The sequence below is a fragment of the Herpailurus yagouaroundi genome, unplaced genomic scaffold (assembly GCF_014898765.1).
Source record: "Herpailurus yagouaroundi ecotype Mexico unplaced genomic scaffold, PumYag 308, whole genome shotgun sequence".
NCBI classification, from domain to species: Eukaryota; Metazoa; Chordata; class Mammalia; order Carnivora; family Felidae; genus Herpailurus; species Herpailurus yagouaroundi.
Window position 1 is genome coordinate 665,832 of NW_024412525.1, and position 72,089 is coordinate 737,920.

The following is a 72,089-nucleotide window of genomic DNA, read 5'->3' on the forward strand; positions in this document are numbered from 1 at the left end:
CTCTCTCTCTCTCTTTCTCTGCTCCTCCCCTACTCTTGCACTCTCTCTCTCTCAAAAATAAATAAACTTTTTAAAAATCTTTTAAAAAAGGCATTTTAAAATCGGTGAAACTATAAAAAATTCATTGCCAGCAAAAAAAATGCATAATATAAATATTTAATAGAGAATTTATATCATATCCAAAATAAATAACTCCTGAGCAAATGGTCAAAGCACTCAAGCAGATGCTTATCAAGGACAAAATAAGACATAAAATAGCTACTGAGTACATAATAAGGTATATTATAGCATTAGTTATCAGGGAAATGTAAATTCAAATCAAAATGAGATACTTCACACCCACTAGAATAGCTAAATAGGTTTTAAGAAAACTGATAATACAAAATGCTGATGAGGATATGGAGTAACTCGATTTTTTATATATTGCTGGTGGGGATGCAATCACTTTGGAAAACTGTAGGAAAATTTCTTATAAGGTTAAACATGCACATGCCTTAGCAATTTCTTTCCTGGAGAAACAAAAACATATGTCCACAAGAAGATTTATACAAGAAGTATTATTCTTCAAAAATAAAAACTTCTACATGAGTGGACAACTGATACAAAGAATAGCATGGATAAATCTCAAAAACATTACATTGAAAGAAATAATGCAATCACAAAAGAGTACATACACATAATTTCATTTATGTGCAATTCAGGAACAGGCAAAATTAATCTAAGGGATGGAAACTGTAATAGTAGTTACCTCTCAGTAATGGAACTGAATGGAAAGTGGTACATGGGAACCCTTTCTGGGTGATGAAATCTGTATTTTGAAATGTATGCTACAACTGTCAAAACTAATCAACCTGTACCTTTAAGGTATGTCAATCTCTACTGATGGATGTAAAAATAAAGACTACTGTCTATAAGCACACTACTTATGCCCCTCAAGGTTTCTGCCATATGCAAATTATTATTATTATTATTCAAATACTCTTATTAATTCCATTGTAGTTGGTGAAGTAGAATCACAGGTGGCTAATCACTACATCATTTTGTTCATACTAGAACTTAACTTTCAGCAGGTAATCAATTGAAATCAATACTTTTAATGTACAATTATTATATTAATCTCAAGTTAATAATTTTTAGTTATTGGCTAAACCACAATCAGGGTGAGTTCCATCCGGAAATTGTTTCCGTCCAAAATCTGGCCCTCTCCTTCTCTAGCTTTGGTACTAAGTGGACCTGTAATAACTGTCTTCCACAGCCTCACAGTTGTGTCACAGATCCAGATCTAATCAAAGCACTTAGTTTCTGTGTCCACTGATCGCTCCAGCATGAGCAGGTGACTCAATCTAGGCCAACAGAGTTCTTTCCCAGGACTATTTTATTTAGAGTTAAATGAAAAGGGACTTTCTCTTTTTTGAGTATTTTCCTAGAAAAATGCAAATTGGGGACTATTAGCAGTCTACTTTTCCACTAGATAAGGAATGCTCATAGTGAGAAAGTGTAAAGTCAAGTAAAGACAAACATACAAAAGAGGAAGAGTTCTATTGTTTGCACTGAGGATCCAATTTTCTTCTGTAAGATTCCTATAAGGACCTAGTTAACTATAAGAAAAACCATCTTGGTTTCCTGAGCCAAAAAATTTCCTTTTTGTTAATGTTAGCTTGATGTTAAATTGATGTTAATGTTAAATTTCTGTTGCTTCCAATATAAAAAAAAAAATTGGACTACTATATCATACTATCACTGAGATAATGAAACAACACCAAAATAAAAAGCTTCTGCAAAGTAAAGGAAACAATCAACAAAACTGAAAGGCAACCTACAGAATGGGAAAAGATATTTGCAAATCACATCTCCGATAAAGGGTTAGTATCCAAAATATATGAAGAACTGATACAACTCAAGACCCAAAAAACAAATCCAATAAAAATGGGCAGAAGAGGGGTACCTGGGTGGCTCAGTCGGTTGAGCATCCAAGTCTTGATTTTGGCTCAGGTCATGACCCCAGGATTGTGGGATTGAGCCCCATATCAGTCTCTACACACAGTGTGGATTCTCTCAAAAAAAAAAGGGGGGGGGCAGAAGACATGAATAGACATTACTCCAAAGAAGACATACAGATGACCAACAGACACATGAAAAGATGCTCATCATCAGTTATCAGAGAAATGCAAATCAAAATTATGATGTGCTACCACCTCACACCTGTCAGAATAGCTAAAATTAACACAAGAAACACAAAAAACACAACTTGCATTGTTGGTTGGAATGCAACCTGGTGTAGCCATCTGGAAAACAGTATAAAGATTCCTCAAAAGTTAAAAATAGAACTACCCTATGATCCAGCAATCACACTATTGTGTATTTACCCCCAAAATACAAAAATACTAATTCAAAGGGATATATACACCCCAATGTTTATAGTAGCATTATATATATGTTAACTAACTGGAATTACAATAAAAACTTTTTTAAAAAAGAAAAAAGTGAAAATTAGTAACAATAATATTAAAATGGTATGTAAAATTCTTATATGATATATATAGATAGATAGATATGAAAAAAATCAAGAATACTTTGGTTAAGGCATTTTAAGTTTAATAACTATTTTTAAGAAATTTAGTATGACTACTCCTGGCACCTACTAATCTATTTATTTTGTTCTGTGCTTAGAAATAATGCATTTAACATTTAATTCTAAAGTATCAGTAGATATTAATATCAATTCCAATAATAAGTAATCTCCAGTGTTTTCCTTTATTAAAAAAAAATTATCCTTGGAAAATGGCAGTGATGGCATTTTTCAATATTTCCAAGTCATCTATCAAAATAAATATACTAACTAGACTGGGGGTGGTGGCACACAGGGCCCATATAATATGTGTGCATAAAAATGAAGAGGGAAACAATGGGGAATCTAAAAAATCTAAAAATAGGAGAACCCCCAAATATCCAAAGTATTCACTGGAAAGTATGATGGGACAATTTTGGAATAACAGCTAAAAATGGGAGGAATTTTGGGATGTGTACAGAAATGAAAGTAGTGTAGGCTCTACGATGTCTCAAAACTATCCAAATATCCCTTCCAAAACAAAGTCCCACACTAAGTAGAACTCATAGGAACAGAATATAAATTGAATAGTACATGAATAAAGGGGTGTATTGGTCAGCTAGGGCTGCCATGACAAAATACCAGAGTGGGTGGCTTAAAAACCAGAAATTATTTTCTGGAGGTTAGAAATCCAAGATCAAGGTGCTAGAAAATTTGGTTGCTAATGAGAGTTTTCCTTCTGGTTTGTAGACAACTTCCTTCTTCCTGTGTCTTCACATGGCCTTTTGTCTGTGCACACATAGAGAGAAAAATATTTCCCTGATGTGTCTCTCATGATTTAAGAATACCAGTCCTAGAGGAGTAGCATCACACTCTTATGGCCTCACTAATTATTACCTCCTGATAGCCCCTGTCTCCAAATGCAGTCATATTGGAGATTAGGGCTTCAAATATATGAATTGGCAAGATGGGGGCACAATTTAGTGCATAACAAGGGGTCAAAGGAAATAGAAGTTCTAGATAAAAACTGGAAAGAAGAACAAAGACAGGAAATCTCAAGAAGTCCATGATATATATTATTTAATACTTCACAAAAATAACAAAACACAGAACTTTAGAGTCACAAAGTTAAACTGCTGTCCTGACCTATTTTCTCCCTTTTAAAAGTTTAGAAAACAAAAATGTACAACAGAAATGATTGTGATTGAATCCCAAATAATGTCACTATAATAAAAAGGATAATAAGGAACAAGCTAATACCCTTACAAGAAGAGAAAAATGACAGAAAGTCAGGATCACAACATAGATAAAAAGTGTAACCTAATATTTCAAAATCAGGTTAAGGAAATTAAGAAAATAATATAAGATATAACATAAAAACAAATCAGAATTAAACATAAATAAGAGAAGACCTCTGGTTTCTGTTCTGACATGCAAAGATCTTAGAATTTATCAATCCTTCATAAAAATTTTAAAAATGTGGAACAAGCTGAAAATCAATGATTTGTCTTAGGTTCCTTAGAGAATTGAGATCATATCGCTGCCAACCCAAAATCCGAGGGAAAATGTGAATACAGAGAATCAAGACAAGATCAGCCTACCTAAAGCAAAGCTTTTGGAGACTGTAACTGGACAAGGAGGGAAGGAGGAACCAACCACAGACAAATTAATGAACAAACAAATGAAGAGGTTAATGTTTCCCAAAATTAATTACAGACACAAAACCACAAATTTAGGAAATTCAGAGAACACCAAGCAGGATAAGTACCAAAATATTTAAACCTAGCCTCACATTCAAACAGCAGAAATTCAATGATAAAAAATCTTGAAAGAAGCCAGGTAGAGGATGGGTTAAATAGGTGATGGATATTAAGGAGGGCATTTATTGTGATGAGCAATGGGTGTTGCATGTAAGTGATGAATCACTAAATTCTACACCTGGAATTAATGTTACAATGTATGTTGAACTAAATGGAATTTAAATAAAAACATGAAGGAAAAAAAGAGCCAGAGGATAAAATAACTTACCTGTTGTTATAGATGAATTGTGTCCCCCCAAAATTCATATGCAAAGTTCTAACACATAATGTGGCTGTATAAGGTCTTTAGGGAGGTAATTACAATTAAATGAGATCATAAGGGTGGGACCTAATTCAACATGACTGGTGCCCTTAGAAGAGAAAGAGAGACACCAGGGAAGTGGATGCAGAAAGGAAAAGCCTTCTGGTAACACAGAAAGAAAATGGCCATATGGAAGCCAAAGAGAGAGGCTTCAGGAGAAATCAAATCTTCCAACACCTTGATCTTAAACTTTTAGCTTCCAGAATTGTGAGAAAACAAATTTCTGTTATTAAAGCTCCCTACTCTGTGATATTTTGTTACAGCAGCCATAGTAGACTAATACACTTATACAGAAAAAGGGATACTAATTGCATCAGACTTCACATTAGAAACTGTGCAGCAAACTGGAGTTTTTAAAAAGTGAACTTAGATTATTTATAAATGTATATTACAAACTCTAGGGCAACACTAAATAAAATTAAAAGAAGTATAATTACAATGCTAAGGAAAGAAAGCAATGGAATTATATTAAATGTTCAAATAACAGAGAAGGCAGACAATGAGAGAAAGACAAAGGAAAAAAAAGGACAAAAATAATGAAACAAATCATCACATATATGGTAGATATCAATCCAACTATACCAATAAGAACTTTAAATGTAAATGGCCCAAATACACTAATTAAAAGACAGAGACTATCAGAGTGGATTTTAAAAAGTAGGTATTTTCTAAAAGAAATCCACTTTAAATATAAACCTAGGGATAGTTTAAATGTAAAGAGATGAATAAAGCTATACCATGCTAACACTAATCAAAAGAAAGCTGGATGTTAACTAACTTGGATTTAAATAAAATCTTGGGGGAAGAAAAGAAAGCTGGAATAGCTATATTAATTTCAGATAAAGCAGACTTCAGAAAAGGGAAAATTATTAAGGATAAAGAGAGGCATTACCAAATGTTAAAGGGGTCAATTCTCAAAGAGGTCATAACAATCCCAAATATACATATACCTAATAACAGAGCACCACATACATGAAACAAAAACTGATAAAACAGCACAGAGAAATGGACAAACTTACTAGTTATAGTTGGAGCCTTCAATAGCCTTCTTTCAATTTTGATAGGCCCAGTAAGCAGAAAACCATTGAGAACATAGTTGATCTTAACAACACCATCAATCAATTAGATCCAGCAACAATGGAATATATATTCTTCTCAAGGTCACATGAAACATTTTCCAAGATAGGCCACATTCTGGGCCATAAAACACACCTTAACAAAATAAAATGAATAGAAACAATGTAAAGTATGCTCTCAGACCTCAATGGAATCAAACTCGAAAACAATAACAGAAACATATTTGGAAAATCCAAAATATTTGGAGATTAAATAACACATTTCTAAATAAAACATGGGTGGAAAAAGTTTAAAATTTTTAAAAATATTTTCAGCTAAATAAAAATGAAAAGAAAACTTGCCTAAATTTGTGATATGCATTGAAATCAGTGCTTACAGAAAAATTAACAGCATTGAATGCGTATGTTACAAAAGAAGATAAATCTAAAATCAGTAATATAAACTTCCACCTTAGGAAACTAGAAAAAGAAAAGCAATATAAACCTAAGCAAGCAGAAAAGAAACAATATATATTTAAAGAAAAAATCAATGAAATTGAAAACAGGAAATCAATAGAAGAAATCAACTAAACCAAAAGTTGGTACTTTGAAAAGATAAATAAAATTTATAAACCTCTAGCCAGATTAAGAAGAGAGAATACATAAATTATAAAAATCAGAAGTGAAAGTGAGGATATCACTATTGATCCCAGGGACACTAAAAGAATACTGAAGGAATATTGTGTACAAGTCTGTGCCCACAAATTGAATAACTTAGGTGAAATGGACCTATCTTTGGGAGGCACAAGCTACTTAAACTTACAAAGGAGAGATAGATAATCTAAATATGCATATATCTATGAAATAAAGTAAATAAATAATTAATAACCTTCCAAAAAAAGAGTACCAGGCCCAGATGGTTTCACTGATGACTTCTACCAAACATTTAAGAAAGCAATGACATTGCAGTGCCTGAGTGCCTCAGTCAGTTGAGCGGCCAACTCTTCATTTCGGCTCAGGTCATGATTCCAGGGTCATGGGATTGAGCCCTGCATCAGGCTCTATGCTGCATGAAGCCTGCTTAAAATTCTCTCTCTCTCTCTCTCTCTCTCTCTCTCTCTCTCTCTCTCCACCCCCCCTCTGGCCCTCTCCCCCGTAGTGCTCTCTCTCTCTAAAGAGAAAGAAAGACAGAAAGAAAGACAGACAGAAAGAAAGAGAAAGAAAGAAAGAGAAAGAAAGAAAGAAAGAAAGAAAGAAAGAGGAGAGAGGGAAGGAGAGAGGAAGGAAGGAAGGAAGGAAGGAAGGAAGGAAGGAAGGAAGGACATCAATTCTCTATAATCTCTTCTGAAGAGGGAAATAGAGGGATTACTTCCTAACTTATTTTATGAGGCCACTATTACCAAAATACCTAAACCAGGTCAAGACATTATGAGAAAGAAAGACAAAAGGCCAATCTCTCATGATAGCTGTGAAAATCCTCAAAAAAATATCAACAAATTGAATCAAATGATGTATAAAAGGATTATACAGCATGACCAAGGGATACTTATTCCAGGTATGAAAAGCTGGGGTCATAAAAACTATACCAGTTAATGTAATCCATCACATCAATGGATAAAGAAGAAAACTCATAATCATATCAATAGATACCAAAAAAGAAAAGCATCTGACAAAACCTAATACCCACTACTGATAAAAACTTTCAGCTAAATGGAATAGAGGAGCACTTCCTCAACTTGACCAGGAATACCTGCAAATAACCCATAACAAGCATCATTCTGAATGGTGAGAAATCAGATGCTTCCCCACTAAGTTTGAGCACAAGACAAAAATGATCCCTGTCACAACTCTTTTTCAACATCATATGAGAAGTCCTAGCTAATGCAGTATAACATAAAGAAAATAAAAGATATACACATTGGAAAGGAAGACATAAAGCTGCCTTAGCTGTCTTTGCAGATGACATGATTGCCCTATGAAGAAAAACCCAAAGATAAAAAAAACAAAACAAAGCCTCTTGGAACTAATAAGCAATTATGTAAAAGTTGCAGGACTTATGATTAATATATGAAATTGAATTTCTTTCTTATATACCTGTAATAAACAATTGAAATTTGAAATTTAAATCACAATATTATTTAATTAGCATAAACATAATGAATACTTAGGTATGAACCTAATAATACATGTACAGATTTATGTGAAGAAAACTAAGACATTAATATATATCAAAGAAATTCTAAAAAAATGGACAAATATCCCATGTTCACTGGTAGAAAGGCTCAATTATCATTAGGATATCAATTCTTCCCAACTTGATCTATAGATCCTATGCAACACCAATCAAAAATCTCATTTTGTGGATATTGATAAACTGATTCTAAAGCTTATATGGAAAGGTAAAATTCCCAGAATGGCCAAAATAATGTTGACCAAAAAAAAAATTGGAGAACTAACTTCAAGACTTACTATAAAACTAAATTAATCAAAGCAACATAGTGTTTGCAAAAGAATAATGTATGATAACGTAATGTAAGAATATTCAGTGGAACAGAACAGAGTCCAGAAATACACACACAAATATACTCATAAAATACAGTCATATAAGCTGATCTTTTACAAATGAACAAAGACAACTCAATGGAGAAACTATAGTCTTTTTAACAAATGGTGCTGGAACAATGGGACATGTGCAAAAAATAAAATTGAGAAAGATACTATACCTTTCACAAAAATTAACTCAAAATTTTTCATAGACCTAAATGTAAAAGATAAGACTAAAACTTCTAGAAAGTAATACAGGAAAAAAATCTAGATGACCTTGGATTTGGCAATAAGTTTTTACATACATACTGAAAGCACTCTCCTTGAAAAAATTCTGATATTTTGTACTTTATTAAAATTAAAAACTTCTGCCCAACCTAAAGACACTCAAGTAAACAAAAAGACAAGCCACAAAATGGGTGAAAGTATTTGCAAAACATACACATGATAAAGTACTTACATCCAAAACAAAAACTCTTAAAATTCAATAATAAAAAAGCCATACAATCCAAATGAACAATAAGCAAAAGAACTAAACAAACACTTCACTAAAGAAGAGGTAGAGATGATAAACTGATACATAAGAAAAGATAGTCAACATCATATCCTATTAGAGAATTTCAAATTAAAACAATAAGGTACTAATACATGCCTTTTAGAATGGCTAAAATCCGAAAAACTGAAAAGGGGGGTGATGACGTGTAATATCAGGAACTTTCATCAATGCTGGTGCAAATGCACAATGGTACTACCACTTTGGAAGACTTGTTTGCAGTTTTTTTTTTAGAAAGCTAAATATGACTTTGTTGCCTAGCAATTATATTCCTAAGTATGTACCCAGTGGAGTTGAAATGTGTAAACACAAAAGCCTGCACCTAAATGTTTATAGCAGGTTTACTGATGCTTATCAAGAACCGAAGCCGCCAAGAGGTCCTTCAGTAACCGAATGGATATACAAACTGTGGTATATACATACAATGGAATATCACTCAATGATTTTTTAAAATGAGCTGTGAAGGCATAAGAACACATGGAGGAACTTTAAATGCATATTCTTATGTGAACAAAGTTATCTGAGAAGACTACATACTCTTCAATTCCAACTATGTGACATTCCGGTAAAAACAAAATTATAGAGAAAGTAAAAAGATGAATGGTGTTTCTAGAGACTTAGGGGAGGGGAAGAGGGATGAATAAGTGAAACACCAGTTCATAGGGGATTTTTACGACAGTGAGGCTACTTTGTAGGATATTATGATGAAGCATATATGATATTATGCATGTATTAAAACCCAAGAACAATATAGCACAAAGAATAAACCTTAATGTAAATGGTGGTCATTAACCATAATGTATCAATATTGGCTAATTAATTCAATAGATATACCACACTAATGCATGATGCTAATAAAAGGAGAAACTGTGTTGTGGGGTGGGGAGCATATCTATTCAATTTTTCTATTAATCTAAAACTGTTTAAAAAAACCTGTAAAACAAATAAACCTAGAAGGGAATTAAAAATAAAAGAAAAATGCATTTAAAAAATAAAGACTAAACCAAAAGAAACACAAGAGCAAATAAACCCAGTACATAGTAACTTCAGAGAAATAGAAGGTGAAAAGAAAAATAAAGAAAAGAGAAATAAAGAAAAAAAGTATAAAGGATTAGAGAGAAACTGATAAATTAGAAGCTGGTAAAGAAACTCCAGCATACATAACAGAGGTCCCTGGAAAAGTAAAGTAATGCAATGGAATAGAATCACACCAACAAAAACCTGTAATTCAAGAAAATGCTTCAAACAGAAGGATAAAGTTTGAAACTTCATATTGAAATGATCTACTGTGTTCCTGGGAAATTGGCCCAGAACAAACAATATCAAGAGTGCTAGGCAGAGTTATGACCACCCTACAAGATGGCTGCACCCTAATCTTCAGAACTCTGAATGCACTCCCTTGCATGACAGAGGGACTTTACATGTGTAGTTAATGTTAAGGGCCTTGAGATGAGATAATCCTGTGTCATCTGAGTGGGCCCAATCTAACCACATGAATCCTTAAAAGAGGAGAACATTTCCTGACTGAGGTCAGAGGGAGATGTGACTACTGAAGAACTATCAGAGGAAGATACAGTGATGCTGGCTTTAATTTTTTTTTTTCAACGTTTATTTATTTTTGCGACAGAGAGAGACAGAGCATGAACAGGGGAGGGGCAGAGAGAGAGGGAGACACAGAATCGGAAACAGGCTCCACGCTCTGAGCCATCAGCCCAGAGCCTGACACGGGGCTCGAACTCACGGACCGCGAGATCGTGACCTGGCTGAAGTCGGACGCTTAACCGACTGAGCCACCCAGGCGCCCCTGATGCTGGCTTTAGAGATGAAGGAAGGGCTCCACATGAGCCAACAAAGGACAAGGAAATGGATTCTCCCTCAGAGCTTCCAGAAAGAAATGCATCTTTGCTAATACTGTGATTTTAGCCTAGTGAGACCGACCCATTTTAAATATCTGACATAGAGACCTGTAAGAAGATAAATTTGTGTTTTTTAAGCCATTGGGTTAATACATTACCCATTGGGTTAATGTACCAAAAAATAATAAAATCAGTCAACCTTAAAAATAAAAATTCTAGGCAAGAAAGAAATTCAGACTGCAATTAGGCTTTTTAGTAGCAGTGCTATTGGATGCAGCAAAGACAGAAAATGATGGAGTAACTTTTTTAAGATATCCAAAGAAAAAAGTGAGACAGATTTTATATCCAGTTACCAATAAATTAACAACATGCAAGTTCACAGTGACTACCCTCAAACCTTTCCTAAGGAATCTTCTACAAAATGAGCTTCAGAGAACAAAGATGACCTGAGAGACATTGACATAAAAACTATTATGTCACTAAAACTGAGATTGATAGCATGGGAGAAAGAAAATATAAATGTAAAAATCTGAATTTAATAAGAAAATATCAACATAAGGCATGAAATATTTTATCTTTATTTTTTAAATGTTTATTTTTGAGAGAGAAAGAGAGAGAGAGAAAGCACAAGCAGGGAGGAGCAGAGAGAGAGGGAGACAGAATCCAAAGCAGGCTCCAGGCTCTGCCTCTCAGTGCCCAGCCCAATGCAGGGTCAAACTCACAAACCGTGAGATCATGACCTGAGCGAGCCAAAGCCAGATGCTTAACCGACTGAGCCACCCAGTTGCCCCAATATTCTATCTTTAAAAAGCAAGAACTTATAGGGGTGCCTGTGTGGCTCAGTTGGTTGGGCAACCAACTTCGGCTCAGGTCATGATCTCAGTTTGTTGAGTTCGAGCCCTGATTCAGGCTCTGTGGTCACAGCTCGGAGCCTGGAGTCTGCTTCAGATTCTATGTCTCCCTCTCTCTCTGCCCCTCTCCTGCTCATGCTCTGTGTCTCTCTGTCTCTCAATAATAGATAAATGTTAAAAAAATTAAAAAGCAAGAACTTATATCTAGTTTTGTCTACTGAAAGGAAATAGTGACTAACCTAGGTGCAATGTATGCAGCTGGTACATAAAACCCAAGCTGTGGTCTCTAAGTACTATTTCCTACTGAAAAAGAACCCAAGGATTCTTAGCAGAAGGGTTGTCCAGGTTTGGGGAAGGAAACATACAAGAAGGCTGAAATATCTTATAATACAAGATAGCCATGACTATCAAAAACTATTCAAATAGTTTGAAAGATCTCAGGAGTCAAATTGAAGAGGCTCCTGCTGGCCAAAATGATTTAATTTGAATATCATTGAAAATTATAGGTGCAATTGCTGAAATATATCAAACATATTTATTTACATGACTTTATTATAATACCAAAAAAAAAAAGACTTGATCATCATCAGAACATGGAAGAAATTGAACTCAATATTTTAGAAATGGGTGAAGAGAAATAATCAAACATTTATCCTGCTTTTCCAATACTACTGTACCATTGAGTTACCTAACAGCAGATCAGATGAAGTTTCACTTTATAATAGTATTCTAGCTAAGAAATGTAGAAGGAAGGACAGAAGTAGAATGTCACCATTTTCTCCCTTAATCAAGTATTCAATCCAAGCACTGAGCATCAGTGCCTGTTAACATCATAAAGGGAGAGAGAACCAGACATAATTTGCCTTGTGATGGAACACACCCCCACCTATGAAATTGCCTTGGGAAAAAAAACCTAACCAAATATGATCAAAACTCTAGATCCACTACCAATTTTCAGGATATTTAGAAGACAGAGCAACCTGTTCAAGTACAAAAAAAAACAGCCAGCTTTTCTTTAACAATGACAACAACAAAAGCAAGAAATAAAAGAAGTAGAGACAGAGAAAGAAACCAAAGATTAAAAGAAACAAAAAAAACCCATTGCCACATATTGCGCTTATTTGGATTTTGATTCAAACAAAATGTAAAATAAATTGACTTATTGAATTTATGAGACAATGGGAAGTTTGTATGTTTACTGGATATAGGATCATATTTTAAAATATTGTTCAATTTTCAGTTAGGGCATTGATATTTTCATTACATTAATAAGTAAATTCTTTTAGAGATACTGAAATACAAAGAGATGAAATTGGATGTTTGAAATTGGATTCAAAATTAAAATTTTTTTTTTACATTTATTTATTTTTTGATAGAGACAGAGCACAAGTGGTGGAGGGGCAGAAAGAGAGGGAGACACAGAATCCGAAGCAGGCTCCAGGCTCCGAGCTGTCAGCACAGAGCCCGATGCGGGGCTCCGACCCACAAACTGCGAGATCATGACCTGAGCCGAAGTCAGACCCTTAACCAACTGAACCACCCAGGCACCCCTGGATTCAAAATTTTATAGGCTGAAAGAAAGTAGATATATTATGGGCAACAGAATATAGTATAAGAGTTGGTAATTATTGAAGTTGTATAATAAGTTTAGAAATTTTATTATATTGTTCTATTCTCAAATATGTTTGACATTCTCAACAATAAAAAGTTTCTTTAAAAAATCAATATAATTTGACTTTTTCTAGCCTTGTGATGACTATTTTGTTTTTTCTCTTCAAGATTACTACACAACACTTATCATGATGAGCACTGAGCAATATATAGAATTACTGAATCACCAGAAACTGTTGTATACCTGAAACTGATATAATGCAGCATGGTAACTATACTGGAATTAAAATTAAAAACTTAATAAAAAGTTAAGAAATCTAAAAAGATTATTATATATGTTATGAGAACAGCATTATGAAGCACTTTAAGTAGTTTGGAATATAATGTATATGGAAGTGGAGACTTGAATACATGTAAAGCAGCTCAGTTCCCTCTTACATTTCCTTCACTCTTTCCAGATTGATTAGTTGTATGGACAAATAACATGGAAACAAAGGACTGAGGCAGGAACAGCTTAGCCTTGACTAAGTCAAAGGAAGAGTTGTCATAACCCAAGAGCCCGCCAGGCATTTCTCTTTTAAGACAGGTAAAGTCTTGAGTCTAAATTTGAAATATATGTGATTCACTTTCTTTTTACATTAAGTAAACCCAACTCTCACTTGGGCCAAGAGGGAAGCTACAGATAGACACTGCAATTATTATAGATTTGAAGTTTTTGGTAACGGAGTTCATTGCTCTGTTAATGGGACAACATCATTTGTTTTCTTCATGTTGAATTAAAAATGTACGATGCTTACTTTTCTAATTTTCACTCATATTATTTCCCAATAATTTTAAAAGACACTCGACACTTTCTGCTTATACTCTCCAGTCTCTGTGAATGATATTTATTATGTGACCTTTGTGAACAGAGAAATGTTAAAATTTATTAAAAGTTATATTCTATTATTCCCTAACTTGAATTTAAGAGCTTAATATGAAACTATTTGAATTTCTAATTTCTCCCCTCACAGTACAGCAGTAGCATACATCCAGCTGCAGGATAATATTGGCAAGCACAGCAATGAATTTTCATGAAAACCCCAAACACTGAATGCTTCATTTTTCTTTTTCATTCTTCTTTTTTTTTTCAAGAAATTCCCTATCGTATGAGATATGTAATGCCATTTGTGCCAGACTGCTTTGCATAATAATGGTCTCCTTCAGTTTTCCAGGCTTACACAGAAGAATCACTAAGGAAACTAGGCTGTAACACCAACAACAAAAAAGAAAATTGCCCATTTTTCACTGAAACTGCTCTTATTCTTCTCCTAATTTTTTTTAGCAATTTTATCTTTTTACATGTAAATACTTGTAAGAGTTCAGAAAAAGATATCCAGTTATTAACATTTCAGGTATAATTATTACTCTTCCTAATCTCCACCTTCTCCATGGAGCAGTTTTCTTTAGAAGAAGTATTATTACCTTCCTACTTGTGTGGGCCCTCAGACATCTTCAAATAAATGTCTGTAGGTGGGACTCTGATTATAAAGGCTGAGTGAAATTAATGTTATTAATGTACCAAGGTGTGAAGTATGAACTTCAACTGGATTTCCATAAAGAACTCTGTTGATTATGTGTTTTAAACTACAGAAGATCTGTCTAAAATGTCGCTATTGAGGCCTTTCACTAGCTCTTGTGCTAATCAGGGAGGAAAGCCTGAAGCTTTTCTATACTGTGGAGTCAGAGTGCTGACAAGCAGCTTATCAGTGCTAATGATAACTTCTGTGTTTCAGCAGCCAGGATCAGAAGATGCATTTCACATTTGAGCTCTTTTTTTTCCAAAATTGAATACTTGAGAAATCAGTAGAATGTTGCCAGGAGCCTGGCCTACAAGCTGCTGCCTTTGAGAATTTTTGCAAGCCTTTAAAAGAGTACCCAGAATATATTCTGTAACTCGTGAATTTCTTAGTCTATGGGAAAAGCAGAACTGTAAGGTATCCTCCTATGGACTGTTAGACATATCTAATATTCTAATCATTTTCTGCATGTCTGAAATCTCTTAAGACTTGTATTTTGAAATATTTCAAAAGATGCAACTGTCAGGATATTGATGTAAACTGTATTTGATAATGACAAGGGGGATTCTGAGTCAAAATTCTACGGGTTTCTCCTAATCCTCCAGCTTCTAAATCCTTGCCAAACTTAGAAATCTTGACTTGGTGAACTACCTTCAACCCACATCATTGGTCTCAAACATTCACTTATTAATTCATTCATCCATTTACTCATGGATCAGTCAATAAATATTTGCTGAGCACTTACTATGTACTCATAGAAAAGAGGATAAAATTATCCTGAAAGAACTCATGATCTATAGAGGATGCATAAAAACATGAGCTTTCATTGAGTACCTCTGGCGGCTAGGGAAGGAATAAAGAATGCTCCTTGGGCAGTGAGGCAGGCTTCATAGAGGAGGTAACAGTTATCCTAGGCCTTAAAGAATAAGGACTCTGTGAAAATGAGTATCGGTACATTTTATAATGTGTTCTTTATAGTACCAGTGGGACATCTTCCTTGCCCCGGGGGGGGGGGGGGGGGAGGGAATATCATGATTATAAGCTAATAACAATGCTTTGATCTTTGGTGTCAAGAAATCTATCTCCAGAAAGTCCCTGTTAAAATGTGAAGGAGGCTTGCTCATTAACTCTTTTATAGGATTTCTAATAACTCTGTTGTCACATCACATACTGATATGAGGTTCAAATGAAAAGATATTTGAGAAATCACATTCTTTGTAAATTGCAAAGTACAACACAAATGTTAGTTATTTGTGCTATTACTATTATCACAGTAATAACATTATTACTTTAATAAGGATTATTTTATCAATTTTCTGGACTCTGGCAATAGAACTTGCAGAAAACTGAAAAATATCAAATGTCTTTAAAATATTTTTATGTAATATCATGGTGGATACTTTCAAAAAAACTTATTAGGGGAAACTAACTTGGAGCTTTGTCGTGAAGAAAAATCCCTTTGTGCTACCAGACAGACAAAACAGCAAATAGGCTAGATTATCGGATCTAGTTTAGAAATTATGATGACTTCCAACTAGTTGTCACACTGTGGAATCCAGGGCTCCATCTCACACATCTACCTTAGCTGCAGCACCTTATTTCAGTAAAGCTGGCTTTATCCTTCATCTGCTTTCCCAGTCCACCTATGGATAATCCATGTCAGCTACCATGCAAAAAGTTACCTAGTGGATAGCCTAAACCCATAATCGGGTGCCAACAAATCAGAGACCCCACAAGGAATATATCAGAAGGAATATACTTGATATTTCAATTAGATGTATCAAAGAACTTAATCCTAAAAAAAAACTCCTCTGTATTACCTAGTCTTCTCTTATCATTTAGAACTGTTTTTATTTTTAATACATGTGGAAGAGGCACCACAAATTTTCAGTGTTTAAGGCTCACTAAAGGTCTTAATATGTCCCCACTTGGGATTTTAAAAATGTTTCATAGTTTTCCTGCAACTCTAAATGACTGAAAGGAGTGACAGCATGATTTTGTAAACTGAGGGAAAAACTGAACGTCACATTCTCTGAGCACCCCCTCTCCACAAACAGCCAATGAATGGTGCTTGGCAAATGGGAAAGGATATTCTTAAACCAGGTGATATTCTTGGGTGCAGACTGAAGGTAGCCAGCACTAGCAACAAGAATGACTGTTAATGGGGGCGCCTGGGTGGCGCAGTCGGTTAAGCGTCCGACTTCAGCCAGGTCACGATCTCGCGGTGCGTGAGTTCGAGCCCCCCGTCAGGCTCTGGGCTGATGGCTCAGAGCCTGGAGCCTGTTTCCGATTCTGTGTCTCCCTCTCTCTCTGCCCTTCCCCCGTTCATGCTCTGTCTCTCTCTGTCTCTCTCTGTCCCAAAAATAAATAAACGTTGAAAAAAAAATTAAAAAAAAAAAAAAAGAATGACTGTTAATGACTCCCAGTAAAATTCCCCACATCTAAAAGGGGCTAGCCTCAAGCCTTCCTGTTTCCTCCATGCTACACACAAGAATTAAAAGCTGTTCCCACAGTTTGATTTGAGGTATACCATAGGTACCCAGGGTGCATACAACTTCTCCTTAGTTATTTCCTCCTGGTCTGAACTAGTTCCCTATGAAGTCACATTAGACATGTGGTGCATTAGGCAACAAAGCCTCCCATCCATCGGAACATGTGTGACCACAGGTGAGGTGAGAGGTCTCCACTCAAGAAGCACATTCTCCATGAACATGTTTGCATGGATTAGTGCCCCAGAATGTGCTGAGTTTGTAAACCTCACTAAGGAATGACTGTGGTGTTTAACATTAATGTGGTGGTATAATCAAAAACACACTCCAGAAAATTAGAACAGGAAATTCAAAATAGTAAGTTTTTTTCCTTACATTTTTAGAACATTGTTCACTGCAACCTTTCTTAAAATTCCCCTTTCCTTTTACATCCCCTTCTTATGCTCCTAACCTTTGCCTGAAAAATTCTCCCACTGTCTTTCTATAAATTCCCCTTTCCCTCTACTTACCACCATGTGGAGTCCCCATTTGGTCCCCTCCTTAATTATAATATCATATCATAAAAGCCCAGGATGAAAGAATTGGCTTGGAAACAGCAGACTTTTCCTTAGTGTGTGCAGCAGAGGAAAGCCCTTAGTGGTAAAATCTAAACATTTGATTTTTTTAAAAAAAATTATTTTTCCCCAGCACAGTTGTCATTTGAGAAAGCTGAACATAAGGTCCTTAAGTAAATGAGATGAGACAGGCAAGTTTTATTTGGGTGTGGGTGATCCTGAGAATCTATAATACCATTCAGGAAAGGCACCCACAGAATAGTCACAATCATAAGAGCCACTGATTTGAAACCTTCTGTGTACTAGGGAGTTTCATGCGCTTTATTTTTCTTCAGAGTAATATGGTGGGATAGATTTAATTATCCCTGTCTTACAAATGAAGAAATAGAGAAAATTGAGGAAATAATATGCAGCTAATTATAACAGGTAGCATGAGAACCCAGTTCCTGGTTAGCTTTTAGGCCAAAATATTTCCCTTTAAGTCACATTATTTCCATGGTGAGAGGAGACAGCATTAGGGCTGTGGGAGCTCCTGGAATACGTAGAATTTTACCAAAGACGACATTCATCCACCTGCCCCTTGGCCCAGCCTCTCTACAGATTTGAAGGCTGTGTTCATACCAAGCACACTTTGACCTGCTCCTTGTAGGATGAGAGCTCTCCACTATCATTCCAGTCATAGGTGTCTGATTTCCACTGGGAGCTGCAAAGAGGAAATACCCATGGGGGGGGAGGAGGGAGGGGAAGAGGGCAGCCACTCAGCTTTGGGGTAGTTCATGCTAAGTGATAGAAAGTAATCTTTCTCTTCCTGCCTCCTCCCCTTCCCTGTGATTCAGATGGGAAGGTTCTCAGTGTTCTTAGGGGTGAAGGGGGTTAAATCTCCATAGGCCATTTTCAGAGCTTTAAAACAAAACAATAAAAAGGCTCTGTAAGCCCTAACACCTTTTATATATTTTGTTGTTAAAAGAAGAAAGAGAACAGTGTGCCCCTAGCAAGACAGTTATATACTTTCCATTTCAACTTCTTTCCATTCTAGCCCTGTTTTCTCTATATAGCCTGCTGGCAATATTCTTAATTAGGGGTCAATATTTCTTCCCTTTTAAAATAAGAAATAGTATAAAACCTCCCATGTTCCACTTTAATGGGAAGGACCCAGAAACACATTGGTTAAAGGCAGTTTGCATTCAGTTTCCACACTGAAGTGATCCTTATAAAACCCAGTTCACTGTATAATTAATGACCCTTTTCTCATGCTTTAGGGCATAAGCCGATCACCAGTCCTGGTCAGAGAAAACACTTCCCAGGTACAGGATTGCACAATTAAACATGTGGTGAGGAATTTGTGCTTTCCTTTGATTCTTTGGTCTTTGCCGTGGTCGGGGGGCAGGATACTGGGCAGGACAGGGAGGCAGTTGTGGTACAATGCCATATCATCTGTTTCCCCAAACATACTGGAAAACAAATTGAGACCACCTGAAACACTTATTCCACTGGTTCCTTTGGTGCCCCCATGTGGAGAGGGGGTGTCTGCATGCCAATAGTCTGGATGCAGCCAACTGAAGCAATTTTTAACACTAGGTGAAAATTTATCTTTCTGGAAAGACAAAAAAGACCCCCTCCCAACTCGATTTGCTTTCACTCAGATGTTGCTGACCAATCATTTTTTGTACACATTAACACTAGTGTTTTTCGTTTTAACCCAAGCAAAAGAAAATCGTGTGTTCTCTAAAACAGACAGAAAAAAACTGTAAGAACGGTACACATAATATAGGAATTTAAATAATTCAAATGGATATGGTTTGCTATAAGTTTGGCCAAAATTTATTTTCTAAAGCAGTACCATCTAACAGAGTTTTCTGTGATGATAAAATGTTCTATATCCTTGCTGTTCAAGGTGGGAGCCACTGAAATATGGCTAGTATGACTGAGGAGATGAAATTTTAATTAAATTTAAATTTATCTAGTCACATGTGGCTAGTGACTACCATATTTGACAGTGCAGTCTTAAAGTGTATGCTGTGACTATTTAGCATTTGATATAATGAGCATATTAAAATAATATTAGCAATTCAATGTGGTTTCTCTACCATTCATTGAAAATATTTTGTCTCACACATGGGGATAGCAAGCATAGAATATGTGCTTGATCTCCATCTATGGCCCTGCTTTAAGGTGATAAAAACAAGCCCCCAAAATGTTAAGAAACCTGCTACACTTACTCTTTCACTCATCCTCACTTCTGACTTGCCTCATTAAACTATGAAAGTAAGAGAGATCTGTCATAAGGAAACAGATGAACCTTGTCTCCAGTGAACATTTCTACTAGCCCCATTATCTTTTGAAAGACCAATGTAATGCAAGAGTTGAAAAGACATATAACCAAACAATTTCCAAGATAAAGTAATTATCTTTCATTATTTCTCTCACTTACTTTTCTTATCTTCATATTCCCTTTCCAAGCCTAATTTCTTCTTTCTGGCTTGATAATCATATTAGTTTTCTAGGGCTGCTATGACAAAATATCATAAACCAGGTGGCTTAAACAACAGAAATTTATTTTCTCACAGTTCTGGAGGCTGGAAGTCCAAGAAACCCTCTTGCACTATCAGTGGGAATGCAAAGTGGTACAGCCACTATGGAAAACAGCATGGAATTTCCTCAAAAAGCTAAAAATAAAACTACACTAAGATTCATAATCACACTACTGGGTAGTTACCTACAGAATGCAAAAGTACTAATTCAAAGGGATACATACAGCCCTATGTTTATAGCAGCACTATTTACAATAGCCAAATTATGGAAGTAGCCCAAGTGTCATCAATAGATGAATGGAGAAAGAAGAGGTGGTATATCTATATACAGTGGAATATTATTCAGCCATAAAAAAGAATGAAATCTTGCCATTTGCAATGACACGGATGGAGTTAGAGAGTTTTATGCTAAGTGAAATAAGTCAATCAGAGAAAGGCAAATACCATATGATTTCACTCATATGTGAAATTTAAGAAACAAAACAAATTAACAAAGTGAATGAAAAAAAGAGACAAGCCAGGGAATAGACTCTCAACTATAAAGAACAAACTGATAATTACCATAGGGGAGTTAGGTGGGGGGATGAGGGAAATAGGGGATGGGGATTAAAGAGTACACTTATCATGATATTAATAAAATAAAATAAAATAAAATAAAATAAAATAAAATAAAATAGTAAATAAGTGAAATAAAATAAGCAAAAAAATGAAAATGAAGGGGTTCTCAACTTTACCTAATGCCATATTTTAGCTGTTTACCGAATTAAGAATTTTTAGCTGTTTATCTAATTAAGAATAGATAATTCAGAAACACATTTTGCTATGTTACTAACTACAGCTCTTGGTTTTTCATAGCTTGCCATCTCATCAGAAATGAAATGCTAATTATCTAAAATCAAAGTCAGTCAAATGAATTTTTGCAGTTATTATAACTGAAAACTTGGTTTACACTATTCTTTCTAGAAATAGGCTTCTAAGGCAAAATGTACCAAAGCAAGGAAATGTAAAAAGAATTATCAAGTCAGAGATGAAAGCTCCTAAAAACAACTCTGAATAATTCACAATGAAAACTCAATTTTATTTATCAGACTATGTATCACCATAATTAATAAATCTGATTTATTTCTACAATTAATTAAAAATTAATTTGCTATAATTCTTTTGTCTTGATGTACATTGAAAAATGTTAAAATAAGAAGGGCACTTGGGATGAGGACTGGCTGTTATATATATATGCGATGAATCACTAAATGATGTAAATCATTATTACACTATATGTTAACTAACTTGGATTTAAATAAATTAAAAATATAATACTAATAAATAGAAGCAAATATGGTTTATGACTTCTCAAACCTTTTGATTTTATATTCTATCCATTAAAACTTTTACAGTAATGATACTTAGATGTAAGTACATTTATATAAGGTGCCAATCTTTTGCCACAAGTGTGCCAATCAATGTTCCAGTAACATTATCTCCATCCTAGAACATGCTAAGACATTCCTAATTCCAAATTCTTAGGACTGAACATTTTGAAATTTAAAGTATTCCTGATTGTAGAAAGGTAGAATAGTATATATACCACATATGATGTAAAACCTTCTCTCGGTTCTGATATAATACCTTATAATTAAATGAATTAATATTTTTACAATGAAAAATATGCATATTGATACTAAGTGGCATAACTAAATTTATTCAAATATATCTTAAAATGTTCAGTTTTTGGGAGCGCCTGGGTGGCTCAGTCAGTTAAGCATCCGACTTCAGCTCAGGTCATGATCTCACAGTTCATGAGTTCAAGCCCCACATCAGGCTCTGTGCTGACAGCTCAGAGCCTGGAGCCTGCTTCAGATTCTGTGTCTCCCTCTCTCTCTGCCCCCTGACCTGCTCACACTCTGTCTCTGTCTCTCAAAAAGTGAATAAACATTAAAAAAAATTTTTTAGTGTTCAGTTTATAACTAATAGGCAAACCACAGACTGTGGGAAAACAGTATTTGCAATACATGTATCGGACAGGAGGTACACATCCAAAATATATAAATAATTCTAAAAAAAAAAAAAAGAATATTAACAATCAACATTTTAAAAATCTTATTTAAAAAAGGGAAAAAATTGTAAATCCCTTAATAAAATGGGACATACAAAAGGCCAGTAAACTGTAAAAATGCTCAATACTTATCATCATAAAATATAAATTAAACCTGCAATGTTATACCATTTCATATCCACTAGAATGCTTCAAGTCCCAAACACCATGACCAACAATGCCAAATATTGGTGAGAATAAAAGCACCCAGTATCTTCATACTTTCATAGTGGGAATACAAAAGAGTAAAACTACTTTAGAAAGTATTTTGCATTTTCTTATCAAGTTAAATATCTAGCTCATGACCCAGAGATTCTATTCCTAGATATTTACCCAAGAAAAATAAAAATACATATCCACAAAAAAGATTTCTATGAGGATAGTCATATCAGCATTATTCATAAGCCAATAAGTAGAAGAAACCCAAATGTTCATCAACAGAAGGATATACAAAGTGTGTTATTTTAAATATAAGAGAATGAAACTCAGGAAAAAGAGAACATATTTCAAATAAAATAAGGATGAATCTCAAAAGTTTTTGAATGAAATAATTCAGGCAGAAAAGATAATATGCTATATGACTGTTTATGTGAAGCCCAAGAACAAGCAAAACTAATCTGTGCTGATAGAAAAATTAGAAATGTTTTCTGGGAGGATTATGGAGAAAATGGAGCAGGCTGCAAGAAGGAAACTTTGTGGGGCATGGAAATAGTTTATATCTTTTTTTTTTTGAAAGTGTGGGAAGTTGCACAGGTGTATACAGCTGTCAAAACTCATCTAACTGAACATTAGGATCTGTTATTTTATGTAAATTTGACATCTTTTTTTAAAACTGTTTTCAAAATTGTTCTAAGTTTGGAATTGCAGGTAAAGCACTGTGGATCTGTATTAAATGCTTATTTTCTAACAAATCTTACCACTGATGGAAGAAGTTAAGTACATTCTATGGTACAGAAAAACTCTGTTGCTAAGGACTGCTGACCTGCAGTTTCAATACTTAGTGATTGACTTTTCACAGATAAACCTTACACAGATTGGTTTGGTAAACCGATTAGGTTTACTTCAAAGATAGAAAATGTGGGTTTGCATTTAAATCCTCAACATACACCTCAACATAATACACCTATTATCTAATATTTAAATCTTAAAGAAAAGGCGTGGGGCCTTTCTAGCTACCTCACTCATCTGTACTCCAAAATGTTAATTTTCCAACGACAAGGAGAGTGAAACTAGAGATGAGACTTCACTTGTTTGTACTCATTATGGAGGGGTCTGCAGATGGAGCACCTGCTGTTCACTTAACTTCTGCAATCCTATTGGATTTCAATATGTCCAGTCACATGGCAGTGCTAGGCCTTGAACTTCCTTTTCAAATTATGTTCCATATTGTAGAATAAACACACAGCTCCAATGGGAAAACCCTTCCAATTGGCAGGCAGAGCATTTGCTACAATTAAGACTCTTTGGGGAAAGACCTGATAAAGATTTTCAAACCAGATTTTGCTGTCTTCATTTAAATGTTGGCTTTGAAGAAGGTGAAAAGCTATAATTATCTTTTATACAACCGTCAAAAGTCAAATGATTGTACCTGTATGCTTCTATTCTAAAGGAAAATCAAAATTAGAGTGATGTTGAATCTTTAAATTGTGCTATATGTTTCCATAAATTACAGTTCATTGAGAAGAATCTTTTTGTTTACTTTATGATATTCTTGCATTTATTTAGATTGTGGTCTACTGGGTGAATGGTAGAAAACAAATTTAATACATATATATGCTATTTATACATATAATGTTATAAATTATGTTGGTTATGCAAATCTTAAGACAATTCACTGTTTATTCCTGAAAGTAAAAGGCACTGTGGAAAGGAACCCACAGAAGTTGGGTGGCATGCCAGTGTGTATTCAAATGCAGTTATCTTTCCTAGCCATGGAACCAGAGATACTTTCCTGATACTACTTAAGTTCTAGTTTCCTCATCTATAAAGTGAGAATGATAATATTTATTTCAGTAACTACTCTGAAGAGCTACTGAAAGAACTGATAAAAGACACTTTTGAAATGTCTAGCAGAGAAGCACCATATTTAACTTCTCTTCACAAATTATTGAGCAAATCAAATAATTTCTCTTTGCCTCAATTTTCTCATCTGTAAAATAGAAATAACATCAGTACCTGACTTATATGGTAAAATTAATATATGTAAAGGTTTTAAAAATTGGCTGGCCAAATCAAAATAATAAAAGGCACCTAATATTAACATTATTTCTCTCCATTCCTACCGTTTATTGTGACATGAACTGTCTCATGTCACTTCTTTCTATACCACCTTTATTTTGGATCTTCACCTGTCATTGAAAATTAACTTCCAGAACTGTTCGAGGCCTGAATAAGTGTTGAACTGACACTTCAGTCTTTGCAACGTAGAAACATGATAATAACAGTTGACATTTATTGCAAGTTTATCATGTGTAAGACACTATACTGTTTTACATACATAATGCCATTTAATACTAACAACAATAACAAAAAAATAGTGATATCAGTAGTATTATTATCCTCATTAAAAAGAGGTGAAAGTTTAAAATGTTAATCTATCCATGAATATATAGGAAAGAATTAAGATCTAATCCAAGTCTAATGATTCAGGAAGCGAAAAGGCATAACCAAAATGCAGCAAGGCCTCCACAGGAAAGAGATGAGTTAAACTGGGGGTTGGGTTAGGAGATGGGAGGATGGGGCCTCAGAGGAAAAGGTCTCCTTGATTAGAGGAGAAGCACAGTACTTCTCTGAAGTATAATTCATTGGAGCAAAACTGCCTTTTTCATTTCTGATGATCTCCAATGCCTAAGAGAGCCCTTGGTACATAGTATGGGTTCAAGAAACGCATGCTGAGCTAACTAAACTGTTAAAACTCACCTGACCTAAAAAGAGTTTCCCTGAATCTCCCTGACAAGGGGGGGATTAAATACACATAAATACAGTACAATTTAGTGATTTGCATTAGGACTTTTAATGATATTCTTACATTTTAATAGAATAAGTTCTCTTCTCAGAGTACATTCTAAAGAAATAATTGGTGTGGGAAACAAAGGCAAATGAAAAATTAAATTTCCTTACAACTTAGAGCCCATTGACAAGGCAGAGTGACATTCCTCTAGGAACTCAGCTGCCTCGATGATGACACTTTGCTGAGGGCAAAAGGCAATCTCAGTGTGACCCCCCCAGGATCCTCTAAGTCTACTTTAACATATAAAAATTCCTTTGGAAACTTCCTTTAACTCTACCCCCACCACAGATAAATGGTGGTAATCATACTCCAAGCTTATGGCTCACTGATATATATCTGAAGGGTTTCATGACTGAGTTTTTACTAAACAGTAATAAATGACCTTTCCTAACAACAGCTAGCCCCTTCAAAGTCATGGAAACCTTGCTTCCAAAATTCGTTAGAGACCTACACTATCCCTAACCCCCTCCCAACTTGAAGATATATAACCAGTCACCCATCACAACCCCAGTGCAACTCTTTCTGCCCACAGGTGCTGTCCCTGTGTTTTAATAAAACCACATTTTCACACCAAAGACACCTCAATAATTCTTTCTTGGCCATCAACTCTGAACCCCAACATTTTATACATCAAAAATCAGTTGTGAAATAAGTCTTGTACAATGATATTTTATGCAGAATTGCTTATAATAGTATAAAATTGAAAACATAAAACCAAAGGAAAAGAGTTACATATGTTGTGGAAAACCTTTACATACAATATTATAGAAATTTTAATAATGATGTTTTCAAAGTTAATTTGATAACTGGAAAATACTTATGAAAAACATAAAGTGAAAAAGCATATATAAAGATAGAGATAAATTTTTCTAAAATGTGAATGGTACTATCTCTGGCAAGCTCTCAGATAATTTTTATTTGCTTCTCTTTTATTTTTATGTTTTTTCTAATTTTATCTGCTGTTTTACTTTAATGAATAAAGAGAAAACATTCAAGATCACAAACTATAATAAAGACCTAAAAAAAGAATAATTTATACTGTGAACTCCTCTGCACCTCTATTGCCAAGCAGAGGGGTGCCTAGGTGGCTCAATCAGTTAAGCATCTGACTCTTGGTTTCAGCTTAGGTCATGATCTCACCATCCATGGACTTAAGCCTCACACTGGGCTCTGTGCTGAGAGTGCAGAGCCTGCTTGGGATTCTCTCTCTCTCTCCCACTCTCTCTGCATCTCCCACTTCTCTCTCTCTCAAAATGAATAAAATTTAAAAACAAATTTTAAAGCAGAGAAATACAACAAAAGCACAAAGAAATTAACAAGGGTATCCCATGTTCTTACTTCATTTCTTATTTTAGTTACTTGGGCCCTCTCTCTTTTTATCTTTATTGCTAAAGGTTTATCAATTTTGTTTGTCTTTTCAAAGAGCAAGCTCTTAGTTTTGTTGATCTTTTCTATTTTTTTTAAATGTTGTTCTATTTCATGTATTTCCATTCTGATCATTATTATGTCCTTCCTCCCCCTAACTATAGGCTTTGTTTGTTCTTATTTTTATAGATCCTTTAGGTATAAGGTTAGATTATTTGACATTTTCCTTATTTCCTGAAGTAAGTCTATATTACCATAAACTTCCCTCTTAGAGCTGTTTTTGCTGTGTCCCATAGATTTTGGACCACTGCATTTCCATTTTCATTTGTCTTAAGGTATTATTTTTTTTTATGTTATTTAAATACTAGTTAGTTAACATACACTGTAATATTAGTTTCAGGTGTACAATATAGCGATTCAACATTTCCATACAAGTGCTCATCACAACAAGTGCACTCCTTAATCCCCATCACTTATTTAACCCATCCCCCCTACCCATTTCCCCTCTGGTAACCATCAGTTGTTCTCTAGAGTTAAAAGTCTGTTTCTCAGTTTACCTCTCTCTCTCTCTCTCTCTCTCTCTCTCTCTCTGTTTAATAGATCACATCTCTACCCCCTTTTCCCATTTCAATGTAGCTTTTTCTTTATATCCTTAGTTATATAAGATCTGTTCTGCTAGTCCTCAGTTCATTCTCAGAGATAGTTGTCCTACTAATTGAAGATTTTGGTGTGTCCACGAGAGAAGATGAGCTACCTTTATCTACTTGTATTTAAATTCCCTTATTAGAAGACCCCTGATTGGGGCGCCTGGGTGGCTCAGTTGGTTAAGCATCTGACTTCGGCTCGGGTCATGATCTCACGGTTTGTGAGTTCGAGCCCTGCATCAGGCTCTGTGCTGACAGCTTACAGCCTGGAGCCTGTTTCAGATTCTGTCTCCCTCTCTCTGCCCCTCCCCTGCTCACATTCTGTCTGGCTGTCTCTGTCTCTCAAAAATAAATAAATTAAAAAAAGTTTTTAGAAGACCCGTGATCTTGCTCTACATTCTAGTCTCATCATATTATCAACTTCCTTTTGAAGTCTCTGCTCCAGTCCTTTGTTCATTTCCTCCCTCACACTTTTATGTTCTCTCTTACCACAAATAGCGTTCAACCTTGTTTTCAGTGCCTCAAATGCATTTCATCCTCCCTTTGCCTTCTTAACTTCACCTCATCATACCAGTCTCAGCTTAAATGTCACTCTTTCAAGAAGTCCACTAGATATTTCTGAAGCAATGAAATTCCCCTACTGTATTTTAGCAATGCACCAGGTAACTCTTCTTCACTGATACCATCACATGTTTATTTTTTTAACCACATGATGCCTATTAGCCGCTCAACAAACAACTGCAAGAATGATGAATAAGAAGCTCTTTACAGGCCTGAGTCAGATTAGCCTTAGGATCAAAACCAAGCTCCAAGATCTCGCTAACTCCAGTGTCACTACATCAAGCAGTACGCTATGTTATTAGCTATGTGACTCTTGGGAAAGTATTTAACTTCCTTTGTTTGTTCTCTCAAGAGACTTTTGGTTATATTAGGAACTATCTTGAAGTGGTGTAAGTCAAATTCATTGGCTCAAGTACCTAGAAAGAGAAGTTCCTCAGACTCTAACCTCCTATATTTAACCCATAACAGTATCTGTTTCCATAGACTCTTTCTTCCTATTACTATAGATGGACCATTTTCTTGTAAAATACTTCTGCATTTAAAAAAATCCTTCTGCATTTGCCCCCTTAATTCCATTTTCCTCTCCCCTGCTCAGGGAATGTGATCCAGAAATGTTTCCTCTTACTTATTCATCATCAATTTTTCTTTTTCTCCTAGATCATTCCCATTGAGCCACAAATATTTTCTCTTAAAAAAGAAAATATTTTTTTAAAAGAGCACTCGTTCTTTGCAGCCAAATGCTGCCTTATGTATTTGTTTCCCTTCACAGCAAAAATCTACAACAAAGTTGCCTATCCCCACTGTCCACCAATCATTCTTCTCTTGTAATTTCTTAGAAGCATTCTAGTCAAGTTATACTCCAGCTATTGCACTGAAACTACTTCCAGAAAACTTCTCCTAACAAGGCCATCAGTGGCTTCCGTGCTGACCCATCTGACACAGTTGATCATGCCTTCCTCCTGGATCCATTTTCTTCACTTGCCTGACAAAACACCACCCTCTACTGATTTCTCTCACACTTTAGAATTCACTTCTTGGAGGGATTCCTCTGCAGTTCTTACGACCTCTAAATATTGGATTGCCCCAGGACTCTGTATTTAGGTTTTCTCTACCTTCATATATTGTTTTGGCAAACTCCTCCCTTTTCAGGTCATTAATGCCAAATTCATATCTTTCACAGACCCATTTTCTTAACTCCATATTTACATATTCATTCCCTTATTATCATAAGCACACAGATGTCTAACAGATGTCTTAAATCCAACATGTCCAAAACTAAACTCCCGCTCCACCTACCACCCACAAAATCTCAGCTGATAACAGTTGCTCAGGGGGAAAAAATGATATCATCACTGATCTTTCTCATTTTCTCCTAATATCATCCAATACCTCAGGAAATCCATCTGACCTTGTATTCAAATCCATAACCCAATCATTTCTCATATTCTTGTCCAAGTCACCAGTAATTATCTCCTCCTTCAATTATTAAAATAGCTTCCTTCCTAGTTATTTCTACTTCCATTGTTGCTCATCCGTACAGTCCTTCTCAATAAATCTTTTATTTTTTAAATTTTAATAAAATATTTTATTTAACCTGATGTGTCTAAGATATTCTCACTTCAACATATAATCACCATAAAAGTATTAATGAGATACTTTACATTCTTTACGTTCGTCTTTTTTTTTTTTTTAATTGTACTAAGCCTCAAACTCTGGTGTGTATTTTACACTTCTCATATCTCAGTTTGGACTAGCCACATTTCAAGTGCTTAGTAGCCACAAGTCGCCCAGGGCTACTGTTTTAGACAGTGCAATGCTAGACTTCTGGCAGTGGTAATTTCAAGTATGCCCAAGCACACTTTGTCCAGCACTATGGAGGAATTCTAACACACTGAATAAAGAGTCAAATATTCTGTTTCTAGTCTTCACACAACTATCAATCTTCTTTCCCCTCAGCTAATTCATCCTCAAAACTGAGATAACACCTTCCTTACCACTGCCATTTAGTTTTCTTTTTCTTTCTTTCTTTTTTTAAATTTAAATCCAAGTTAGTTAACACATAGTGTAATAATGGTTTCAGGAGTAGAATTTACTGATTAATCACTTACATATAATACCCAGTGCTCATCACAACAAGTGCCCTTTTAATACCTATCACACTTTTAGCCCATATCCTCACTCAACACCCCTCCAGCAACCCTAAGTTTGATCTCTGTACTTAAGAGTTTCTTATGATTTGCCTTCCTGTTTTTAACTTATTTTTCCTTCCCCTTCCCTATGTTTATCTGTTGTGTTTCTCAAATTCCACATGAGTGAAATCATATGATATTTGTATTTCATTTAGCATAATACACTCTAGTTCCATCCATGCAGTTGCAAATGGCAAGCTTTCATTCTTTTTGATCCCCAAGTAATATATTCCATTATACACACACACACACACACACACACACACACACACACACACACACATCACTTCTTTATCCATTCATCAGTAGATGGACATTTGAATTTTTCATAATTTGGTTATTGTTGATACAGTTGCTATAACCATTGAGGTGCATGTGCCCCTTCTAACCAGCATTTTTGTATCCTTTGGATAAATACCTAGCAGTACAATTGCTGGGTCATAGGGTACTTCTATTTTTAACTTGTTTAGGAACTTCCATATTGTTTTCCAGAGTGACTGCATTCCAGTTTGCATTCTCACCAGCAGTTCAAAGGGGTTCCCTTTTCTCCACATCCTTGTCAACATCTGTTGTTTCCTGAGTTGTTAATTTTAGATATTCTAATAGGTGTGAAATGGTATCTCATTGTGGTTTTGATTTGTATTTCCCTGATGATGAGTGATGTGGAGCATCTTTTCATGTGTCTGTTAGTCATCTGTTAGCCACTTTTCTTTGGAAAAAAATGTCTGTTCATGTCTTTTGCCCATTTCTTCACTAGATTATGTGTTTTGGGGGTGTTGAGTTGAATAAAGTCTTATAGAATTTGGATACTAACCCTTTATCTGATCTGTCATTTGCAAATATCTTTCTCCATTCTATCAGTTGCTGTTTAGTTTTGTTGATCGTTTCCTTTGCTGTGCAGAAGCTTTTTATCTTGATGAGGTCCCAAGAGTTCATTTCTGCTTTTGTTTACCTTGCCTACAGAGACATGTCTAGTAAGAAGTTGCTGTGGCTGAGGTCAAAGAAGTTGTTGCCTGTGTTCTTCTATAGGATTTTGATAGTTTCCTGTCTCACAGTTAGGTCTTTAATCCATTTTGAATTAATTTTTGTGTGTGGTATAAAAAAGTGGTCTAGTTTCATTCATCTGTATGTTGCTGTCCAGTTTTCCCAGCACCATTTGCTGAAAAGACTGTCTTTTTTTCCATTGGATATTCTTTCCTGCTTTGTCAAAAATTAGTTTGCCATAAACTTGTGAATTCATTTCTGGGTTCTCTATTATGTTCCATTGATCTATATGTCTGGGTTTTTTTGCCAGTATCATACTGTCTTGATGAACATAGCTTTGTAATACAGCTTGAAGTCTGGAATTGTGATGTCTCCAGGTTTGTTTGTTTTTTTTAACATTACTTTGGCTATTCAGGGACTTTTCAAGTTCCGTACAAATTTTAGAATTGTTTGTTCTAGCTCTGTGAAGAATTCTAGTGGTATTTTGATAAGGATTGCATTCAATCTGTAGATTGCCTTGGGTAGAATAGACATTTTAACAATATTTGTTCTTCTAATCCATGAACATGGAATGTTTTTTCCATTTCTTTGTGTCTTCTTCAATTTCTTTCATAAGGTTTCTACAGATTTCAGTGTACAGAACTTTTGCCTCTTTGGTTAGGTTTACTCCTAGGTATTTTATGGTTTTTCATGTAATTGAAAATGGGATCAATTCCTTGATTTTTCTTTCTGCGGCTTCATTATTGGTGTATAGAAATGCCACAGATTTCTGTACACTGATTTTATATCTTGAAATTTTGCACAATTCATGTACCAGTTATAGCAGTTTTTGGTGGAGCCTTTTGGGTCTTCCAAGTAGAGTATCATATCATCTGTGAAGAGTGAAAGTTTGACTTCCTCCTTGCCAATCTGGATGCCTTTCATTTCTTTTTTTTTTCTTTTTTTTTTTTTTTTTTTGTCTGATTGCCAAGGTTAGGACTTCCAGTACCATATTAAACAACAGTGGTGGGAGTAGACATCCCCGTCATGTACCTAACCTTAGGGGGAAAGCTCTCAGCTTTTCCCCATTGAGGATGATATTAGCTGTGTGTCTTTCATATACAGCCTTTAGGATCTGGAGGTATGATCCTTCTATCCCTACTTTCCTGAGGGTTTTTATTCAAGAAAGGATATTTTAAATGTATTTTTTCAAATGCTTTTCCTGCATCTATTGAGAGAATCATATGGTTCTTACCCTTTCTTCTATTAAGGTGATATATCACATTGATTGAATTGCAAATATTGAACCTCTGCTGCCCCCAAAGAATAAATCCCACTTGACTGTGGTGAACAATTCTTTTAAAATATTGTTGGATTCAATTTTCTAGTATCTTGTTGAGAATTCTTGCATCCATGTTCATCAGTGAAATTGTTCTGTAATTCTCCTTTTTAGTGGGGTCTTTGTCTGCTTTTGGAATCAAGGTAATGCAGACTTCATAAAGTGAGTTTAGAAGTTTCCCTTCCATTTTTATTTTTTGCAACACTTCAAAAGCATAGGTATTAACTCTTCTTTAAATGGTTGATAGAATTCCCCCGGGAAATCATCCAGTCCTGGACTCTTGTTTGTTGGGAGATTTTTGATTACTGATTCAATTCCTTTACTGGCTATGGGTCTGTTCAAATTTTCTATTTATTCCTGTTTCTGTTTTGGTACTTTATATGTTTCCAGGAATTTATCCATTTCTTCCAGATTGCCCAATTTGCTGGTGTATAATTTCTCATAATATTCTATTATTGTTTATATTTCTGCAGTGTTGGTTGTGAATCTTTCCTCTTTTTTGTGATTTTATTTATTTGGGTCCTTTCCTTTTTCTTTTTGATCAACTGGCTAGGGGTTTATCAGTTTTGTTAATTCTTTCAAAGAAGCACCTGCTAGTTTCATTGATCAGTTTCTATTGTGTTGTGCTTTTTTTCCATAACATTAATGTCTGCTTTAGTCTTTATTATTTCCCTTCTTCTGTTGGTTTTGAGCTATATTTGCTGTTCTTTTCCAGCCCTTTTAGGTGTAAGGTTAGGTTGAAACCTTAATTCCTTCTTCAGGATGTCCTGGATTGCTATATACTTCCCTCTATGACCTCTTTTGCTGCATTCCAAAGTTTCTGTACTGTCATGTTTTCATTTTCATTGGCCTCCATGTACTTTTTATTTCCTCTTTAATTTCTTGGTTAACCCATTTATTCCTTAATAGGATGTTCTTTAATCTCCAAAGATTTGTGGTCTTTCCAAATTTTTTCTTGTCATTGACTTCAAGTTTCATAGCACTGTGGTCTGATAGTATGCATGATATCATATTGATCTTTTTGTACTTGTTGAGGGCTGATTTGTGACCCAGTATGTGATCGATTCTAGACGATGTTCATGTGCACTTGAGAAGAGTGTGCATTCTGCTGCTTTAGGATGAAATGTTCTGAATATATCTATTAAGTCCATCCAGTCCAGTGTGTCATTCAAAGTCATCATTTCCTGTTGATTTTCTGATTAGATGATCTGTCCATTGCTGTAAGTGGGGTGTTAAAGTGTCCTATTATTATTGTATTATTATCAATGAGTTTCTTTATGGCTGTGATTAAAAGATTTATATTCTGGTACCCAAGTTGGGGGCATAAATATTTATAATTATTAGATCTTTTGGATACATCCCTTATAATGTCCTTCTTCATCTCTTGTTACAGTCTTTGATTCAAAATCTAGTTTGTCAAATGTAAGTATGGTTATTCGGACTTTTTTTTTTTTTTGATGTCCATTAGCATGATAGATGTTTCTCTATTCCCTTACTTTCACTCTGAAAAACATGTCTCTAGGTCTAAAATGAATCCCTTGTAGGCAGCACATAGATGAGATGATTTTTTCATCCATTCTTATGTGCAATGTCTTTTGATTGGAGCATTTAGTCCCTTTACATTGAGAGTGATTATTGAAAGATATTAATTTAGTGCCATTGTGTTGCCTTCACAGTTGGTGTTTCTGGTGACATTCTCTAGTCCTTTCTAGTATTTGTTGCTTTGGTGTTTTTTTGTTTTGTTTTGTTTCTCCAAAGGGTCTCCCTTAAAATTTCTTCCAGGGCTCATTTAGTGATCACAAACTCCTTTAGTTTTTGTTTGTCTGGGAAACCCTTTATCTCTCCTTCTATTCTTAAAGACAATCTTTCTGATTAATGAATTCTTGGTTCATATTTTTCTGACTCAGCATGTTGAATATCTCCTGCCACTTCTTTCTGGCCTGACAAGTTTCTGTGCTGCAACCTGACCTGTCTTCCTTTGTAGGTTAAGGACTTTTTTCTCTTTGCTGCTTTCAGGATTCATTCCTTAACTGTGTATTTTGTGAATTTAACTATGATATGCCTTGGTGATGGTCAGGTTTTTTTGATCTAATGGAAGTTCTCTGTGCTTCTTGGATTTTGACATCTGTGTCTTTCCCCAGAGTAGGAAAGTTTTCAGCTACAATTTGCGCACATAAACATTCTGCCCCCTTTTCTCTTTCTTCATCTTCTGGGTCTCCTATGATATGAATGTTATTCCTCTTTAATAAGTCGCTGAGTTCTCTAAGTCTTGTATCATGATCTTTTGTCTTTGTTTTCCTTTTTTTTGCCTCATTATTTTCCATTTTATCTTCTATATCACTGATTCACTGCTCTGTTTCATCTATTCTTGCTGTTATAGCACCCATTAGAGGTTGCATTTAATTTATGGCATTTTTAATTTCAGCCTGACTAGATTTTATTCTTTATCTCTGCAGAAAGGGGTTCTCTGGTGTCTTCTATGCTTTTTTCAACCCCAGATAGTATTCTTATAACTTTGGTTTAAATTGTAGTTCAGACATCTTGTGTTGATTAAATCAATGGCCATCATCTTTCTTTGGGGGTGAATTCCTCTGTGTTGTCATTTTGGAAGAAGAAAAAATAATAAAATTAAAAATTAAAATTAAAAACAAAACAAAAATATCAAATAAAGGAAGCTAGATTCTAGGTGTGTTTGATCTGCTTGTTGAGAGAAGCTTGATGGAAAACAGGAGAAAGAGAAAGGAAAAAAATTAATTTAAAAAGTAAAAAAAAGTCAAATAATCTAAAAAAATAGAGATAATAAAATAGAATAAAAAATTAAAAAATATCTTTCTGTATCTAAGAGGAAGAAAAGAAAGAAAAACGAAAGCAACATGAGCAGAAACAGCAGCAAACACAACAAACAAACAAAATTAACAAACAGAATGAAACTCAAATGAAGTTACATCCAGTTTCCCCCAAACTGAAACTCTGCAGCACACCACAGTCCGTAGACTAACCTGGTGGAAGAAATTTCTGCTGGTCTTCTGGGGAATGTGCCCGGAGGGTGCGGGTGGGGAGGGTTTGGTGTAATGGCTTCATTCTCCACATGGTGGCATTGTTTAGCTCACTGGAATAACCCCATGGGTGTGTGCATGCACACTATCGGTGAAAATAGCTTCACGCAGTTCTCTAGTCTCTGGCACAGCAATTTCATGCCCTCACAGACACATGATCAAGCAACCCTCCTTTGTCTCAGGTTTCCATCTGTTCCCTGCCTTTACCTTGTCTATGTCCAAGCTGTCTGCCTGCCAGGTTTGTCTCCCTCCAGAGTTTTAGCTCAGATGGGGCTGGGTTTCAAAGCCCCCACACTTCAGAGACCCCCATGGTTTGGACCTGCACTGATTCTTTGTGGGATATCCTCTCAGAGCAATGGCCCAGTATCAGTTTGTTCCCAAAAACATCCCCATGATTGCTCAGTGGCAGAGACTCAAAGTTTATGGTAAGTCACACACACAGCTGGCTCCAGGTTTTTCTGCTCTTTGACATCTTTGTTCCAATATCAGTAAATATGGCAGCTCTCCAGGTCCACAGGGACTTTTGCCCACTGGGAGGGTATATGGCCTCTACCAATTGCACTACAAGCAGGGAAACTGCTTCTCCCCATGTGGCCCATGGACCCCTCAGACCACGCTGCCTGCTCCTAGGTATTCACCCTACTTCCTCACCAGAGCACTTGTAGGCACTGAGCTCTGAAACTTCAGACTCTGTGCCCCACTGTTTATAGAATCCTGGTGGTATTGAAACTCTCTCCTTTCTCCCCATCAATGGTTTTGGGGAATAGATTCCTTGAACAGTCCCCTGTGAGAGTTTTCATCCTTTCTCTCTCTCTTTCTCTCCAGCTCAGCTATTCAGGCAAGTGCGTTTCTTGCACGATCCTGATGTGCTGAACTCTCCCTCTTTCTTTCTTTCTCTCTCTCTCTCTCTCTCTCTCTCCCCCACTCTGTCTTCTCACCACGAAAATGGGTCCCTAACCTCCGAGCCACTGTTGCTTTTCTCTCTCCCAATTCACTTCTCCACACCGCATACCTGCCAAGTTCTCTGGCTCAAATTATGCAGATTGTTGAATCCTCAGATCAATTTCCTAAATGTCCAAAATTTGATCCTGATCTAGCTGTGTTTCAGGGATGAGACAAGCTCAGGGCCCTCCATACTACTTTGCCATCTTGACTCCTCCCCTCTACTCTCAACAAATCCTTTAAATGTATAACCCAGATCACTTCACTCTGATGCTTAAAATTTGATAGTGGCTTCATATTTCACAGAGATAAAAACAAAAACTCTCACATATGGCTATCCAGCCCCATATAATCTGGACCCATCCTTTTTTGCCTCTCTGACTTTACCTCCTTCAATTTTCCCTTCAGTTTCAGCCACACTGGCTATCTTATCATTGGCATATACTTGGCTTGTTTTTGCTGGAGGTTGCTGCACTTGCTGTTTCAGCTCCTTGGATCACTCTTCCCACGTACCTGTTTGCCTCACTCTCTACTTCTTTCACATATGTGTGTAAATGCCAGCCGTAACTCTCTTATTTAAATCAAAACCTGCCTACTTCCTTACTCCTATGCTTTCCTACTTGTTGTTTCACCCTACTCAATCCCTTGTACCTCATAGGATTTATCATTCCCTAACATACTATGTAATTTACTTAGCATTTTATTGTCTGCCTCTTCCTACTAGAATGTAAATCCCACCAGGCAAGTATTTTTAAGTGTTCTTAAATCCCCCAAACCTACAATAGTGCTCAGCAGTAGACTTGGTAGGAACTCAGTAAGTATCCACTGACTGAATGGGAAAATTACAAGTGGATTGGGCCTCAGGGACAACTAGCTGCAAACACAGGACCATATTACCCATTAAGGTTTTCTACACCCATTGTCTCTGTTTAATTTTCTCTGTGTTTTAGCCACATTCTCTCCTAGTACAGGTATATTTCTTCTACAGTATGGTGGGGGTGGGGTTGGTAATATGACCACAGACAGTCCTATATTTATGTTGTCCCAGCTATTGATACAAAAGTGAAAAGACAGCTTTTCTCTTTTAAAAGTCAACAAAATTCCAGGGAAGAATTCTGGTTCAGTTTGTCAATGAGTAAAACAATTGCCCAAGTCTAGGTCATAAGTCTACCCCTCTGGGAGTACAATTCTGTGACTGACAGCCTCACAGGAACCATATGCAGGAGCTAAGTTGTATTACCAAAATATAATAGAATATTACGGAATCTAATAAGCTGGAAATATCAAAAGATGATCACTACACTGTTTTGTTTCTCTAAACTTTTCCTTTTCTGTTATCCTTTTCCTAATTTCATTTTATTTCTTCTTCTATTAGTCAATATGTTGTTTTAAAAAAAATGTCTCTAATTGGAGTACAAAAAATCTGGAAAATATTACCTCAAGCCTTAAAATGCAGGCGGGAAAAAGACCGTGAAACTGAAAACTGAAGAAGGGAGTATCACACATTCATTGGCAAGGCATGTCCAATAAATACTTCCATAACAATCACAATAATAACTTATCTGCATATAATGCCTAAAGTGTATAAAACTAATTAACATACAGACCTTTAAGATAAATTATTATTATTAACTGATTTTATAAATGATAAATCTGAGGGATAAATATTTATTTTCCCAGGGTCCTGAGACAATGAAATGGTATATTCTGAATTCAAATTCTCACTTTGTGTCCAGGTATCACAAATTTCTTACTAAACAACACTACTTGCATATAAAAATTTTGCTAGAAAGTAACGTTTTTATCACTTAAAAGTTTTCACAGTGGCCACATTCTTATCCAGCACCCCAACGACATCATCAAGAGTAGATACATAACTAGAATCCTCTCTATTCCAGACCAAGTCCAATTCTAAGGAACACGGCCAAAAGTATGTTTTTGTTTCTTCCATATCTATGAGGAGGTAATTATATGTAAGAAATTTATGCATATTCTATGCTTTCTACCCAATCTTTAAAGATTGATATTCTTGCCATAGCAACTTCTTTATAGCGATGCCTCCTGAACCAAGAGGAAAAAAAACTAAAACTATTGAAACTTCATCAAAATAAAAAGTTTCTGCACGATGAAGGAAACAATCAACAGCAACAACAAAAGCAATCTACGGGATGGGAGAAGATAATTACAAATGACATATCTGATTTGGGGTTAGTATCCAAAATATATAAGGAACTTATATAACTCAACACCCCAAAAATGAATAATCCATGGGCAGAAGATGTGAATAGACATTTTCCCAAAGAAGGTATAAAGACAGCCAACAGACACATGAAAAGATGCTCATCATCACTGATCATCAGAGAACTACAAATCAAAACTACAATGCAACATTATTTCATACCTGTCAGAATGGCTAAAATCAACACCATAACAAACAAAAGGTATTGGCAAAGATGTGGAGAAAAAGGAACCTTCTTGCCCTGGTGATGGGCATGCAAATTGGGGCAGCCACTATGGGAAACAGTATGGAGGCTCCACAAAAAGTTAAAAATAGAACTACTCTATGAGCTAGCAATTGCACTACTAGGCATTTACCCAACAAATACAAAAATACTAATTCAAAGGGGTGCATGCACCCTGATGTTTATAGCCAAATTATGGAAACAGCCCAAGTGTCTACCAACTGGTGAATGGATAAAGAAGAGGAGGGGTGTGTGTGTGTGTGTGTGTGTGTGTGTGTGTGTGCGCGCGCAAAGACATATTACTCAGCCATAAAAATAAAAATGAAATTTTATCATTTGCAATGACATAGATGGAGCTACAGAGTATTATGCTAAGTGAAAAAAGTTAGTCATAGGAAGACAAGTATCATGACTTCACTCATATGTGGAATTAAAACAAAACAAAACAAAACAAAACAAAACAAAACAAATGAGCAAGGGGGAAAAAAGAGAAAGAGGCAAACCAAGATCCAGACTCTTAACTATAGGGATCAAACTGATGGTTACCAGAAGGGAGCTGGTGGGGAAGGGATGAGTTAAATAGGTGATGGGGATCAAGGAGGGCATTTGCTGTGACAAGCACTGCATGTTGTATGTAAGTGTTGAATCACTATATTGTACACCTAAAATTAATATCATGCTGTATGCAAGATTACTGGAATTTAAATAAAAACTTTAAAAACAAGATTGATACCCCTAGGAAATATCTTATCTACTGTGAGTGAATCAGTCTCAAACCATTAAGAAATGGAAATTCTTTCTAAGGTGAATTAAGGATGGGAATGTTCAGCTCAATTGTCCTATTTTTGTCCTCTCCTCTTCACTGATTCATCATTGCAGTTTCAAGAAACTACTTTATAAAAGACTTTTAAAAACAGATTCATACTGGCTTGGTGTATGAATATTATACCTCCCACTGATTCTGGGCAATAAAACAAATTTTATACAAAATTAGGTACTAGTTTCTAGATAACATTTCCCCTTGCTATATAACAGTAAAAATATAGTCACTAAAGTACTCAAAGAAGTATAGGATAACAATTAGATCATGGATCCTAACGCCAGAATACCCCATTGAAAATTTCAGCTCTGTCACTAACTAGCTATGTGACTGGGTAAGTTGCCTCTTTCCACTGCTTGTCTTTCTCCATCTATAAAAAAAATGGAATTGATAATAGATCACACTCCATAAGATCACTGTGAGTATTCAGTGAATTATATAAAAAGCACTTAGAACAGTGCCAGGAATAGAATAAATGCTATATAAGGGTATGATTTTAGGATGTTATTCAACCTTGTCATTTTACAGATGAGGAAACTGAGGCAAAAAGAGGTTAAGGAAATTGCCCAATGTCATAAATCTAGTGTATAAACATCTGTTAAGTCTTAATCCCTTTGCTTTTATTTGCATCATCTTGCCTTTTGTATACATCTTTTTAACACACAAAAAATTTCCATTCATTAAGAGTAAATGTTTAAAAAACTCTCAAAACTGAACATTACATGTAAAATAACTTTGGCCACCTGAATACATACCATAGTTTAGGTAGTAAATAGTTTCAGGTATATAACTGAAGGACATTGAGAATGACACACAAGTCAAGCCATATTTTAAAACTCTGTTAGCCATTTGATAAGGGCAATGAGGAGCACGTGTTTTGTGTTTCTGTGATTATAATATTGCTTTGCATGAATAAAGACCTATTCCTTTCTTATTTACTTTGGTTAATTTGCTGTGCAGATAGACACCAGCAGAGATACACTTAATAAAGTGTGAAACATAAAAATGGACAACTTACTATTTGTTCCAACAAAGTATAGGGGAGACAAACAATGCACTGGCTATGCATTCATCAAGGTGTAGTGTCAAAGTCAATGTATGTTACAGAGAAGGATGTTGCATTCAAAGGCTGGCCTTGTCATATAAAACAGGACATATGCAATCCCAATATACTATCTAGGCTATGAATTATCATCCCCTTTTCTACTCACTTTTTTCTTCCTTTTTATTTTAATGATAATGAAACCCTGAGTTAGGTATTACATGTCAACCTGAAGCATATGTCTTCAGTGTCCTTGCATTTATTGCCAAATACAGCATCCTCCACCTCAATATACACTTTCAGTATACAGTGCTTTCTTGCCTGGGAAGGTGAACAAGGACAGAGCAGACAAATCAGAGGTTGACAATAAGGCACACTGATGTAATGTATATAATGTGTCACATTGACAAGTCACTCCAGGAAACACTAAAGGGCATAGTCTACACTGTTTTCATTAGAGTGCTTATTAGAGGGAATTTATGTTTAGACAGAGATTAATTTCTAGATGGTCTGAATGTAAAATTGTTGGTATCACTTCTGAAGAAAGCCAGTACTTGATCCTTTCATTCTTAAGTATTTAGTTATGCTTTGAATATATAATTTTTCTTAGGATATTGGCTTAACTCTGTTTCATAATACTAAATAAGTTATATGATGGAATGTAAACAATCATGAGTTAAGAAAGTTGACCTGGATATCTACAGCCTAAGAATGTATCTGAATTGACCAAAATATCCTTTAGCTACATTAAATCTCTCCTTTCATTTGCATGTGCTCATTCATCTATTTGCTAAGTGTTTATTTAGATCTCATAGTCACTGTGTGAGGCCCTAGGGATACAAAGTCCATCATTTTCCCCATGGGGCTTAATAACTAGTGAAGGAAGTAAGCATATTCAGAAAATTACAGTGCATAGCTCCTGAACACAGTGAGTTCACTCAAGCATGTGTTTGAGTGAATAACTACCCATAAATTGTTAATACAGCTTTATATTTGATATAATATAGGTATAAATATAGTTCTGAGAGGGAAGAGACTACCTCTGTCCCCCTGGAGTGTGAGAATGTGTCAGAGAAGGGACGACATATGCAATGGGTCTTAAAGGATTAATAGGGAGTCAAAAGGAAAAGATAGAACACATTTCAAACATAGGGATAAGCCTGTGCAAAGGCACAAAAACTTGACAGAGAGTGATGTGTTTGGGCCTGGGTAGAAGCTCATTCATTGTTCATCTTCTCAAATCATGGATGTAAGAGTTGCAGGGGGAAAACATAGCCAAAGGGGTAGGATAGAGTTGGATTTTATTCCATGGGAAAACTTTTTTAGTTTATCTTACGGTAATTATGGGATCACCAAAAAGTTTATGCAAAACTGTGATTTGTTGTTTTGGAAGAAAGTATCTGGCAACAGTATACAGTCTAAAGGAAAGATGATAGAGTAGTATCAGGAAGCCACTGACAAGACAAATGAAAGAGATGTCCCTAGCCAAAAATGCTCAAAAGTCAAAGTAAAGCAAAGCAGGGAAAATTGAATATAAAAGTTGAATTCAAAGAAAAAAAAATCCCCTTTCCCAAGATTATTATTTCATTCCTTCAACTGAAGACATCTGTGTGACAGAGTAGCACCTGATCAGGCAGTCTTTGATTAGGAATAAGGAAAAGACAGACATATTTAGGACTAAATGCAAGGCACTTTAGGTAAGATATTAAGTTCGAAAGCATGAAGTAGTAACAGCTGATGAAGACAGAGGCAGAGATGCATCAGATGCAGAGATGATTGTCAGCAGGCTGACTTGGGTACGGTAGGCACTACTGGCTCATCAGCCATCGTGAGCTGAAGTCACAGTGCAAAGACCACAAATTCTTGTCTGTACACACACAGCATCATCTTTACCTCCCAGAACCTTTCAGTTTTATTCTTGTGACATAATCAGACTGGAAGGTGTTCATTATAAAAATGAGTGTAGTGGGTTAAATGGCGGTCCCCCAAAAGATATGTCCACCTGAACCTGTAAATGTAACCTTTTTTGAAAAAGGGGTCCTTACAGATGTAAATTAAGGATCTTAAGATAAGATCATCCTAGATTAAGGTGGACAGTAATCCAATGACTACTGACTTTAGAAAAAAAGGAAAGAAGACACGCAAAAAGAACATGTAAACAGAGACTGGAATGTTGCATCTACAAGTGAAGGAAGGCCAAAGATTTCCAGCAGCCGCTGGAAGCTAAGAGAGACACACACAACAGACTTTTCCTCAGAACCTCCAGAAGGAACTGTTGAAGGGGTTAACAGAGAGAACATGACCACTGGTTGATGCCTGAACTGGACCTGGGCAATCAGAGGTTTCTCACCTCTTCCCCGGTCCTCAGAATATGTGCTCTGTTTACTATTCTTCCAGTGGGAGCTGTTCCAAAGACATAGCCTTGAGACAGTAAGGTTTTGTTCAGACCATCTGGACAGTATATGTGACTAAACCTCATTAAGGCTTATATATAAACTTTTAAGATTCTGGTTGGCAGATGTAGAGATCTATTTCCTCTTTCGGCCACCCAAGACAAGCCTCATAAGTAAGTTCCCCTGCTTATTAAAACTGCCATCTACCAATCTGAAGTGGTCTTCCTCTTTCTTCAGTCTGTCCTTGCCTTCTATGTAAGGGGGCCAGTTTGTGAACCAACAGAAACCAACCCTGCCAACACCTACATTTCAGACTTCTGGCACCTAGAACTGAGAAAGAATAATCTTCTGTTGATTTAGGCCACCCATTTTGCAGTAATTTTTTACAGCAGCCACAGAAAACTAATAGAATAAGTGGTCTTGTTCTAATGCGTGAGTTAGCACTCCCCACTTAAGAAGTCATAGGTATACTCAGCATTTGGGGTATTCAGACTCAAATCTATCTGAGTTGTTCTACAATACGACTGCAAATTTTAACTTGAGAATATAATTAAAAGATCAAATAGGAGATGAATATTTTAAATGCTGCTAAAAAAAAAAAAAAACAGTTTTCTATATGTACATTAGAAAATGCTGCCATGGGTCCATTTTGATTTCCTAGACATTCTGGTCAAATTAAGATTCAGTCTCTAGAGAAAGAGAGACATAAATGAGAATAAACTCTTGGTCCCATCAGTGCCTAAGCTACCCAAAGCAGACCCCTTTTGTGACAAGGTTGCCCTCAATTTTACTTTTACATTTATAATGACTCTCATTACCCTTTCCACTTGTGACATTCCTATTTGCCACTAATTGACCAAATTAATCAGTGGGACGGGAAATAATCGCTCACTAGCTGTCAAGCAAACCTTGTCACTTTGTGACTTCCAAGGGCTCAAAGCCATTCAATTCAATTAGCTTCAGTGTTTTATACACAGTACTATACAGCCATTTGGAAAATTCCTACGTGTTTTGTTTTTTTTTTTTCTTTCTCCCCCATTAGACAATGACACGTCTTAATAAAAATGCTAAAAATACATACAGAACTAACAATGCTAAAAGTGCTGCTTTTGAGGGATTCAATATCATCTGCTTCAAAATTATCTACTACAAAAGTTGTATCCTTTCTGAGTGCCCTCTTAATGTCTGGAGGAAAAACCAGATTTTCTGGTTGTCCAAAAAGATCAGTAGCTAATTACAGCTAATTACAGTCAACTTTCACCTATCTTTGCTAATGGAAGGAAGCACTGATGCAGGCAATTCCCAAATGGCAAATCTTCCATTCGATTTCAGCAAGTAAAACACAAAAGACATTTAAACTTCAAGGATTTTCTCACAGTTTTTTAAGAAAACTCCTGATCAAGTCAGGGGTTCACTTTTAGATTGTCTGGAGGTAACACAGTTATGTTTCCACGACTGACCCACTGGACTTACCATGCAACTGTACTTAAACTAGAATTAAGATGTAATTCACGTCCCTTGGCAAGCACTGGCTGAGAAATAAATGGAAGGAGCTCAAAGGGCTCATGTCACCAGGTCATAAAGCTTGTAAGTCACACTCGCACTACCGGTAGTAATTAATAACAACAACCATAATAACAGTTCCTGTTACTGAGTATCTATTACATGCCAGATACATTACCTTCATTATCTACAATGCTAGAAACAATCCTGCAAAGGTTTTATTACCTTCATTTTACAAATAAGGAACTGAGTCTTGGAGAAGTTATGTGACTGACAGTGTTACCTGAACAGTATATACTGAAAGTTAGATTCAAATTGGATCGGACTCCACAGCTTAGGCTCTTTCCACAAGGATGTTTGGATAAAACAAGTGGACAATGTTTACTGGACATTTTTCAATTCTTGTTACAATTACACACACCTAGTTCGTGTACTAGTTAAGCCACTTTCTAAGCCTAGATACTTAACTAATAATATCCTAAATAAAGGCAGAATTTATTGTATGATAGATGGACCTTAAGGGTTTATTTACTGAAATTTTAAAAGATCTACTTAAAGATTGTTTTCCTTAGAAGGTGTCTGATACTAAAATGTACGTGTAGGAGCCATTATGTCAGTGAAAGACCTATTATATCAAGACTCTAGCATCCAAAAGTGTCATAATCTTGTTTCTACATTAACTTTACCCAGTGCCTGGTTCTCAGCCAAAATTTTCATCAATCAAGTGTAATTTGTGTTCTAACTATGTAAATAATTGTTTTCTAGAAGTGAAGTGAACTTTTATTTTAAAAATATCTTAAAACTGGGGGCACCTGGGTGGCTCCGTCGGTTAAGCGGCCAACTTCAGTTCAGGTCATGATCTCACAGTCTGTGAGTTTGAGCCCCGCATCACGCTCTGTGCTGACAGCTCTGTGTTGACAACAGGCCTGGAGACTGCTTCGGATTCTGTGTCTCCTTCTCTCTCTGACCCTCCCCCATTCACACTCTGTATCTCTCTCTCAAAAATAAAAATAAATGTTAAAAAAAATCTTAAAACTAGACATACTAGAAAAAAGATAAATATAGGAATCCTCAATAAAGAGAAATTATACTTCTACAGAATGAAAATTGTGATGAAGACATATTATAAACGTTCTTTATATTCTTCAATTAGCCATTATCCTTGAAGATATTGACTCAACTAATAATTTCATGTTATAATGGTGGTAATTAAATTATTATCAGTAAAGTACATTCTTATCCACACTTACAGATTGAGCCTGGTGCTACAGTAAGGGCTGGAACACGGAAATAATTAGTAGTCTCTGACCACATTTCAATGTAAGAAGCACACATATACACAAATAATTATATCCAAAACTATAGCTTTTATTGATAGCACCACCATTCACAATATCCCCTAAAATAGAAATATGAAGCCAGTCTTCATTCCTCACTCTCTGAAACCTCTACTTTCTGTCATTCTCAATGTCTTGATAACTTTACTTTGTTTTTGGTTTTGTTTTCAATTCTAACCCCTCCTCTCCACCCCCACTCTCATTGCCTTTGGCCACGCCTTTATCATATCTCACACCTAGACTTTCATTATGGCCTCTGTCCAATCCTCTTATTTCTAACATATCTAACATTCCCATATTTTTTCCCATAGAATTATCTGTCTTAATTGAAAGTTTGACCATGTGATTCTCATGCTCTCAGTCAACTAATGAATGTTTTTGTGATACAAAATAGGATTTAAAAACAAAAGAAGTTCAAATCCTGGATTTTCTATGTACTAAATATATGATCTTGGGAATAACTTATTCTCTGTGAACCTTGTTCTTGATATATAAGTTGTCAATAATAATATCTTGGCAACCTCAGGAATAAATGAGAATATTATAAATAATACAGAGTAATCACTCAATAAAAGAGTCATAATCATTATTTCATGTTCACAATCATTATATAGCTTTGCATACACAAGTCCTCTGTGGCATCTTCAACATCTTTCTTCCTTGTACTTTATGCCTTAAAAACATATAAACATTTATTATCACCTAAAAATGCCATCGTTTTCCACACCCTATAACTTTCCACACCTATTCTAATAGCTCAGTTTGGAATGTCCTTTCTTCTCAGGAAAGCAGGATCACCAGCAGGAAAGCCACCTCTGCAGTCACAATTTTCCTAGAGCAACCTATATCTGGTGCCTAAGGTAGGCAGGAGTATAAAAGCCCAGTCATTTTGCCCCAATTCTGTCAGTCCCAAATATTCATAAAATTGGGTAGACCCAGAATGCACACACTGTGAGATGGAAATGTTGCATGTGCATCAAGTCCAACCATGGCCAGAGGGCATGTTAGTCCAGTCACCCATGTCACATCCCAAAGTTGCAACAGCATCCCTCCCTCAGCTCATATGTAAGGCCATCTGGGTCCCATGGACAAGCTTAATGAAGAAGGGGAAAAACCCAACCTTCACATGCCAATTGGCCACATATGTGATTAAAGCCAAAAGCAGGTGATGACTTTATTCCTGCCACATTTAAGAAATGGCTGTTGTACGTTACTTATAGGAGTTATAGGAGTTATCTGTCCCTATGAGTACTAACCACTAGCTCTCTCAGGATGGAAGAGACCCAGTGTAGTCAACTGGCCACCAACTAATCCTCTTAAGTAATGGTGTCATATTGGGAATACAATGTTGGTAGGCTGGGCATTCAGAAATGACAACAGCTATAATAGTCAAAGGAAGTGGAAGTCTATGCTGTTGGACTCATGTATATCCTACATTTCTTTTACCATTGCTATTCCTATCATTTACCCTTGTGTTAGTTCTGGTGTTGCTGCTACTGATGACAGGCTAATATCAATGAGATGAGTTGTATTCTTGGTTATTTAGTGCATCTGCTGTGGTTCATGCTGTCCAGTAGACATTAAGATGTGATACAAAAAAATCTTCATGTTTTATTTCTACTTTCATATGCCACTACCATATTTCTTTCTTCTGTATCTCTGATCAGACATTCAGACCATTGGCCATTGCCCAGAATCTACATATATACTAGCACCAACCACTTTCTCTTTCATACAGCATAAATGATCAGATTCACCACTTTCTGTTCTACCCACTAGTAAGATTTTCCTTCTCCCTTATTCCTTAATGCTGCACTAAATTAGAGAATTCCAATATTGTGCTATGTTTGTAATAGGAAGAACACATAAGTTAGGGCAATAAGGAATGGAAGCATGAATGACCTCAATTATCATCATCCCTAATGATCCACTGAGGAACTTTCCATACCCACAACTCTTGGTTAAAAGCCCTGGTTCCCAAAGGAGCACACTCTAGCCAAAGAACACACCACAGTTCCCACTGAACTACATATCATAGTTTCCCCTAGGCACTTTGGGCTTATTGTATTCGAAGACCAACAGGCAAGAAGAAGAGCCAACATTAGTGGCAGGGACATTTGATTTTGATCATCATGAGAATATAGTGCTTTTTTCACACAATGAGTGAAGTGAAGAATATAGTTGGAACCTAGGTGTTTCACTTGGTTCACTTAGGATGACCCACTCCCTTACCCAGTTAGAACTATGACCATACCACAGCCGTGACCTAAGATGGTTGTAATTACCACGGATTTGGGTATATCAGAAATGAGGGCTAAGATTACATCATAAACTAAAAAACCAAGATCTGCAGAGGTGGTAGCTGAGGTTGGGGAGAATTTAGAATAGATAGTGAGTAAGGATGATAGTGAATACCATAGCAATGGGGGATGCATTTTTTTAAGTTTTTATTTATTTATTTTGAGAGAGAGAAAGAGAGCAAGTAGGGAAGGGGCAGAGAGAGAGTATCTCTTCCTCCTCCTCCCTTTTCTTCTTCTCCTCCTCCTCCTCTTCCTCCTTCTCCTCCTCCTCCTCCTCCTCCTCCCCCTCCTCCTTCTCCTCCTCCTTCTCCTTCTTCTTCTTTTGCCTGCATCCCTCCTCAAACTATAAACATCATGATGGAAGGTCACAATCTATTTCTTCACTATTGTATACCTAGCATCCTTAACAATGTCTCACAATACTTGGCTTTTTTTAGGGACCCAATAAATGTTTATTGAATGAATAACTAAATACAAAGCAGGATAATGAAAATCATGGAAATAAGTCAAGGGAGGACCTAGGGAGGAAGGGCAGAGGTGGAACTTAGGAGAACTCCACTGAATAAAAAACATTCTGCAGACATTTTTAAAAGGTACCCTGCAGTTTCAGAAGTAGGCAGAGTGGAAACTATTAAGGGCACTGACCCAGCTTAGACATAAATCTTCAGAACATTGGATTCTACCCATGACATTAGTTTTATTGGCAACGTGGTCAGTTCTTGTCCACATGGGGATAAGGATGTCACTGCACTCTAGAAGTAACCCAAGCCAGATGACGCCAGATACAATAACTCCCTAGAGTCACAGCTTTATTTTGGCCAGTGATAAGAATCAGCCTATTGATGAGCAGGTTATGGAACTAACTTAGATGCACAAAGATTTGCAACTCCTATCATAGGGGGAAAAAGTTAAAAGATGCTCTAAAAAGTAGCTCCTCAAGACCTCTTCTCTTTTCACCTTCCAATTTGCTGGACTCTCTTGTACTTATTCTTGTTAACTTCATTCCAGATTCTAAGTTTTATATACCAGATTCTATACTTGCTTCTAAACACTATTGATTTCAATGACTCTGAATTCTTTCCTTGACTTTTCTACCAAGTTTATGTATTCTTCTATGTTTAGGAACTTTTTCTGTTCCAGCTATTTCTGTGTACATCTTTACTTTGAGTGAAGACTCTCCACTTTTTTCCAAAGGAAACCCAATCCTCATCCTCATAAATAGACCATTTTATTTGAGGCAAAGAGAATCATCATTGTAATAATATTTATTTAAAATGTATCATCCAGAAGCTATAAAAATTACATTCATTTTTCTGAGTTAGAAAGAATTACATGCATGAGTACTTAGTAAAGTCTATTAAATCAACATTGGTTTGAAGATAGTTATTATGAAGTCATCAGAAACTGATGTCACTTCAATTAGACATCAGAAGTTGACATGCCCAAGAACGTATCTTATGCAGTAAATTTTAGTCTTAATGTATCACTTTCAAAAAGCCTTAAATTCTCAGAGGGACATTTGTTAAAAGAATAAAAAGTAAAACATGCCTGAAATGTAGAACATTTTCCAACAGCGTTCTTTCTTACTGATCCATCCTTCCCCAGCAAGGAAGCTGTGTAGGTTTGCCAGGAGGCTATACAACCTATGGAACTAAGCAGGCAACAGAAGCACTTCTTAAGCATAGCTGTAGCACCTCAATGCAGAGTGCAAGATCTAAAAAGTGTCTCAGTAGTTTTTCAAATACAGATGATCTTAGGGGCTGGGCAGTGCAAGGGTGTGCAAGGGCAGTGCAAGGGCTGAGCTGGAGAACCAGGGACTCAAAGGAAAGAAATAGCAGGTTTAAAAGGACAAGTACAAGGAGGACCAGAAAAAAATATTACAGACAATAAATTAGAACCCACAGCCCAACCCAGATGTTAGTTTATGGCACTCCAGTAGCCACTGCATGGAGAGTTTAGTGAACTACATTTAACATGTGTGCATTTCATTTTATTTAATGTTTAAGCTCTTTAATTCTTTGTGTCTATGAAAAGTCACAGTCAGAAAATCCAGATGGACTATATTAATCAGAGCACATAATTTTAGTGGTAGACATGCTTATTCCCAAAGCCTGGATATATTCCTAGAGCCGTTGCAATGCCTCGTTGTCTCGAGGTAAGAAATATGGTTGGCTCAGCAGCATTTGTTAATTTATGTAAGAAAGAAAATGAATCACATATAAACATATGGAAATATCCAAATGCCAATTTTTTTTAGGTTAGCTCTTTGCGTCCTCATTTTCCTTTTAACCTAGGATTTATGCTATCAATTTTTAACATTAAACAGATTCCTCACTTATACTTAGTTTTCAAATGTATGTATGTATATACATATATGTGTGTGTGTGTGTGTATACATTTAAGATATATACGTATGCATGTATATAAATATATATATATACATATATATATATATTTCAGACTAAGTAAAATTAGTGTTTTCTTTGGATAGAAAACTGACAAAGAATGGGAAATCCTTACTTCAGGATATTACAGTTAAGGGTTGTGAACATTTAAGCAGGAGTTACTGCCATCCAGAGGCAGAAAGCCATGAACTGCCATATCCTATTACAGTTTTACCAAAAAGGAAGTAAGCCAAGAGAAATGTGTACATTGTTGCAGTTCTGCTCATTAAATCACCATATAATGGGAAAATAATAGTTAGAATCAAGTGTCACTGGGTCTGTGGTCCTACTATCATCATAAATGATGGAATATATTTAGCATTCATCAAAGCTAGTCATAGTGAAGGAGAATGCAGCTTTCTGTGATATAAGGCTAACCATTTCCACAGACTCCTCCAAGTGCAAAAGTATAAAACATCTTGTAAATGAACTCTTCTATGTTTCTTTGAAAGTATATTTATTCTTGTTTTGAAGGCATATGATACCTCAGTGGAGACATTAAAAATTAATGATTCCAGTGGGTGATGAAGGCAGACTATTACCTTCAGCATAGGTAAAATATAGATTTCCTGGCTATGAAAAGTCTATCAGGACACTAATATCCATCCTATAAAATACTACTCAGTATTTGAACGTGGACTTCCAAAAATTGTTTACAATATATATAGTAAATCATTGTAGTGGTATTAGTACGTAAAATTCTAAAAGAGTTGGCAGAGTTGAAAAGTGCTGGGATTACTTTGAGAGAGTTCCTTATTATACAGGTTCTGACTTGGAGAAAATTATATGCTATTTCTCTAGTACTCCATCATTTGACATTACTATCTGACTAGGTAAGGGTCAGTTTTCACAGCTGTTCCATAGGCCAAATTCCCTCTGTCAATCAAAGAATAAACAAATACATTAATTCTAGAGTATTACCACTTGCTTACATTTTGTTGAAGATCCAAATTCAAAACCCACATTAATTTCAGGTTTTAACACAAGAACAAATAATTTTCTTTCTTTTATCAGGCACTTTACATGCCAATGAAAGGTATAGATATGACCTTTTTAAATGCCTTTTATAACTTTGAATACACACACACAATCTGAAAGATAAATGAAGTAAAAATGCAATCCTGTTAACCCAAGGCTACTTCCATTTTCTAACCAATTCATACTACACAAAGGATTTCAGTGTCATACCATTTGGAATCAAATAAAATAATTGATAATTAGATACGAAAATGTTATTAAATAATAAGTTTCACTCTGCCCAAAATATTTGTTGTATATGTTAGAATGTTTTCTAGAAGCCCACATTCAAATGTACTAAAGGTGGGGGAACAAAGAAGGCTTCACTCATTAGTAGTATAAATAGTTTTGACTGTCAAAAAAATCCCCAAACTACACGTCTGTAGTGTCCTGTGTTTTGATCCCTGTCTTAAAGCCCTATTCCACTTTTTGTTTGTGAGTATCTTTCCATTAGACTTCTTCCATGTACAGGGTTATCAGTGCCCTCTACTGGTTTTCAGCCTGAAGTAAAGAAAAAAAAAAAAAAAAAAAAAAGAAGAAGAAGAAAAAAAATTGAATGGAAACAAACAGTCTTTTAAATCCTGGGAAATTGCACTCTATCTAAATACAAATTAATTAATTAATTAATTAAAGTCTCACTTATGCTGATGTTATTTGTTCACTTGTTGTCTTAGTGAACTATTTATATCAAAGATCATTTGTGAGGTGAGTTGTTTCTGAGGAGTTCCAAATCATTATTATGTCTTAATTCAGCTCCAGAAAAGGAGGTAGCAACACAGGATAAAGGAGTAAAAAAAAAACTGAAAATAAATTGAAAATCCTTTATTTATTTATGTTTATATATATATAAACTATTTGTAAATGACATAGAGTAAGATTTGGTGATGCATATATACTAAACTGTTAATAATAGTTACCTCTGAAAAAAAGATTGGTATTTTCTTTCTACACACATCATTTAAAACCTTAACAGAGAGATTGCATCTTGAATCCCTATACTTCTCAACTCTTTTCCAACAACCATTCTCTCACTGGGCTACAAGCATCCCTCAGCAGTCTGCTAACTTCTCTTCTTGCATCCCTTTTGATCTTCCTATAGTCAGTCTCATATAGTGGTCAGAGTACTGCTTCTTAAATATGACTAATATTATGCCTTTCCCTCACCAAGGCCAGCCTATAGCTTTCCCTCATACTTAAAATAAAACATGATCTGTTATTCTCCAAATTCTCCAGAAGCTATATATATATATATATATATATATATATATATATATATCTGGCACATAGTAGATACTTTGTAAATGAGTTTTTAATACATAGATGAATAGACAAACAAGAATGTACTATGAAAATTTTAAAAGAAAAATCAACTTGGAGAATACATGAAAACCAGTTGCTAACAGTCTGACTTGAGTGAATTTATTTTACCTCTTTGGGTCATATTTGTCATATGGACTAAATAATGGCTCTACATCTAAAGTTTTAATGGTTTGAGGTCTCCAGTTTTCATACCTACACAACCACACAAACATACCAGATGTCTGCTTATTTTAGGGGGAATCCTATCTTAAGCTGTTTTTTGATGACATTACACTATACAAGTGACAGAACTCTAAAGAATATAGGTGACATTGAAAATATGCTATGTGCCAGTAGTAGGCTACACATTTATAAACTGATTTAGAACTTCAGGTATATTCACTTATTTATACTTCAAATAACCAATGATATAGGTGTTGTTATTAATTTAAATATGGGGGAAATGAGACAGAGTTTTGATTAAATATCATTCATACAGTCATAGTCAGTAAGTGATACATTTGGGATGTAAACTCCTTCTGTCTGGTTGCATCACCCTAAGCCACTCAAGACCAGTGATACTCACCAAAGGAATGCCAGGGGCTGGTAGGCTTTGTCAAACTAGCTTCCACTCTGAGACTAGAAGTGGACACATCCTCCACTGAGTCACATAGGAGATGTGTGGATAGTTGTACAAAACTGGGGTTCTGTTAGAAAGGAAAAAGAGGGAAATGGCTTCTGTGTGGACAAACAATAGTGTTTCTTACAAAACAAAGACTTGTTAACAACATAAATGTCCGCCACAACAGAGAAAGAGAGAGAGTTAAGTAAATGAGTCCATATCACAAAGGTAAAATATGATGAAGCCACTAAAACTGAGGACAACATTGAACAGTAAGAGAAATGCACAGAGGAAAATCAGAAAGCACTATAATTATAATTATGCAAAATTGTACATGCATATGAACAAGATGGAGAAAAATTGTGTGTGTTTAGTTTTTTTATTTTTAGATTTCCATTATTCTTGATTTATTATTGTTTGTGTAGCAGAGAAAAAGAAAACCAGTAATCAACATCAATTTTCCTAAAAGCCTACTCTAGACAAATGAACTAAATATAATATAGCCTGAGCAACAGCCCAAGGAAAACCATAAAGAATGTTTATCACATAATGAAAATATTGATCCCCATGAAAAGCACATGATTTGTTATATTCCTCCTTATTATCTTCTCTACCATCATTTCCTTAGAGTGAAATTTTTCCTTTAATGCATCTCATTTCTTAACCTGTTTCTCAGAACCTGAGAAACCCTAGAACCTGTTTCTCATTACACATTTACCTTAAAACTTAATCTATAATGGTTTTTTTCTAGTTAAAACCACCCAATAGAGTTTATTACTTAATTCTATGACCTATTATCTATTTAGTGTATGAGACATTTCACATTCATATAGTTTATCGTTAATGAAGTACTACGAAATCTCAAATATATAGCACTATATTTTTTTTAACGTTTATTTATTTTTGAGACAGAGAGAGACAGAGCATGAATGGGGGAGGGTCAGAGAGAGAGGGAGACACAGAATCCGAAGCAGGCTCCAGGCTCCGAGCTGTCAGCACAGAGCCTGACGTGGGGCTTGAACTCACGGACCGTGAGATCATGACCTGAGTCTAAGTCGGACGCTTAACCAACTGAGCCACCCAGGCGCCCCTATATAGCACTATATTTAGATAAAAAGCTCATGAGTAACATGTTTTGTTTTGGGAATATGAGAAGGAAGTGTGTTTGTTATACAGAATGGATGGTTAAGATTACTTTCTTGGAAATTTACCCTCTAAATTGTAGAATTTTAAATTAAAAAAATTAAAATCACATGGTTTTCATGTACTTTGTTAAACTGTATGTGTATATAGGTATCTATGTAACATGTGCTGTGTAAATATCAAGTTATAAATGTTTTTATTTTTGTTTATGTGTGTTCCACGAATAGATCTAATTCAATTATAATTAATTCAAATATAATTAACATAATTAATAGCACCAATTATAATTGGTGCTTTGTTGCTGTTTTCTTCTTTTACATGTTTAAAACTCAAAATACAATCAGAAGTGTCCGATGGGGTGCAACTTGAAACACAGAAACACTAGACAAATATTTTCGACTGTCCAAAGGGTTCTTTACATTTCAATATTGTTTGCCACAAAATGGGAGGAGGGTCAGAAAATACTCAACTGAATTGGAAAGAGAAATTATCCGATATAGAAAAAGCAAAAGTTCACATCTAGTTCAACCACTTGCAGAACAAGGTTGATAAAATTAACTATTAACAAAACAAAAATGTATATATAGGAAAAAAGATTGTGTAAACAACTTAAGATATTATATAATATTATAGATAATATTTTTTAAATTGTGAAAGCAATAAATTTAAGTCCTATGAAAAGCAAATAAAACTTTAAATCAACAAAAGAAATAAAGAACAGAATTAGACTCCCAAAGATTTTCGATCATGGATAACCAGTTGTACAACATAAAATAGACATATTAAAAATATTTCTTAGAAGAAAAGATCTATTCAAACATCTATGCAAAGCCTTAAGATACTATTTAGAACCCTATTCAGGTTAAGGAAGAAGAAAAAATAGAATCTAAAGAAAGAAAAAAATATAACCACTGAAATTAAAAAATTAGTGGATAGATTGGTATTTATCTATCTATCACAGTAGACTGCATACAGCTAAAAAGTAATGAGTTCACAAACAATCCAAAGACTAACCAAGAAAACTGCAGAGATAAAAAGATATAACACATGAATAAGAAGTTAACAGACATGAAGGAAAGAACATCACGTCTAACTGAGGTAACAGAAATACAGAATAGAATAAATTGGGGGATAGGTCACATTCAAAAAAGTTTGTAACTGAGAATTCAGATTCAAGAATCCAAATCACAAGCACAATAAAGAAAAAATATACTCTTAGGCAAATTAGAGTGATACTGCAGGATTCCAAAACAGAACAAGACAGAGATTTTTATAGCAGCTAGAGAGAGACGATATATTACTGCAAAAGCATAATTAAATAGACCGGATAATTTTTAACAGAAAAAACAGAACCAAAAGACCATAGAAACATTTTTAAGAACAGGACAAAATAAACTCTTTTCACTCAGTTAACATCTCTAAAGATTTACCTCCAACAGATCTCCCCTAAATTAAGATGTAAAGTACTTTAGGAAAACTGAAAACTATTCAAGACAAAATGAGTAAGAATGATGAGGCAAATAAACAAATAAATGTAGATAAGATGGAAAAAATAGTGACTGTACAAAATAATAATAATAACTAATTATGGAGTCTAAACAAAAATGGAATTAAAACGTGGAACAAAGATACATACAAGATAATGGGGTTCTGTGAAGTTTACGTGTTAATACATATTATTCATGAGTAGAGTAGGGAAAATTATTAATGTTAGACACTGTCAACATATATATACATATATTATAAGTAATACAATTTAAATATAAGCACTTTAGTAGATTGCATGGCAAATTGATTGATGGACTCTAATTTCTCATACATCCATAACTTTGGTTCTAGTGCAACTGCCTTTCCCAGTCACATTGTTTTAGTATGAATAGACCATCCCAAACCCCTGCCCACCCCACATCTACTGACCTGGGAGTTTTGCAGGGCCTCAGTTCCACACTGAGGTCACACTGAGGTCACAAATGACCAGAGCGCACTTACTTAAAACATGCCATAATCAGGCCAGGAACCAAACAGTGTACACAACAAGCAAAGACAGACTCTGTAGACAACTTGTCTGAAGTATAAAGTGGCCAGGACTCAACAGCAGAGCACATAAATCATACCTTGAGACACTCCCTGAAGCATCAGGTTCTAGGGACATGGGACACTACATTGCAGAGCACTACAGGACTATTTTCTTCATAAAGCCATTACCCTCAAGAACAGAAGATGTAGCTAACATTCTTAACACAGAGAAGCAGGCACAGGGACTCAGACAAAATGAAAAGACAGAGGAATCTGCCCCAAGTGAAAGAACAACACATGGCCACAGCCAGAGATCTAAGTGAAACAGATATTAGTAACATGCTTGATAAAGAATTTAAAGTAATAATGAGTCCACTCACTGGACTTGAAGAAAAAGAGTGGAAGGCTGCAGTGAGACCCTTAAAACAGAAATAAGGAAAAACATAACATAGATAAAGGGCTCAATAAGCAAAATGAGAAACTCTCTTGATGGAAAGAAGAGCAGGATAGAATAAGCAGAAGAATGAATTGACCTAGAAGACAAAAAATGGAAAGTATTCAAGCTGAACAAAAGACAGAAAAAAGAATTATGCAAAATGAGAATGGACTTAGTGAACTCAGTGACTCCATCAAACAAAATAACATTCACATTACAGGAGTCAAATGAGGGAGAGAAAAGGGGACAGAAAATTTATCTGAAGAAATAAGAGCTGAAAACTTCCCTAATATGGGGGAGAAAGCAGATATCCAGATCCAGTAGGCACAGAGAACCCCAATAAAATCAACAAAAGCAGATCCACACCAAGACATATTATAATTAAATGGCAAAATATAGTGATAAATAAAAAATATTTAGAGCAGTATGACAAAAGACGATTGTTACATACAAGGGAAACCCCATAAATCCATAAGGGGATTTTTCAGCAGAAACTTTCCAAGCCATAAGGACATGATATAATCAAAGTGTTGAATGGGAAAAATCTGCAGTCAAGAATACTCTATCCAGTGAGGCTATAATTCATAATAGAAGGAGAGGTAGAGTTTACCAGATAAACAAAAGCTAAAGGAGTTCATGACCACTAAACCAGCCTTGCAAGAAATATTAGATTACTCTCTGAGTGGAAAGAAAGGCCAAAAGTGACATTTTGAAGGTAGAAAACACAAAAGCAGTAAAAATGAATATTTTTGTAAAATATCAATCAAGGAACTCACCAAAGGATGTAAAAATGACACTATATCCCTAAAACATGAGGTAAAGTAAACTGAAGAATGGATTAAAAAAAAAGACCCATATATATGCTGCTTACAGAGACTCATTTAACACTTAAAGACACGTGCAGATTGAAAGCGAGGGACAGAGAAACATCTATTATGTAAATGGATGTCAAAAGAAATCAGCAGTGGTAATACTTTTATTGGACAAAATAGACTTTAAAATATTGTAACAAAAGACAAAGAAGGACACTAAATAGTCATTAAGAGAACAATCTAACAAGGAGATATAACAATTGCAAATATTTATGCACCCAATATGATAGCACCCAAATACATAAAACAGTTAACAACAAACATGAAGGAACTAATTAATAGTAATACAAAAATAGCAGGGGACTTTAACACCCCACATACATTAATAGACAGATCATCTAAACAGAAAATTGACAAGAAAACAATGGCATTGAATAACACACTGGAACAGATTTAACAGACATATTCAGAACATTCCATCCTAAAACAGCAGAATACAGATTCTTTTCAAGTGCACATAGAACATTCTTCAAAGTAGATTACATATTATATTAGCCCACAAAACAAGCTTCAACAAATTTAAGATCAAGTCATACCATGAATCTTTTCTGACATGACGCTATGAAACTAGAACTCAACCACAGGAAAATATCCGGAAAGACCAAAAATACATGAAGGTTAAAAACACATGTTACTAAACAATGAGTTGGGTCAGCCAAGAAATAAAAGAAAAAATAAAAATGTACATGGAAACAAATGAAAATTAAGACATAATGGTTCAAAACCTTTGGGATTTAGCAAAAGTGGTTCCAAGAGAGAAGTTTTTAGCAATACAGGCCTACCTAAGAAGCAAGAAAAATCTTAAATAAAAAACTTAACCTTATACCTAAAGAAGCTAGAAAAAGAACAGCAAACAAAATCCAAAACAAGCAGAAGGAAGGAAATAATAAAGATTAGAGCAGAAATAAATGAAATAGAAACTAAGAAAAAAAACAAAAAACAAAAACAGACCCATGAAACCAGGATCTGGTTCTTGGAATAAATCAATACAATTGATAATACTCTAGCCAGATGTATCCATATCAAGAAAAGAAAAGAAAGGATAAATATATCACAAATACATAAAGTCACAAATGAGAGAAGAGAAATAACAACCAACACCACAGAAATACAAGCAATTATAAAAGAATCTATTATGAAAACTATATGCCAACAAATTGGACAGCCTAGAAGAAATGGATAAATTCCTAGAAGCATATAAACTACCAAAACTAAAACAGGAAGAAATAAGAAATTTGAACAGACTGATAACAGAATCTATTGTGAAAAACTATACCAGCAAACTAAACAGCCTAGAAGAAATGAATAAATTCCTAGAAGCATATAAACTACCAAAACTAAAGCAGGAAGAAATGGGAAATTTGAACAGACCAATAACCAGCAAGGAGATTGAATCAGTAATCAAAAAACTCCCAACAAAAATCCAGTACCAAATGGCTTCTGAGACAAATTCTATCAAGCATTCAAAGAATAGTTAATACCTATTCTTCTCAAAATTTAGCAAAAAATAAAAGAGGAAGGAAACCTTCCAAATTCATTCTACCAGGCCAGCATTACCCAGATACCAACACCAGATACACCACAAAAAAAGGGAACTACAGGCTAATATCTCTGATGAACATAGATGCAAATATCCTCCATAAAATACTAGTAAACTAAATCTAACAATACATTAAATAATAATTCACCATAATCAAGTGGGATTTATTCCTGGGCTGAAGGGTGGTTCAATATTCACAAATCAATCAATGTGATACATCACATCAATAAGAGAAAGGATAAGAACCATAGGATCAGTTCAATAGATGCAGAAAAAGCATTTGACAAATTACAGCATCCATTTATGATAAAAACCCTCAACAAAGTAGGTATAGAGGGAATATCCCTCAACATAATAAAGACTATATATGAAAAACACACAGCTATCATCATCCTTTATATGGAAAAACTGTGAGATGTCTACTCTCACCACTTTTATTCAACATAGTACAGGAAGTCCTAGCCATGGGAATAAGACAACAAAAAGAAGTAAGAGGCACCCAGGGGCACCTGGTGTCCCAGTGGGTTAAACATTCAACTTTGGTTCAGGGCATGATCTCATGGTCTGTGAGTTCAAGTCCCAGGTCAGGCTCTGTGCTGATAGCTTGAAGCTTGGAGCCTGCTTTGGGTTCTGTCTCTCTCTCTCTCTCTCTCTCTCTCTCTGCCCTTCCCCTACTTAAGCTCTCTCTTTCTCTCAAGTTCTGTCTCTCCCACTCTCAAAAATAAATAAACATTAAAAAAAAATTTTAAAAGAAAGAAAAGGCATCCAGATTGGTAAGGAAGAGGTAAAACTTTTACTATTTACAAATGGCATGATACTATATATAGAAAACTCAAAAGACTACCAAAAACTGCTAAAACTGATAAATGAATTAAGCAAAATCACAGAAAATAAAACCAATCTACAGAAATCTGTTGCGTTTCTATATATCAATAATGAAACAGCATAAAGAGAAATTAAGAAAACAATCCCATTTACAACTGCACCAAAAATAAAAAGATATCTAGGAATATATCTAACAAAAGAGATGAAAGACTTGTCTTTTGAAAACTATAAAAAAACTGATGAAAGAAATTGAAGATGAGACAAAGAACTGGATTCCAGGCTCACAGATGTAAGAACAAATGTTGTTAAAATGTCTATACTACCCAAAGCAATCTACATATTCAATGCCATCCCTATCAAAATACTAACAGCTTTTTCCACAGAGTTAAAACAAACAATCTTAAAATTTGTATACAACCACAAAAGACGTCAAATAGCCAAAGCAATCTTGAAAAAGAGAAGTACAATTCCAGGCTTCGAGGTATACTACAAAGCCATAGTCATCAAAACAGTGTGGTACTTGCACAAAAACAGACACACAGATCAATGGAACAGAATAGAAAACCCAGAAATGAACCCACAACTATATGGTCAACTAATCTTCGACAAAGCAAGAAATAATATCCAATGGGAAAAAGACAGTCTTTTCAACAAATGGTGTTGGGAAGACTAGACAGCAACATGCAACAAAATGAAATTGGATGACATTTTTACACCATACACAAAAATAAAATCAAAATGGATAAAAGACCTAAATGTGAGATCTGCAGCCATAAAAATCCTAGAAGAGAACACAGGCAGTAACTTCTCTGACATCAGCTGTAGCAACTTCTTTTAGATATATCCCCTGAACAATGAATGTATAGAATTATTGAATAATTATGCTGTACACCTGAAATTAATATAACACTGTATGTTAATTATACTTCAATTAGAAAAAGAAAAAGGCAAATAATTTTAAATGAGCTCTCAATAGGAAAATGAAAAGTCTATGACTAAACAACTCACAGAAGAAAACAAATGGTACATACACTTGAAAAGATGCTCAACCAGTGACAAGGAGAAATAAGAATAAAAACCACACTGAGGAGTCACTTCACACAGTCAGATTTACAAAAATAAATTTAAAAAGGAGTTTAACAATATAAAGGAACATATGACATGACAGGTACAATACTAATGTGAACAAACATCAATACAAGTGCTTAAGAAATTTATTTGGAACTATCTCCTAAATTTAAAGATGCACACCCCTTACCACTAGTCATTCCACTCCTAGGAAACTTCAAGATATGTACAAAGAAAACTAGTAAGTACATAAATGTTTCAAAAAATATCCAATAAATGAATTCAACAATAATACCTACCAAGTAGAGGACAGACTAATAATTTATGCTATTCTGCAACAGACTATAATATACAATTAAAAAGAGATGAAAAAGAACTCCTGTATTGATACGAATAAATCTCACAGAAACAATGGAGCAAATTCCAGAAGGATATAAATAGCATTTTTCAATTTCTAATTTATATAATGTCTTAAAATATTTAATTTAGAGAAATAAGATATATTGTTTAGGAATAAGTTGGCATTCATCTAAACAAATAAATATATGGAAAGACAATCACAAAATTCAGACACTGGCTGCTTATGGTAAAGAAAGAGAACAATATGAACAGAAATGGGCCAAGGAAAAAAATTATATTTGTAATGTTTTATCTCAATCCATTTATGAGTATAAGAATATTTATTATATTAATTTTGACATTTTTTATATCAAAATGTTTTCATTTAAAAAAACGAAAATAGGGGCGCCTGGGTGGCGCAGTCGGTTAAGCGTCCGACTTCAGCCAGGTCACGATCTCGCGGTCCATGAGTTCGAGCCCCGCGTCGGGCTCTGGGCTGATGGCTCAGAGCCTGGAGCCTGTTTCCAATTCTGTGTCTCCCTCTCTCTCTGCCCCTCCCCCGTTCATGCTCTGTCTCTCTCTGCCCCAAAAATAAATAAAAAACGTTGAAAAAAAAATTAAAAATAAATAAATAAATAAATAAACGAAAATAAAGAGAGCATATAATCTACAATCAATCTAGAGAGCATATAATCTAGAATCATAATCTAGATGAATCCCAGCTCCATCATTACTACATTACTTTGAACCAACTAATTAACTTGTTTGAGCCTCATGGTCTGATAGAAAAATAGTTATAATACCTAACTTACAGATTTATGGTAACAATTAATGCACTACTATTATAATATGTAAAGTACTCAGCATAATGCCAAACAGAAATCACTCAATAAATGGGAGCTAAGATAACCTGTGTGTGCCTCATCCCCTAGGGAGTTGTCTCTTGAGCCTATTTATTGTGGAATCATTTCTATATTGTAGTGCAGTCAGGATTTTCTCAAGAAGGACACACTAATTACCATAAAGTTTCTGGTACCCTTAACACTTGTCAATCATGTCATGTGAAAAAAATCGTTATCTGGGGTACTAAATGTTGCACACATTTAAGTAAACTATTGTCATTTAGTTAATTGATGAATAGATAAGCAAAATTATCAGAAAAATCTCACCTCTTTGCTAATTGCAAAACAAGCGGTTCTCTGGTCAAGAACTAACTCTAGATTAGCTTTTAAGCAAAGTAGGTAAATGATCTTAGAAATTTTTTAATAACGTTCATCCTCTCCAATAAGGAATGTGCTGCTTGGGGCACCTGGGTGGCTCAGTCAGTTAAGCGTCCGACTTCAACTCAGGTCAGATCTCGTGGTCCGTGAGTTCAAGCCCCGCATCGGGCTCTGGGCTGATGGCTCAGAGCCTGGAGCCTCCTTCCGATTCTGTGTCTCCCTCTCTCTCTGCCCCTCCCCCGTTCATGCTATGTCTCTCTCTGTCTCAAAAATAAATAAACGTTAAAAACAAATACTTAAGCTTTGGGAATACTTAAGTTTTGTATTAACAGGCAACTTGGGTGTTTTTATTGCACTGAATTTCCTATAGAAAATAGAATATAAATTTACCTTCTAAAGATAAGCATATCAACGAAGGATATTCTTTCTGCTCTTTTTCTCAGTGAAACAAAATGAAAAGTCCTTTCACATGCTTTATCAGTACATGGTTCGTCATCAAACTTACAATGTTTTTGCCACTAAATTTTATTTTTAAACAAGAAAAAAACTTTGAATATTAGCATGTCAACCACCATAATATTCTATATGTTCTTGGTCTATCTAATTACAAACAAATCTAAAAAATTGATGCAGAAAAATAACCCTTGATTCACCACTATAAAGTCAAACTCCATAAGAAAAAACAGACTCATCCCATCTCTTTCAAAACCGAGAAAATAATAAGTAAAAATCATCAAAAGACCATAAATGTTAAACACAAAATCTTAATAATTAGTTTTGATCTCAATATTTTTCTCTCCTCATCACCTTTCCAGGGTTTTGCTTTATGAGAGAAAATGAGACTTTCTGTCCTAAAATTGTGTAGCCTGGTTAGAACATGAAACCAAACACTGTGACTAAAAGTGAGAACAGTGTAATTGTGATTATACAGGCCAAAGTGGAAAAAAAATGTCACTTCAGGCTAGATCTTCCAACACACACACATCCCAAACAGGAATGAGATATGAATTTATCTCACCTCACTTTTACTATTTTGCTCTTGAGCCAGAATAGCTATTGTTTCAAGGCTGCATGAGCTCCTTTTCTGTCTTAATGAATTGTTCATCTTAGTAAAACAAAGCTACAACAAGTAGAGTAAAAAAGCAGGCATTGTTACATTAATAATAGACAGAATACAGAAAAAAGTATTAAATGACAAAGAAGAATGTATTCTATTGTTAAAGGCTACAAATCACAAAGAATAAATTACACCCAGTATCTACACGCTCCAAACACAGCATCAACTTTCATAAAGAAGCAACTAGAGGACATAGAAGAAACGTAGTGAAAGATTAATTATAAAGGATTTTTTAATGTTTATTTATTATTTATTTTTGAGATACAGTATAAGAAGGATGAGGGGCAGAGAGAGAAGAGAGAGAGAATCCTAAGCAGGCTCTGCTCCATCAGTGCAGAGCCCACACAGATTTTGATCCCACAAACTGTGAGATCATGAACTGAGCCAAAATCATGAGTTGGACACTTAATGGACTGAGCCAGTCAGGCACCCCCAATTATAAAGAATTTTAAATATCTCTCCCAATTCAAGACAGATTTAGTGGAATAAAAGTTAGTAAAGATAGAGGAGACTCAAAAATAAAAAAACACAAATGCATAAAATAAAAATTAAAAAACCAATGAGATGTATATTATAGGGAAATATTATAATCTTGCACTTTAATAGTAGATAAGTTATTTTCAAATGAACATATACCATTCATAAAAATTGACTACATATACGCCCCCAACACACAAATCAATAATTTTTTAAATGGAGCTAGTTTAAAAATATTAAAGTAAACAGTGCATATACTTTGATTATATACAATAAACTAAACATAAAGCAGAAACTAATAATAAAAATTTTAAAGTCTCTTCTACTTGCAATTTTTAAAAATGATATTAAACACTTATTCTTTCCTATGTTGTTAATTTTATCCATTCTGACAGGTGTGAAGTGATATCTCATTGTAGTTTTTATTTGGATTTCCCTGATGATGAGTTATGTTGAGCATCTTTTCATATGTCTTTTGTGGAGTACAGCAAAAGTAATGCTTACAAAGAAATTTGTACATTAAATGCACATATTAGAGAAGATCTAAAATCAGTAATCTAAGTTCCCACTTTAGGAAATTAAATCCCGAGGAGCCAGAAGAAAATAAATAAGATTTAGGACAGAAAACAATAAAATTGAAAACAGGAAATCAACAGAGAAAATCAACAAAACCAAAAGTTGGTTCTTTAAAGATATGAATAAATTGATAAGCTTCTAGCTTGGCTAAGAAAAAAAGAGGATATAAATTAAAGAATACATCAGAAATGAAAGAGGGGACATCACTACAGACCTTATGACAGATCTTACAGACATCAAAATGATGGATATTAAAGGAATACTATGAACAACTCTATGTCCACAAATTCAATAACCTGGATAAAACAGACCAATTCCTTGAAAGATACAATCTGCCAAACTCACAACAGAAGAAACAGAATATCTGCATAGGCTATATATAAAGAAATTTAACTAACGATTAATATCCTCCCAAAACAGAAAGCACCAGGCCTTGGATGATGATGATGATCTTTTATATACAACATCAAAGACATGACCCATGAGAGAAATAATTAATAAGCTGGACTTCATTAAAATTAAAAACTTCTCCTCTGCAAAGGCAATAGCAAGACTATTAAAGGATAAGCCAAAGACTGGAAGAAAATATTTTCAAAAGATACGACAAAAAATAAAGGACTTTTATCCAAGATATACAAATGGCTAATAAAACTTGACAATAAAAAAAATTATAAAGTAGGCCAAGATCTTAACAGACACTTCATCAAAGAAGACATATAGATGGTAAATAAGCATATGAAAAGATACTTCACATCACATATCATCAGGGAAATGTAATTTAAAACAATGAGATACCACTGCACTCCTCTTAGAATGGCCAAAATCCAGAACACTGCAACAGTAAATGCTAACAAGGATGTGGAGCAACAGGAATTCTCATACATTGTTGGTGGTAATGCAAAATGGGACAGTCACTTTGGAAGAAAGAGAGTTTGATGGCTTCTTATAAGACTAAACTCACTCAGCATATAATCCAGCCATCATATTCCTTGGTACTTACCCAAAAGACTTTAAAACTTAGGACCACACAAAAACTTGCACACAGATATTTATAGCAGTTTTATTTATAATTGTCAAAACTTGGAAGCAACCAAGGTCCCCTTCAGTAGGTGAAGAGATAAATAAACCGTGGTACATCCAGACCAGGGAATATTATTCAGTGGTAAAAAGAAATGACCTATCAAGTCATGGAAGGACAAGGAGGAAGCCTAAAGGCATATTACTGAGTCAAAAAAAGCCAATCTGCAAAGACTATCAACTGTATGATTCCAAATATATGACATCCTAGAAAAGATAAACTATGGAGACAACAACAAATAATCACTGCTTGCCAGAGGTGAGAAAGGAGAGAGGTCATCGGTAGAGCACAGAGGATTTTTAGGGCAGTGAAAATACTCTGTATGATATAATAATGGATATATGTCATTATATATTTGTACAAATCTATAGAATATACAACACAAAGAGTGAACCCTAAAGTAAATGTGGACTTCAGGTGATTATGATGTGTCAATGTAGATCCATGCTTGGTAATAAAGGTACCATTCTGGTGAGTGATGTTGATAATGGAGGGAGGCTATGCATGTGTGAGGGCAGGGGATATGTGGGAAATCTCTCTACCTCCCTCTCAGCTGTGTTGTAAACTAAAACTGCTCTTTTTTTTAAGAGTATTTTATAAATAAATAAATAAATAAAGTATTTTTTAAATGTTGGGGAGATACGTGTGTGTGTGTGTGTGTGTGTGTGTGTGTGTGTGTGTGTATTTAAAATTCATTGGGAAGGAAAGGAAAATGTCTATTAAATATGTAAGAAGATCCTCAACCTCACTTATGAGAATGACCTAAAGGCTATTCACTGTAGTATTATTAGCTATAACAAAATCTAGGAACAACTCAAATGTCCATCACCAAGATGCCAGTTGAATAAACTATGGTACATCAATACAATGACATGGTATGCAATATAAAAAGAAAGGAAAACTCTATTAACTCTGATAAGCAATGATCTCCAGACTACCTCACTAGTGAAAAAGCAACCTGTAGAACATCGCTGCACTTTCAGATTCAAAATCTGTTTTTATTATCTACTGCTACAGAAAATATTACCCCCAGGTTTAGTGGCTTACAACAACAAATATCTCACAATTTCTCTAAGTCAGGAATCTGAGCACAGCTTAGACTGTCTGGCTCACAGTCTCTCATGAGGCTGCAATCAAGGTGTTGGCAGTCATCTCAAGGCTTGGCTGGAGGATCATCCACTTCCAACTTCACTCATGTTGTTGACAGGCCTGAGATCTTTGTTGGCTGTTGGCTAGTGACATCACTTCCATGACACATGGACTTATTTCCATAGAGCTGCTCATAACATGGTAGCTGGATTTTCTCAGAGCTAGTAAGCTATCTTTTATGAAAAAAGAAGGTGTGTGAGTGAGTCTGTGTGTGTTTATGTGTGAGTGTGTTTATGTGTCTTGAATTATAAAATAACCATTTTGTAACCAAATAAGCTAATAGAATGACTCCACAATTGTTGATAGATATTAAATCACTGGGAATTTTAAAATGGTAGGATCAGGCTGACAGCACCTGAAACCAATAACCAAACTTAACTTCATTAAAGGTCCTCAACCAGACATTATGTTTTTCATAGTATGTTAGATACATTTTTCACAATAAAAAAATATAAAATAAAATGAAACTAGTCAAGCCTCTAGACTTAACTACCAGTTTATATAAAATACAAGTATGGAACAGCAAGATAAAAGACCTAACAAGAAGGCAATCAGTGTAATTCAGAATATGGAATTTTGTTAAGGACAAAAGACCCATTTTCTCTCTCCCAAAATTCATGGGCATGAATAAAAAAAGGGGACTAGGAGAAGATGGTGGTGTAGGAGGACACTGGGCTCATCTCGTCCTGCTGATCCCTTAGATTCCACCCACATCTGCCTAAATAACCCAGAAAACTGCCAGAAGACTAGCAGAACAGACTCTCTAGAGCCAAGCGCAGACAAGAGTCCCACGGAAGAGGGTAGTAAGGGCGGAGACAGACTTGCAGGAGGGAGCCAGGACGGTGGAGGGTCAGACTGCCTGGCAAGGCAGAGCCCCTGAGTCTGGCTTGCAAAAGCAGAGGGGCCAGACTGTGAGTTCTGACAGCCACTGGGACTTAACATCTGGAACGTTGTAAGTCAACAGCTCTGCTCAGAGAGCAGGAGGGTGAGAGGACACCAGGAGGGAGAGGTGTTGAGCCCCAGAAGACAGAGCTCAGCTCTGCGGGGAACAAAGGCACTGGCCAGCGCCATCTCCCTCTCCCATCCCCCAGCTGAAACCCGAAAGGCAACCAGTTCACCTAACTTGCTTGCACTGAGCAAACACCCAACACTGTGCTTCTTTGGATCCATCCCTCCAACGGGTCGGCCTCCCTCCCAGTGCAGCAGGGCCCCTCCCACAGGGGACCACCATAGGCAAAGCAAGCTGAGCCTGCCCCTCCCAACCCTGTGCACCTTGCGGATCCACCCTGGCTAATATGCCAGATCCCATCAAAGCAGCACCACAAGCCTGTCAGTATGCAAGTAGCCCAGACAGGGGCCACACCACTCCACAGTGAGTCCTGTCCCTGAGAGAGGGGAAGGTAAGGTATGCACCAGTCTGACTGTGGCCCCAGCAGTGGGCTGGGGACAGACATCAGGTCTGACTGTGTCCCTGCCCACCAACACAAGTTACTCCAGACAGTACAGGGGAAGTGCCCTGCAGTTCCGCACCACCCCAGGGACTATCCAAAATGACGAAATGGAAGATTCTCCTCAAAAGAAACTCCAGGAAGTAACGACAGCTAACAAATTAATGAAAAATGATTTAAGCAATATAACGGAACAAGAATTTAGAATAATAGTCATAAAATTAATCGCTGGGCTTGAAGAAAATAATAGACGACAGCAGAGAGTCTATTGCTACAGAGATCAAGGGACTAAGAAATTGTCATGAGGAGCTAAAAAATGCTATAAAGGAGATGCAAAATAAAATGGAGGCGAACACAGCTCGGATTGAAGAGGCAGAAGAGAGAATAGGTGAATTAGAAGACAAAATTACAGAAAAGAGGAAGCTGAGAAAAAGAGAGATAAAAAAATCTACAAGTATGAGGGGAGAATTGGAGAACTAAGTGATGCAATCAAATGCAGCGATATCCATATAATAGGAAATCAGGAAGAGGAAGAGAGAGAGAGAAAGGGGCTGAAGGTGTACTTGAACAAATCATAGCTGAGAACTTCCCTCATCTGGGGAAGGAAAAAGGCATTGAAATCCAAGAGGCACAGAGAACTCCCTTCAGACATAACTTGAATTCATCTTCTGTGTGACATATCATAGTGAAACTGGCAAAATACAAGGATAAAGAGAAAATTCTGAAAGCAGCTAGGGGAGAAACAGCTCTAACATATAAAGGGAGACCATTAAGACTAGTGACAGACCTATCCACTGAAACTTGGCAGGCCAGTCTGGAAAACCTCCAAAAGCATGGAGATTAAAGAACTCCCTACTAAAGAATGAATGGGTCAACCAGGCTATTAGAGAAGAAATTTAAAAATATATGGAAACAAACGAAAATGAAAATACAACAATCCAAAGGCTTTGGGACGCAGCGAAGGCAGTCCTGAGAGGAAAATACATTGCAATCCAGGCCTATCTCCAGAAACAAGAAAAATCCCAAATACAAAATCTAACAGCACACGTAAAGGAAATAGAAACAGAACAGCAAAGACACCCCAATCCCAGCAGAAGAACAGAAATAATAAAGATCAGAGCAGAAATAAACAATATAGAATCTAAAAAAACTGTAGAGCAGATCAATGAAACCAAGAGTTGGTTTTTTGAAAAAATAAACAAAATTGATAAACCTCTAGCCAGGCTCCTCAAAAAGAAAAGGGAGATGACCTAAATAGATAAAATCATGAATGAAAACGGAATGATTACAACCAATCCCTCAGAAGTACAAACAATTATCAGGGAATGTTATGAAAAATTATATGCCAACAAACTGGACAACCTGGAAGAAATGGACAAATTCCTCAGCACCCGCACGCTTCCAAACTCAAACAGGAAGAAATAGAAAACTTGAACAGACCCATAACCAGTGAAGAAATTGAATCAGTTATCAAAAATCTCCCAACAAATAAGAGTCCAGGACCAGATGGCTTCCCAGGGGAATTCTATCAGACATTTAAAGCAGAGATAATACCTATCCTTCTCAAGCTGTTCCAAAAAACAGAAAGGGAAGGAAAACTTCCAGACTCATTCTATGAAGCCAGCATTACTTTGATTCCCAAACCAGACAGAAACCCAGCAAAAAAAGAGAACTACAGGCCAATATCCCTGATGAATATGGATGCAAAAATTCTCAATAAGATACTAGCAAATCAAATTCAACAGCATATAAAAAGAATAATTCACCATGATCAAGTGGGATTCATTCCTGGCTTCAGGACTGTTCAACATTCTCAAATCAATGAATGTGATACATCACATTAATAAAAGAAAAGATAAGAACCATATGATCCTGTCAATCGATGCAGAAAAAGCATTTGACAAAATTCAGCATCCTTTCTTAATAAAAACCCTCAAGAAAGTCGGGATAGAAGGAACATACTTAAATATCATAAAAGCCATTTATGAAGAGCCCACAGCTAACATCATCCTCAATGGGGAAAAACAGAGCTTTCCCCCTGAGATCAGGAACATGACAGGGATGTCCACTCTCACCGCTGTTCTTTAGCATAACGTTGGAAGTGCTAGCATCAGCCATCAGACAAAAAAAGGAAATCAAAGTCATCAAAATTGGCAAAGATGAAGTCAAGCTCTCACTTTTTGCAGATGATGTGATATTATACATGGAAAACCTGACAGACTCCACCAAAAGTCTGCTAGAGCTGATACATGAATTCAGCAAAGTCACAGGATACAAAATCAATGTACAGAAATCAGTTGCATCCTTATACACTAATAATGAAGCAACAGAAAGACAAATAAAGAAATCGATCCCATTCACAATTGCACCAAGAAGCATAAATACCTAGGAATAAACCTAACCAAAGATGTAAAAGATCTGTCTGCTGAAAACTATAGAAAGCTTACGAAGGAAATTGAAGAAGATATAAAGAAATGGAAAAACATTCCGTGCTCATGGATTGGAAGAATAAATATTGTCAAAATGTCAATACTACCCAAAGCTATCTACACATTCAATGCAATCCCAATCAAAATTGCACCAGCATTCTTCTTGAAGCTAGAACAAGCAATCCTAAAATTTGTATGGAACCACAAAAGACCCCGAATAGCCAAAGTAATTTTGAAGAAGAAGAAGACCAAAGCGGGAGGCATCATAATCCCAGACTTTAGGCTCTACTACAAAGCTGTAATCATCAGGACAGCATGGTATTGGCACAAAAACAGGCACATAGACCAATGGAATAGAATAGAAACCCCAGAATTAGACTCACAAAAGTATGGCCAACTAATCTTTGACAAAGCAGAAAAGAATATCCAATGGAAAAAGACAGTCTCTTTAACAAATGGTGCTGGGAGAACTGGACAGCACCATGCAGAAGGATGAAACTAGACCACTTTCTTACACCATTCACAAAAATAAACTCAAAATGGATAAAGGACCTGAATGTGAGACAGGAAACCATCAAAACCCTAGAGGAGAAAACAGGAAAAGACCTCTCTGACCTCAGCTGCAGCAATTTCTTACCTGACACATCCCCAAAGGCAAGGGAATTAAAAGCAAAAATGAACTAT

The 72,089-nt window shown here is 35.5% G+C and overlaps 1 long non-coding RNA gene across 2 annotated transcripts; it reads right to left on the reverse strand.

The window, feature by feature from the left end:
* Window positions 1-32,318: 32,318 nt before the first annotated feature.
* LOC121021635 (uncharacterized) lies at window positions 32,319-46,524 on the reverse strand. Of its 2 annotated transcripts, XR_005786615.1 has the most exons (4): window positions 46,512-46,524; window positions 46,014-46,018; window positions 44,664-44,667; window positions 32,319-32,406 (listed from the first exon to the last, which is right to left on the reverse strand). It is a non-coding gene; the product is annotated as an uncharacterized LOC121021635 (long non-coding RNA). The 2 variants fall into 2 exon arrangements; XR_005786614.1 differs by lacking the exons at window positions 44,664-44,667; window positions 46,014-46,018 and adding an exon at window positions 36,943-36,946.
* Between the last annotated feature and the right edge of the window lie 25,565 nt (window positions 46,525-72,089).